The sequence below is a fragment of the Molothrus aeneus genome, chromosome 26 (genome assembly GCF_037042795.1).
Source record: "Molothrus aeneus isolate 106 chromosome 26, BPBGC_Maene_1.0, whole genome shotgun sequence".
Taxonomy (NCBI): domain Eukaryota; kingdom Metazoa; phylum Chordata; class Aves; order Passeriformes; family Icteridae; genus Molothrus; species Molothrus aeneus.
In genome coordinates this window covers 2,284,043-2,355,908 of record NC_089671.1, presented here as the reverse complement: position 1 = coordinate 2,355,908, position 71,866 = coordinate 2,284,043, and the positions used below count along the sequence as shown (strand labels likewise).

General features: G+C 45.4%; 1 protein-coding gene across 1 annotated transcript; it reads left to right on the top strand.

Moving 5' to 3' along the window:
* The first annotated feature begins 31,667 nt into the window (after positions 1-31,667).
* Positions 31,668-58,185, top strand: KCNJ16 (potassium inwardly rectifying channel subfamily J member 16). The gene is made up of 3 exons (XM_066566058.1): positions 31,668-31,794; positions 51,710-52,180; positions 54,153-58,185. Exons 2-3 carry the CDS (start codon positions 51,765-51,767, stop codon positions 55,015-55,017), a joined length of 1,281 nt encoding a protein of 426 aa, XP_066422155.1. The 5' UTR covers positions 31,668-31,794; positions 51,710-51,764; the 3' UTR covers positions 55,018-58,185.
* Positions 58,186-71,866: the final 13,681 nt, after the last annotated feature.

Here is a 71,866-nt window from a genome sequence, read left to right as displayed (position 1 = left end):
CCGTGGAAGTGGTGGGACAGGGGCAGGCAAAGTTCTCCTCCTGTTATCCTGGAGAATCTGCACCAGCAGCAGAGAGCAGCACGTGGAGTCCATGGAATATTTTCTTGGAGGGTCAGTGCCAGGCACTCAGACTTGTCCAGAAGAAGGGATCAGAGTCAGAGAAGGTTTTCCCAAGGTCACTTTTGGTTAATTGTGAACCTGTTTACTGTTAAGTGTTTACTGAGCTTCTCCAGATAGGGGAGGCAAATTTACCTGAACTACCACATGCAGAGATATTCATTAAACAAAATACCCAAGATATTCATTAAACTAAAGATCCAGGATATTCACTCAATGAAAGATCCAGGATATTTATTAAACCAAAGATCCAGGATATTTATTAAACTAAAATTCCAGGATATTAATTACACTAAACATCCAGCCTAGTGGATGGCATGGAAGGAAAAGGTGTTTTAATCAAAGGGAGCACCTGAGAAAAGAATGCAACTATGAATCTCCTTGGGATTAATCCTCAAATTCAACCGATTTAAAAATTTTCATCAGTGATGTTGAACTTGAAAAGTCAGGGTTGAAACGCAGCTGCTGATGGAGGGAAATACCAAAGGGGAAGAACCCAGCAGTCCCAAGAGACTGAGTAATGGCAGTGAGATGGAAATTTAATAACACACAGTGTCAGAGCAGAAAGGGCAATAGAAGAATTTTTGCTACTTGATCAGAATATAGCAAATAGAAAAAAAAGGGAAAAGAGGAAGATGTGGTTATGAACAGAGGAAAAAGATTAATCCCGTTCTAGACTCCATCAGAGGAAATATTCCCAGACAGGAAATTATTACTGCTGTATTGCTACAAGTTACTCTTTCTAACTGAGACCATGACTTTTTCCTTTCAAATACAATAATTAATATGATATCCTGCATAACTCTTTTCACTCAGTGGAATGGAGCATCAAACATGAAATTGGCACAGAAAGGTGGATGCACCAGCAGTTCTTTAACCACTGATCCTTTGAAATCCTTCTTTGCCAAGTCTCAGAACTCACTGAGACTTCCAAAGAAGAAATTCTGTGATTTCCTTCCCTCCTTTTTTTTTTTTTTTCTTTTCCCCCTGCTATTTCTTGACTGCCTTATTCCATGGATGTTTAGCATGTGCCTGCTGGTTTCTCTGCTCCCCACTTCCTTTTCACATCGTTCTTAATGGGCCTTTAAGGACATCTCCGTGTTCCTGTGGTGTTATTTATGGCTCTGACATCACCCCTCAAGGTGAACAGCTCTTTGCAGCAGGGCTTGGACTCTTTCACAGCAAATCTGCCTGCTGCTTTCTATAAAAACAGGAAAGCAGCTGCAGCTTTTATAGGTGAGAACGAAGGTTTCTCCCTCTTCTTTACGTCCACTTTGTCGCAGAGAAGTTCAGAATGAGCTCTGGGGGGGAGAAACACAAAGGCTGAGTGTGGTCTGACAAGGCTGAGTTTTATCTGTCAGCCTCCAGCTGACGTGAAATGAAAGGCAGAAAAGCCATTCCAGATGTTTTTATTGTCACTCATGGCTTACATGGACGCAGGGTGGGCAGAAAATGGGAAAAAAAAAAAAAAAGTGGCCTTGGCTCCAGGATCAGGTTTTTCTTTGTGAAAGCTTCTTTTTAAATATTGTGTGTGCACGATGTCTTTGCTGAGTGAGAATAAATCTGTGAAAAAATACAGTGAAATTAAGAAATAAGCAGGTGATTGCTAAGGTTGGAAGTCCAGGGAGACCTGCTGTCATCAATTAATATTGATGCTAATTTGCCTAATGAGCTTTAAATCACATTCAACCTGGCCAAAATGTAGGGGCCAATATTTCAAATACAAACCAGGTACCAACAGGTTCTCATTTTGGAAGGTGTTCAGATTCCTTTGAGATTTCTGGAGCGTGGGTGCAATGGGAGACAAAGGATGAGGAACTTTGGTTTTTATTCAAAAATGCTGAGCAATTTGGGCATGAATCTGTAAATGACACCCTTAGATCAGGTACAGGCAGCTGCTGAGAGGGTGAGACTGAGATTGAATGGCAGGAAAAACATCCAGATGTGGATATCTGGAGAGATGAGCTGGAGCAAGAAGAATGAATAAAAAACTTAATTAAAAATATCAACAAATCCCGGGCACTGGGAGCTCTTTCATTACAGAGGCAGAGCAGGTTTATTAGATCTCCACTTGTCACTCCAAGAGCTCATTTGCTAAAGAGAACTTGCAAAGAGAACCATGAAAACCGTGGTTTCTAGAACCAGCAGCTAATTATTAAAAAAAAAAATTAATTACACCAAGGTGGAGTTTTTTCCCCCTCTTTTTTAATTGCATTTTTAAAAGAAGTTGTTTATATTATTCACACTTTTAACTGGTGTGAACGAAGTGATATCATGGAGTACAAAACACACCTTTGCCTCCAGCCCTTTGTGCACTTAACCCAATGAAGCTCCTGGAACAGCTGGAAGGTCTGAGTGGCTGGGTGGGTCAGATGGAAAATTCCCGGTGTTGTCACCTCTGGGATATGTCTTTGTGTTGGAAAATAATGAAAATTCATTAAACCCTTTTGCTCATCCACGGGAGGCCTGCAGGTGCTGATCCATTCAGGGAGGTTTGTGTTTTCCAAACCTCTCCATGGAACAACAGGGAGTAAATACAGTGAAAAACAAAAAATCAGCTCTGTTCTGATGGAAAATACCCACTTGTTTCCAGTTTCAGTGCTCCTAAATGAAGGACTAAACCAAAATTATCTTTACCTATGGAGTGCAGTTTGTGCAGGTGTTTCTGCCTCCATGAATTCACAGATTCACACAGAATCACAGAATCACGAGGTTGGAAAAGATCTCTAAGATCATCGAGTCCAACCTATGCCCTGACACCTCAACCAGACTCTAGCACCATGTCCAGTCTTTTTTAAAACACATCCAGAGATGGTGATTCCACCACCATCCTGGGAAGAGCATTCCAGTCCTTTATTATTCTTTTGGTGAAAAACTTTTTCCTAATAGCCAACCTATACCCTCCCAAATCGTGCCCCAAACTCTGGGTATGGTGTTTGCCACACCACATGCTCCTCTAGACACCAAATTTTAGGCTTCTGAGTGTTTCTGACTCAATTTCTCCTCCCAAAATGGATAATTTGGTGTGCCAGAGCAGGGTTGAGCTGCTGCAGGCTCCAGCAGCAACAAGAAGCTTTATTTTACTGAATGAGTGGTCAAACATTTTTCCCGGAGCTCCCAGCTGGAGTTCCAGTCTGTTTCTCTGCGGCCTCAGGTCAAATAAAGTATTCTCTTGTGGGTCTGTGCCTTTCAGCACAGAAAGTTTAAAATTCTGAGCATCCAGCAGCTTTTCCCCCACCAGCTAACGGGGACGTGTGAGCGCAGATCTCTTTAAATAAAGACAACTCATGGAAAATGTTCCTGGGGCACTTCTGCCCCTCCTGACCAGGGATCTTGCTGATGTGTGCAGCCTGATCCTGCCACCACAGCTTCCTCAGAACTTTAGAATTTGCTCTCTCCTTTTTTCTTTTCTTTTCTTTTTTTTTTTTTTTTCCACTGTCAACCAGCCAAATATTTCAAACATTTTTTCCTCTAACAAATGTGTCCTTGTGGGGAAAAGTCCATTAGTAACAGAGTAGTTGCATCTTGTCAGGACCAGACTTTAATGGCTGTTTGAATTTTAACTACTATTTGCTAACTGCTTCTGTCCAAGCCAACTAAGACCATCATAAAAGCCATTAAATCCCAAGTAAGTGGCCCCAGTGTAGCTGCAGGCTACAGCACTGAGTCTGACCTGAATTTATCCACTGCAAAGCAAAGCCTGTGACCCTCACAGGCTTTTGGGAGCTGGAAACTTTTCTGTTTTCCAGAAAGGATTGCCTAGAAGAATAAAAGTACTCTTCTTTGCCCCAGGGAAGGCCCAGCAGGTAACACGACACACTGTAATCCATTTTCCTATTTGCAGCATGAATGAAGACACTGTCAAATGTCTGGCACCAAATTCCTAAAATATATGGGACAATGCAAGCCAGTGTTTGGATGAGTGGAAAAGTTCCCTGTGCGGAGGGACAGAAAGTGCAGAGCTGCTCGTGGTGAGCAGGGCAGGTGAGGCAGACTGAATTTGGCATTTCTTGGATCCTTTTTGTCCAATTGCTACTCCCTGAGCTCCTGGTGGCATCATCCTGGAAACTGCTGCCCAGTGGAGCAGCAGGGATGGGCAGGGAAGGGACAGGAATGGAGATGGGCAGCCATGGCCAGTTGGAAAATTCACCTTCCATGGATCGAAGGAGGTGGATATTGCTCCTCACCTCCTCAGAAATGAGAGCACAGACCCTCCTCAGCCACGGCCTGACCCTGCTCCACCCCGAGGCTGGGATAACAGGGGGAATGTGCTGTCCATCTCCTCAGCCAGGGGAAATAAAACCCAGCCCCAGGGAGATTTATCCTCCACATTCTTCTTTCCTGCAAAGGCGTGGGGACAAAAATTAAATCTGTCAGCATTTGCACTTACTCAACAAATCTAAGCCTTTGAAGGTGGTTAGAAGTAATAAATCAAAATTGGTAAAAGTTAAAAGGAGAAAAATCCAAGGCACGGCTCTTAACTGAAAGAAGTTTTATCTTTAAATAGGTGTGAGGTAACAAATGAAGTAACCAGTCAGTGCAGGAAAGGAGAAAGGTAGAACAAAGGTTAAAACAACTCAGATTTCCTGGTTGTTTACTTGGGCCCAATCAAAGTGTATTGAAGGAAAGAGAAAGCCTCAGTGGGCTTTGGAATGGGCTGCTAAGACATTTGCACATCCTAAATGATCTCTGGATGTAAGCAGTGCCTGCAGGGGGAAGGGAGAGTTCAAAACGAGCGGCAGCGGGAGCAGAACAGAGAGCTCACCAAGCCATTTTCCATGCACAGCCCTCAGCTCCCAAAAACAGCAACAGAAAAAAGGCCAGCCCCAAACAAAGCCCAGCCCTCACCAGCGATCCTCAAAACAATGCTTGGCGAGGAAGGAGAGCTCTGCTCCAAGCGCCACAGCTGCAGACACCAATCCAGAAATGTTCCCTGAGTGGGGGGACCAGGGGGAAACGGATTCCCTGGGGAACAGGGGGACCTTGGCAAAGGTGTGGCACAGGAATGTTCCCCTCTGGGGAGCAGTGAGGGCTGCTGGGGGTGCATTCCACACCAGGAGCTGTCCTCTGTTGGGGCAGTGTTGGATTTGCAGGGAGGAATGATGAGTCTGACTCCATGTTCAGAAGGCGAATTTATTATTTTATTTTATTCTATTTTATTAAAGAATGCTATGCTAAACTAACTAAAGAATGCATAAAGGATACTCACAGAATGCTAAAAAGATAATAATGAAAACTCCTGACTCTCTCCAGAGTCCTGACACAGCTGGGCCCTGATTGGCCAAAGAGTCAAAACAACTCCCAGCAGAATGCAATGGAACAATCACCTGTGGGTAAACAATCTCCAAACACATTCCAAAGGAGCAAAATACAGGAGAAGCAAATGAGACAAGAATTGTTTTCCTTTTCTCTGAGGCTTCTCAGCTTCCCAGGAGAAAAATCCTGGGTGAGGGGATTTTTCAGAGAATGTGAAAGCCACAGGGCAGTGTTGGTGCAACACTGAAGGTGGCCCAGGAAAAATGGCACTGAGATGAAAGGGCTCACTGGATCATGCTGAAAAGAATCCTTTCCTTGGGCTCCACTAACAAAAACCCCAAAGCTGAGGTTCTTGCTCCCACCACTCTGCTCAGTGTCTCAGTAAACCACAGCACACACTTTGCTGAACTTGTGCAATCAAGGAATGGTTTGGGAGGGAAGGGGCCTTAAAGCCCATCCCATCCCACCCCTGCCATGGCAGGGACACTTCCCCTGTCCCAAGGCTGCTCCCAGCCCTGTCCAGCCTGGCCTTGGGCACTGCCAGGGATCCAGGGCAGCCACAGCTGCTCCGGGCACCTGTGCCAGGGCCTGCCCACCCTCACAGCCAGGAATTCTTTCCCAAAATCCCATCTAACCTGCTCTCCATCAGTTTGAAGCCATTCCCTGTGTCCTGTCCCTCCATCCCTTGTACAGAGCCTCTCTCCACTTTTCCTGTGGCTCCTTCAGGCCCTGCAAGGCCACAGTGAGGTCACCCCAAAGCTTCTCCTCTCCAGGCTGAGCAATCTCAATTCTTTCAGCCTTCCTCCACCCCTCTGATCATCCTGGTGCCTCCTCTGGAGTTTCTCCAACATCTCCATGTCCTTCCCATGCTGGGCACACCCAGGGGAGCCACTCAGAGCTCCCTCCTCTGCACCAGCCTGTCCAGAATTCCTCCCTTTCACCCAACCCCAGCACTGGGGACCCCCCACTCCACCTGACACCACGACCTGAGCTGGTTGTGGAGAGCCCAGCCCACCCCTGTGTGTGAATTTCCTGTGGTTGGAGTCCCTCAGGCCCAGGAAACCTCTCAGAGCAGCAAATCCCATCTGCCCAGTGGTGGTTTCACAGAATGGTCCTGCAGTGCCTCACTTACAAGGCTAATTTGTTTCTAAATATGTTCTTTTTATTTTTTTAAAATTTTATTTTATTAGAATCAGCTCAAGGGTTTGCCTGGTCTCAGTGCTGTTTAATGGGGATTAGTTTGAAGTGAAAAATGTGTTTTCCATTTGTCTGAGAAAGACACAACAGGGAGCAGAGCCCTGGAGATTATTGAGAGCTTTGGGTGGTTCTGGGAGGCCAAAGGCCAAGTGACTGCAGCTTTCAGTGCAATAATCCCCTGGAAAAGCAGGCCTGGGGTGTCTCCTTGTGCAATTATGGGATGGGAATGGCAGCACGTGGCTGAGCTGGGGATTATTGGCTGGCTGTCCCTAATGCAGCCGGGAATGCCCTGCACTCTCCTGCTGCCCTGGGCTGCAGAGCCCCTCACTGCCCTCACCGTGGATCTGGTGATTCCCTCACTCCTGGTAATGAGCCCCTCGTCTCACCCAGCCCAGGGCATTTGAACAGCTCATCAGTGGCACACAGAATTCCCCTTTCCTCTCAGGGAGGTCACCCTGCACAGTGTTTGTCTGCTCAGCCCTGTCTGTGATGTGTGGGAGATTGAAATCATTGCATTAATTAAATGATTTGCCAAGAGAGGAACTCCCTGCCTATTTATCTGTATTTATTCACTTCTCTGTGGTTGCTAAACCTTTTCCCTGCTCTCTGCCTGGCTGAGGCACAGGAAGGATGCTGAGCAGCCCAGGGGTTCTGCCTGCAAACATTTCTAAAATCACACACACTCACCATACAAGACAAATATGAATTTTTCTGGAGAACCTTCCCACCTCAGCATCCTGCAAGAAAGGGTTGGGATCTGCTGGGTCTGCAGCATCCCTGTGATCCTCAATCATCCCTTGGATGTTTGCAGTTGGAGACCCAGCCTGCTTTATCCACAGAATGAGAGACACAATACAATTATTCCTGCTGCTTCTTTCCTTGATCCCAGCTCTCTGCTGGCTGCGTTTCTTGGGACAGGTTTGAATGCTGTTGGTGACCTTGTGAAAACACTTCTTCATTATGAAAAGCAGGTCAGAAATCCCCCTGGGCACAGTGAAATGCCTCACCTGCAATTCCTCAAATAGTTTCCACTGCTGTTAATCCCTTTGGGTGTACGAGGTCCTGCACATGGCTGCTCACTAAATAGATATCATCTGGAGGCAGCTGGATACAACATTTTGGCACCAAACAGCCTGGATACAGAACACCTAGAAGAATTATTTGTGGGCTTATCAACACCCTGAGTGATTTCCTGGGACGGCTCCTCTGGAGGAGCAAACCCAGCTTTGAGCAGGACACGGAACTTTCACAGAATTCACAGAGTCACAGAATCCACTGAACCACAGAGTCACAGAATTCACTGAATCACAGACTTACAGAAGCCACAGAGTCACAGAAACATAGAATTCACAGAATTCACAGAATCACAGAATTCACGGAATCACAGAATCACAGAATTCACAGAATTCACAGAATTCACAGAATCACAGAATTCACAGAATCACAGGACTCAGAGAATCACAGAATTCACAGAATTCATGGTATCACAGAATTCAGAGAAACACAGAATCCCAGAATACCAAAATGACAGAATTCACTGAGTGACACAGTCACAGAATTCACAGAATTCACAGAATCAGCAGAATCAATCACAGAATTCACAGAATCACAGATTCACACAATCATGGAATTCACAAAAGTCACAGAATTCACAGAATCGCAGAATCCCAGAATTCACAGAATCCCCAGGTTGTCAGAGACCTCCAAGGCCATCGAGTCCAGCCCAGCCCCAGCCCCTCACCCAAACCCTGGCCCCCAGTGCCACATCCAGGCTTTGTTAAACACACCCAGGGATGGGGACTCCCCCACCTCCCCGGGCAGAACATTCCAGAACTTTATCCCCCTTTGTGTCAAACACTTTTCCCTGCTCTCCAACCTGTATTTCCCTTGGTGCAGCTCGGGGCTGTGTGCTCTGGTTGTGTCAGAGCCCAGCCCCAGCTGAGCACAGGAGCCTTTCAGGGAGTTATGAGATCAACTTTCCCAAATTTCACCACTGGTGTGGAGGTCAGGCTTTGGCTCAGTGGAGACAGATGCTGAATTCCCATCAAGAACAGAATTTTGGGGAAGTTGCAGAGGTTTTGGGATCTGTGGTTTTGGCCTAGCTCAGTCTCTAATCCACAAGAACATCCCTGGGCAGAAACCCTCAGAGCTCAGGGTGGATGTGCAGGAGCTGCTCCGGGCCCCAGGGAAGCTCAGGTCACATTTATTCCCAGAATCCAGGTGAATGATCCCCTCCAGTTCACAAGGAAACCGTTTTCCCCACCCCATGTCGGTTTTCACAGCCCTGTAGGTGTGTTTTGTTTTGATAAGGAGAACTGTTGGGTTGGGGTTGTTGAGACAAGCGTGGAGTTCCCAAGAAAAATTAAAATCGGGGCTTTGCCAGTTTGTCAGTCATGACCTCCACTAAAGCAGCAGCTACTGTAAATTAAATATTGCAAATCTGCTCTTCCGACAATATTTACTGTAGCTTTTCATTACTTCTATTAGAAATGCAATGATTAAATTAAAATTTAAAAAACAGCTTCAAGAAATCCTTGCACATTCATTCAGTGACACCAGTTTGGGGTTTTGTCTCCTTCTCTCAAAGGTCTAAAAAATTCCCAATGTGCCCAATGTGGGTATCAAGCCTAGCCTGGGGATAACTGTGTCAGATGAAAAATGTGAATTTATGTGTTATCCACTCCTAAAAAATTTGGATTTATGTGGTTTCACCCACTGGTCTTTTCTCCTGAGAAAGGTGTCTGAACTCCTTGCACAGAGCCAGGAATTCCCTATGGAGAAAGGCACCACAAAAGGAGATTGTTTAAAGAAAAACAACAAAAAAAAGCTTGTGAAGAGGTGGCAGCCTGGCCACAGGCACAGGAAAGTTGCTGCTCTGTGCTATTTACTTGTTTAATAAAAACAAACCCTTTAGATAACAGCCAATTTACAAGATCCCATTACAGGCCCAAGTAAAAAAAAACAGATTACGGTGATGTGTTATGCAAACAGCATTTATGAATACTTATAAAAAGGAATTTGGCTACTCAGTGTTGCCTCTTCATGGCAGGTAAATATAATTTGCATTTTTATACGTGGGTGAGCACCAGGGCTGGCCACAGTGGTGTGAAACCTGGAGCTGACCCCAGGCTCCTTTTTCAGCTCCGTACAGAAAAGGAATTTACTAATTTATAACATTTTCCACCCACCAGATATGCCAAAGAATTAGAAAAATTAAAAACAGGCAGGTGAAAGGGAAAGGAAACATCTCAGCAACTCTTTGTGAAGGAGTGAGGGGATGAAAAGAGAGGGTGAAAACTTTTTAAACGATTTCTTGGGCTGCAAGAGTCTGCAGAGAGAAACGAGAGGGGTGACAGGTGTCAGGATATCTGAAATTGTGACCAAAGCATCAGAGGCTGCAGCCCAGAGCCCAGGGCAGCAGGAGGGGAGCTCCCCTGGCTGCCAAGGGTTTGGAATCCCACAAGTGATGGATGAACGATTTTTTCTTTCATTTTGCAGCTGTCGATGAAGGAGAAGAAAGAGTTTCCTGCAGAGTGAAATCTTCCTCGCAAGGTGAGGAATCCACTGGAGACCGGTGCCAGTGTCACATTCCAGAGCTTCCCTGCTTGTTGTGCTTGGCCTGGGGCTTCCTCCATCCAGAGCTGCCCCTGGGCCAGCCCAGCACAGAACCAGCCTGCTCGGGCCAACAGAATTTATTCTGCTGCTTTCCAAAATAACAGTTCCTGCCCTGGCGCTTTGAGAGCCAGGAAGGCACACAGGCAGGAAAACACAGCCGACAACTATTTTATTTTTATTTTTATTTTTATTTTAATTTTTAGTTTTATTTTCATTTTTATTATATTTTTATTTTTATTTTTATTTTTATTTTTATTTTTATTTTTATTATATTTTTATTTTTATTTTTATTTTTATTTTTATTTTTATTTTTATTTTTATTTTTATTTTTATTTTTATTTTAGTTAATTTTTATTTTTAGTTAATTTTTATTTTTATTTTTAGTTTTAGTTTTTATTTTTATTTTTACTTTTATTTTTAAGTTCTACTTTTTCTTTATTTTTAGTTTTATTTTTCTTTATTTTTACTTTTATTTTTATTTTTATTTTTACTTTTTTTTAGTTCTACTTTTTTCTTTATTTTTATTTTTATTTTTCTTTATTTTTATTTTTATTTTTATTTTTATTTTTATTTTTATTTTTATTTTTATTTTTATTTTTATTTTTATTTTTATTTCTCTTTTATTTTATTTTTATTTTAATTTTAGGTGGTTATAATTATTATTATTATTATTAGTAGTAGTAGTAGTAGTAGTAGTAGTATTAAATTAGGGCTACTGGAAGAGCTGCATAAAAGGCTCTGACAATGCAGCACAGTTTGGCATTCCAGTTTAATTACATTAATTGTTCTTGGTTTTTTTATTATTATTTAATGAAGAACTCTCACCCCAAAATAAACTGTATCCATAAGAAAGCACAAAGATTAAACTGAAAATAAAAAATCATTGACTATTTCATGGAGATCTGTGGGATGACTGAAAATATAACAGCAAAAGTGTAGATGAAGAGTATAAAAAGTATAAATAAAAGTATAAATATTCTCACTTCCCCAGAAAAATTGCATTATTTTAGAAGTGTGTTTTTCAGGCAGAGGGGCTGTTGTGTTATTTGCTCTGGGATGATCTTGGTGACATTTTAATGATTTTTATGTCCCCTCCTGCTTTGGAGCGCTCCAGACTTGCCATGAGCAGGAGGATGCTCCGTGGTAATTAAGCTGTGTCAGAATAATCAATATTTTAATTATTTTATTATTTTATTTTATTTTATTTTATTTTATTTTATTTTATTTTATTTTATTTTATTTTATTTTATTTTATTTCATTTCATTTAATTTTATTTTGTTTTATTTTATTTCATTGTATTGTATTGTATTGTATTTATTTAATTTAACTTTTATTTTATTTTATTTTATTTTATTTTATTTTATTTTATTTTATTTTATTTCATTGTATTTTATTTTATTTGAAATAAATTTTAAAACACATTTTATTTAATTATATTTTATTTAATTGTTTTATTGCCTGAGGCAGAGATGCAGCCTTGCATTCCATGTGGGACTTGACACATTCCTCCAGAACCCCGAATATTAATCAGACATTAATTTGGTTGGAGCTGTGCAAATTTCAGATGGACAAAAATCGAGATGGAAAATGATGAAAAAAAAAAATTCCCTCAGTTTGTCAGGAAGTGGAACTGAGTGACAGAAAGTGCTGGCTGCAGGAGAAAATGCTTAAAGCGTTTATTTGGGGTTTCTGTGATGCTTGAATGCCCCTTGCCTGTGCTAAAACAGAGCCTTGATTGGTTTTCCACCAAAAAATTGTGAATTTCAGTCGGGTTCCCTGCTGGATTCTGGAGTTCTCAGGTTCCAGCTTACACAACAGCAAAGCCTCGATGCAGGGCAGATTTTCATGCCTGAAATGGAAGTTAAATAAGGCTTGCCTGGAGTAGACAAAACAAGAAGATCTGTAGACTAACTGGAAACGTTGAGATTTGAAAATTACCTGATAGGAAAAGGGAGGGGAGTGGGATCAAAGACGTCCCAGGGAATGAAAAATTCCTTCAGAGCGCTTCCTGTTCTCTCTGTTTTGTTAACCAAGGTAGGATTAGGTTTCAGCTGCCAAAAGAAATAACATTTGGAGATTTTTTTTGGTCTGGGGAAGTGGGATAGAAAGATTTAAGACAGCTTTTTCCGTACTATTTGCTTTTTGTCAAGCAGTCAAGTCGAGTTATTGTTATTAATTTGTATTGCAGAACCACCAAAGTGGGGCTGGGTTTCCAGTGTACCTGGGGCTGTGGAATGCCCAGGCAGGGACTGGTGCCACCTCACAGAACCCAGAGTGGCACCAGGGCAGGCAGAAAAGGGAATTTTGCCCTGAGCTGAGCTCCTCTCTCCTGGCTCAGGGCACAGCTGGAGAGCTGAGCTGGCATCAAAGAGTCAAACCTGCCTTTTTTCAGCTAAATACAAACCCACCTTGGATTTAGACACATTTCACCTCAGACCAACTCATTCCTGTTCAATCCTTTAGATTTGGGTTTCTCTTCTTTCTTACCCAAGCTTCAGACGTGGTCCCTATGCAGGGACTGCAGGAGCCATACCCAGAAATCCAAATGGTTTTAATTCATCTTCAGGTGCCTGAATTAATCCTCCATAAACAGCCTGAACATTATGGGAAAAGGGAGAATCAGGAGCTGGAACCATTCTGAATGGTTCAGAAACCATTCTCCAGTGCTGCAGAGCTCCTGGGTAGGGATGAAGGCTGTGCTCCACCCTCACCTTCCTCCAGGAATCTTTTCCTCCCCGTGGAGAGGAAGGACTCTGGGAGGTTGTGTATTTCCATCAGTCCTTTCACTGAACTCACCCAGTCCAGCCCTACCATTTACATTCATCCTGCACCTTGGATTTTTTCTCTCTGCTCTTGGGTAAAGTGAATTCTAGAGGAAAACTTCTTGCTCAGGCAAATTCCACCAGCACAGAAAAGGGCACGGCCTGTGACATCAACAGAAAATGAGATTGCAATTCTTGTGAAGGCTGGAACTCCTTGCCTTAATCTCATGCTAATCTAGAAACAAAACATTTCTTACAGGAAAAAAAAAAATAGACTACTATAAATCTGAACCTGTTTGTTCTAAAGTTGTCTATCAGTGGCTAATTCCAAATCCAATCTCATGGGTAAATATTTGCAGAACCATTTGAATGATGAAGGGTTTTTATTACCTGGGAGAATTTCCTGCTTCATGCCTTTGAAAGCCTCACCTGGATGTGCAGGGTGGCCCCAGCTGCCTGCCCTGTGTGTCCCAGCTGGGAGGAGGCTGCTGAGGACCAGGCTGGGTGTTCCTGATGCCTTCAGGTTTCAGCTTTTCTATTTTTCAGGTTCTGTGCTGCTTTAGTGTGTGGCTCTGGGCTCACATCAGGGGATGCTGAGCTCTGTGCACAGAGCAGGGACACAAAACAATTCCTGCTCCAGCTGGGCACCAAGGACAAATGATCCAAATCTCAGCCCAGGAGCACAAACCCCGTGGGCTGGAGAGAGAAAAACAAGCAGGGTGGGACTGCAGGGGCTAAAGCTGGAATGGGACAATGAACTGCAAGATGCAAATGGAGCAGAACTGATCCCAGGGAGAGACCCCGTGCCCGGCCGTGCATTTTGGGGCCATTTTGGTTCATCTTGGGTTCAATTTGGGGCCATTTTGGTTCATCTTGGGTGCAGCCCTGGCTGGGCTCTGGTGCTGCCCAAGGTGGATCCATGGAGGAGATGCTTTGAATAAATCCCTGCTTTATTCTGGAGCTCTGCCCAGCCTCTGCTCCAGCTCTGCCTTCTCAAGGCATCAGAACAACCCCAATTCTCTCGGCCTTTCCTCACAGGAGCAGAGTTCCGCACCCCAAATCAACTCAGTGACCCTTCTCTGGACTCTCTCCAACAGATCAAAGCTGATCTTCAACATTCTCTTCCAAAACACCAAACCTGAAGCTTAAATCAGCACTCACAGAATGACAGAATGACAGAATTGGGTTGGGAGGGACCTTAAAACTCATCTCATTCCAACCCCTGCCATGGGCAGGGACACCTTCCATCAGTTGCTGATATCAAATCCATATCAAACCATTTTTCATTTTGAGCTCACCCCAGGCCCCAGAAGTGCCTGCAGATGAAGTTCAAAGCCTTGCAGCCACTCTCAGGCTCCTGTCAGTAGATTTTGTGGTGGCACTCCAGGGCACTGCTTTATTCTGTAACCCTGTCCCCCTCTGCTCCAGCCCAGCCTTCCCAAGGCGCCTCAGCCCTCGCTCCCAAGGACCTGGGTCAATGTTTAACCTGAGTCTTTGGAGTTCACAGCTCCTGCCTTCCTTTATTATTAACCCAGCCCCTGTTTTTCTGCACAGCTGCTGGCAGGAGACACAGAGGAGGCTCCAGAGAACTCCCTGGTGGCAGCCTGAGCAAAGGTAAAGCTCCTTTCGTGTCCTTTCCATTCCGGCACGGGGCAAAGCGGCTGCACATTCCTGGGTCTGCTCTTCTCTTGGGGCAGAACAACCTGGCAGCAGCCAGCTGGGCTTCACTGAGTCTTTTAAATTAAATCACTGCATAAATCCAGCTGATTTCATCCTAATTTGGCCCAGCTTGAAGTGTCAGTATCCACAGTTAAAGAGTTTGCACTGTGAATTTATTTATTTATTCCCTGGTACGCTCTTTTCCGTTTGTTGCCTTGTTCTTTTAAGTTCTTCTAAGCTTTCTGATGTTTATATTTTTGTAATGAAGTTTCTTACGCTCTTTTATGTAAATAATTATTGTTTTTACATTCCTCTCTAGAGAAGGAGAAGTTTAATAGACTGTAGTTTGTCCAGTGTCATTGGAGAGGTGGCACTGCCATCCTCCAATCCACTGTCACTTTTGAAAGTCTATAAATGTTCAAGTCAGAAAATAAGCTTCCCTTCTTCTTGCCTTAGAATTCCAGTGCCTGCATCATTTTATTTCATGTCCTTTTGCAACATCCATCGCTTTTTTCTCCACACCAACAGCCTTGTCTCTGTAACTGGTTCTTTCTCTCCTAAGAATTTTTATCTTTTCATGTTTTCTACTCAAATTTGTGTCTTTTTCTCCCTGTGGAGATGCAGGACTGCACTAGGGAAAATCTCCATTTCCATCAGTCCTGTCACTGAGCTCACCCATCCAGCTCTACCACTTACATCCCTCCAGCACCTTTGATTTTTTCTCTCTGCTCTTGAGTAAAGTGAATTCTAGCAGGAAACTTCTTGCTGAGGCAAATTCCCTCAGCACAGCACAGAAAAGGAGAGAGACACTCATCTCACATTTGTTCTGGTTGCTGTGTCAATGTGCCGGGAATACTTGTTTTTAAATCACGAGGATTTGTTTTTAAATCATGAATATTTGTTTTTTAAATAATATTTCATGTGTGTGCTATGTGGGGGCTCAAAACTGGTCTGCAGAGGGAAGGATTCACTTGCTTAAATATATTTTTTTTTATTTGTTGTGACATAAATTGACATGGAAAATAACAGAATGGAACTTTAGCTGAAGTAGAGCAAGGAAGGAAATTGGAATGAGGATGGAAAGTTTAAACAGATATTTGCAGAAAGTTCATCCAGAAAGTAACTGATCATTGTGTTGTGCAACAGACAAATATTATGCATTTTTGAAACTATAATATTTTATATAGAATAAAACGACAAGATTTTATATAGAATATAATTTATATAGAATATGTAATATTATAAAATATTTTATATAGAATATATAAATATACATATTATATATACTATGTGTACTATTTTATCTATTATATTTATTACTATATCATATTTTATATTATATTCTATATTCTATATTCTATATTCTATATTCTATATTCTATATTCTATATTCTATATGTACAATATATATATATTATATGTACTATATATATTATATAATATATATAACACCAACAAAAACAGGGTTTGAAAATTTAATAAAAGAACCAAATCCTTTGTGTCTCCAGCTGCTCTGAATTCCATTTTTCTCTGTGATCAAATCCTGTAGGATGTGTGTGATCCCCAGGAAGGCAGAGAAATCTCTGCCCCAATTCACCCTTTGGGGAGCCCTGGGTGCCTTCTCCTCTCTGTCCTCTGCCTGCTGAGGAAAACTCTGATTTTTTGAGTCCAGCCCCAGCTGTTTATTTAAGGATTCCCTTTTCAAGGGATGGTAATGTGGCCAATGGATATTTCCAAACCTCCCACCACATCTGCAGAGGTTCAGTCCCTGAAGAGCCCTGGAATGAATGGGAGCATTGGTGGTATTAATTAGTATTTATTGGTATATTGTCACTACAGGTCCAAGTGACCCTGAAAATCTAAATCATAACTCAGAAAAAATAAATGAAGAGTTGCCTGATTTGAGGAAATGGAAACCTTGGCTATGAATTAAGTGAGAAGCTTTGAACCCCTTTCTACAATGGCCAGATTCAGATGCTGCAATTTACCCAAAGATTAGGAGATAAACAAGAAAAAAAAAGAGAATAAAACACAAACCTGGCCTCTAAAAGAATGGGGGAATTGGCAAAGCGGTAAAGAACTTTGTGTCTGTTCAAAGGTGACCTGGGTCAGCAGAGAATGAATTTGTCATGGTTTTTTTTATCAGTAGTTTAATGTTTGTTAAGAGCCCAGAGATTTCTCCATTTCCTGAGCGTTTTTGTTTTTTTTTCCCTCCAATCTGGCAATTCTACAAAGCATAAATTGGACTTTAAAGGAATTTGCTTGCTCTGGGTGCCACGAAATGCAAATCCAGATGATGGCATCAAAAGGGCAAGGAGAGCTTTGATGATCCAGACCTTGTCAGGGAGCCAGGGAGCCGCTGGGCCAGGGAGAGCTGGGATCCTCAGGAGAGGACACTGCCTGCAGGGACAAGCCCAGGCCTTTCTCCTGGATCATCCCTCAGGCCAGCCCAGCTGCCTCAGCTCAGCTCCAGAGCTGAAGGGCTTCAGCAAAAAAAGTGAAAGAAGAGCTTCCCAGAGGGATCTCTGGAGAAAAATAAGGGAAGACAGAAGTGGTTTAATTCTATTGTGCTCATATTGAAAGCAGACAAACTCCTTGTGCCTGAGTTAACTTCTGGCCCTGCTGGTGTGAGTGCCAGCAGCGAAATTCCCCATCCAGCAGGACCTTGAGCTGTGGAGAGATTTGGGTTCATTGGTTGGTTGGGGTTAGTTGGGTTTTGGGGATTTTTTGGGTTGGGTGTGAGATCCAGCAGCAAAATTCCCCATCCAGCAGGAGCTGGAGCTGTGGAGGGGTTTGGGTTCATTGCTTGGTTGGGGTTTAGTTGGGTTTTGGGGATTTTTTGGGTTGGGTGTGAGATCCAGCAGCAAAATTCCCCATCCAGCAGGAGCTGGAGCTGTGGAGGAGTTTGGTTCATTGCTTGGTTGGGGTTTAGTTGGATTTTTTTGGATTTTTTGGGTTGGGTGTGAGATCCAGCAGCAAAATTCCCCCTCCAGCGGGAGCTGGAGCTGTGGAGGGGTTTGGGTTCATTGGTTGGTTGGGGTTTAGTTGGGTTTTTGGGATTTTTGGGTCAGGTGTGAGAGCCTGCAGCAAAATTCCCCATCCAGCAGGACCTGGAGCTGTGGAGGAGTTTGGTTCATTGGTTGGTTGGGGTTTAGTTGGATTTTTTTGGATTTTTTGGGTTGTGTGTGAGATCCAGCAGTAAAATTCCCCATCCAGCAGGACCTGGAGATGGGGAGGGGTTTGGGTTCATTGCTTGGTTGAGGTTTGGTTGGGTTTTTTGGGAGTTTTTGGGTCAGGTGTGAGATCCAGCAAAAATCCCCATCCAGCAGGACCTGGAGATGGGGAGGGATTTGGTTCATTGGTTGGTTGGGGTTTATTTGTTTTTTATTTTCATTTTTGGGTTGGATGTGAGATCCAGCAGCAAAATTCCCACCCCAACAGGAGCTGGAGCTGTGGAGGGGTTTTGGTTATTTGCTTGGTAGTGATTTAGTTGGATTTTTTTGGATTTTTGGGTCAGGTGTGAGATCTAGCAGCAAAATTCCCCATCCAGCAGGAGCTGGAGGTGTGGAGGAGTTTTGGTTCATTGCTTGGTTGGGGTTTGGTTGGGTTTTTGGGGACTTTTTGGGTTGGTTTTTGGGGAAGCCAGTCCCCAAACCATGCTGCTGATACTGAATGACAGGATATATCAGATTTGACTTTATTTTCCTTCATGGACACAGGAACAGAGAGCAGAAAAACCTCATTTTCCAGCAGCACTGCCCCATCCAAGCTCGGTGCCCTTATCCTGACAATAATTAACTTAGACTTTCTTGGGGAAAAAAATGCAAAGTAGGAACTGGTTTTTATTTTTTTTTTCCTCACTCCAGCTGATTTCCCACATAATTCCACGGCACAAAACTCCTTTTTGTCCCAGCAACCAAGCCTTAAAACACACAGATAACAACAGAAACACACCCCATGATATGATCAGGGTTTATTTTTCAGCATCTAATGATGTTAAAACAAATGGAATTATGTTGCTTTTCCTTTTTTTTTTTTTAAAGTCAGTAAATTCCCAAAGAGGATTTGCCCCATTTCTACAATGTGCTTAAGGACTTAGAACTCATGATCAAATGCAGATTTATTATGGGCATGAGGGCTGGCATGTGGCAGCCTCTGCTCGGAGCTGCTCAGGGCCCTTTTTGTTCTGCTCCAGGAGGGCTTTTTCCCACCCTCATTGTGATTCCTCAGGCCACATGTGGCCTTTTGCAGGTTTGGTTGTTTTTGTTTTTTTTTAATTGTTCAGAAAAAGTGATAAATGCTTTACAACAGAGAGCAAGGAGAGGTGGGGTTGTGGAGCTGGAAAACATCACTGGGAAGGTTTTCCTTTCTTTTTTTTTGAGGATATTCCCACTGAGTTGGGTGGGTGCTGGATGAAATCTCAGCTCTGTGTCTCTGGCTCTCCCCCTCTGCTGGCAGAGCTGCACAGGAGCTCCAAAAAATTCCCGCAGGAATCCCAAAGCCAGGAACACTCCCTGCTCCATCCGAGGGTGAAGCACCCGAGGCACCTCTGGGGTGGTGGAAAAGCAGGAGAATTAAAATATTTAGGGAGGGATTGAGCAGCCTGAGCCGTGTCTGTGTCTGTTTGATTTTGTGGCTGTGGAACCAAGGACAGGCCGCCCTTGGTCCCAGGACACCTGGCCCAGGTGTTCTCAGAACACCGGGGTGAGCAGAGAGTGATTGTTGGAGTGCTCAGGAAGGGCACCTGAGGCTTTCACAGCACTTCATCTGATAGCCCAAATCAGATCCCATCACCAAACCAACAAAGCATTAAATTATTCTTATGTTTTGAGACACAGAATAAATAAAATGCAGATTATTGATGCAGATAAGATTGTCTCACACCCTTTTGGAAGCCACTGCAATGCACAGAATACACAACACTGAAATATCATTTAGAGATCTTAAAAATTAGGATTTTTAAAGTGCACCAAGATGGGATTGGAGCACCTGAAATGTTGAGTTTTTGTGCTCATGATGTGAGGGTGCTTTGTGTGGCAAGAACATTTCCCTGCTCCTGTTTCTCAGCCCTTCTTGATGGAGATTTTTTTTTTTTTTTAATTCTTAATCTACTCTGCACAATTCTTTGCTTTGTTCAGCACAAAGACTTGAAAGGTGCCAAAAGTAAATGACAAACTAGCAGAGGAAGAGAAATCCAGGTCTTTAAGCAAACATTTCTAACAGTGTTTAGAAATTCCCTCTCTCTTGGGATGAACTTTAAGGTCCCTTCCAATCCAAACCATTCCATGATTTTAAGAAATAGTCTCAGCCCAAAATTAATTATTAATGTTCAAGAGATATATCTTGAACAAATTAATTCCAACCTTCATTAAACCAAATGAAGGTTTTATTGAAATACCAGATCAGATCCACAGATCTGATTTCTAAGTTTTCTTCTGATATAATTCTATGAAAAGAAGCATTTTTTTAAGGAGAAAGCACAACCAATATTTTACTGAAAAGAATTTCCAGGTAATCTTTTCTGCAGCAAAAAAAGCCCCTTTTCTACCTTTTCTCCGTATTCTTTTAGTGCTGATGAAAGGGCTTAGCGAGAGCATTCAGAGAAAGGATTTGCCAGTCGGGGCCTTGGGCACATTTTCAGAACTCAGACACTTCCACCTTGTCTTTTGTTGCCGGCTCGAATTCCCCAAATCCTCTTAGGTTAATTTGTTTTCCAGCACAAACCCACACGAAACCCGAACCGCGAGAAGGTTTTTTTTTTTTTCAATTATTTCGCTTGAGCTGCTCCCGCAGGGGCCGGGGGATGTCGGGGGTTTCCCTGCGGCGCTGCCGGAGCCGCTCCCGCTCGGGGCTGCGGAGCCGCCGTGGTGCTGAAGGGATAGCGCCGGAGCGCCCGTGCCCGTCCCGCGTCTGTCCGTGTCCGTCCGTGTCTGTCCGTGTCCATCTGGGTCCATCTCTGTCCATCCGTGTCCATCCGTGTCCATCTCTGTCCATCCGTGTCCATCCCGTGTCCATCTGGGTCCATCTCTGTCCATCCGTGTCCATCTCTGTCCATCCGTGTCCATCCCGTGTCCATCTGGGTCCATCTCTGTCCATCCGTGTCCATCTCTGTCCATCCGTGTCCATCCCGTGTCCATCTGGGTCCATCCAAGTCCGCCCCGAGTCCATCCCGCACCTTTCCCGTGTCCATCTGTGTCCATCCCATATCCATCCATGTCCATCTGTGCCCATCCCGTGTCCATCTGTGTCCATCCTGTATCCATCCATGTCCATCTGTGTCCATCCCGTGTCCATCTGTGCCCATCCCGTGTCCATCTGTGTCCATCCTGTATCCATCCATGTCCATCTGTGCCCATCCATGTCCATCCCATGCCCAGCCCGTGTCCATCTGTGTCCATCCCATATCCATCCATGTCCATCTGTGTCCATCCCATATCCATCCCATGTCCATCCTGTGTCCATCCCATGTCCATCCCATGTCCATCTATGTCCATTCGTGTCCATCCCGTGTCCATCTGTGTCTGTCCGTGTCCATCCCGCACCCTTCCCGTGCCCATCCGTGTCCATCCATGTCAATCCCGTGTCCATCTATGCCCATCAATGTCCATTGAAATGATGTCACTGTGAATAATTCCAAAACCAAAAAAGGACCCAGGAACAAAAAGTTAAAAAAGGAACAAAAAAAGCAAAAAAGTTTAAAGGAACAAAAAGTGAAGTCAATGAGAACGAAGGTTTGTAAAGACAATTATTGAGAAAATAAGAAGAGGAGGGATTGAAAGGAATGAGAAGGAGATGTCCTTACAAACAAGCTGTGATGGTAGATAAGGCCAGATACTGAGAGGTGAAAGGAGCAATGGGGGGAAAAATAAATTCCACAGGAATTCTACTGACTGGAATTCATAGGAATTGTCACAGACTGTTACTCACTCAAGACTGTGCCACATCTCTGGATTTAGGGAAAAAGAACAGAGACACAAAGAAAACAAGGGGGGTACACATTAGATGAGGGTGTTGGGTGTTTTGGAAAGTCTGAACCTCTCAAGTACCTCAGAAATGGGGAAAGAGAGACGGAAATGTGGCTGGGAAATCGGGATAAACAGGAGGCTGCATCCTCTAAAAATTTTGAGAGACCCCAGGGGAATGCCCCATGGCCTCTCCCTTTATTTGCATGAAGTTCCAGGACTCCTCTGTCCCCTTTTTGGACAGAACCCTCTGGTGTTTGTGGATTAATGCTGCTGACACTAAGATAAACCCCGTGTTTCCAAGGGGATCTGTGTTCCCTGGCTCCCTCCCTCAATGCCTGCACACATCCCTGGTCTGCACAGGTTCCTTGGGCTGCTCCAGCTGGGCAGGCACTGGAGCCATCTGTGTACTGCAAAGGGACAAAGGGGAGAAAACCACAATTCATTCCCCACATTTTATCCTTTAGAGCGTGGATCCCTCAACCCACCCTGCAGTGGCCACTGATCCCCAGCCATCACCTCAAACCCCAGGAAACACCTGCAGAACCCTTTTTGTGACCTGGCTGAGGCTGCTGCTCTGAATTTCCACCCATTCCAAGCTCAAACTCCCTTTTAATCCCATAAAATCTGCAGGTGCTGAATGTTGGACTGGGCAGGGAGAGCTCCCTGCAGAGAACAGCAGCTCATGGGACATTCAGGGCTCACAGAGTGGTGGTCCCACAAAAATCAGCACAAAATCCCCTGATTAGGGGCGACAGAAAAGCCCTGGGGATGTCACAGAGCCTTTGGCACATCTGAGAGGGGTTGGGAATGACAGGAGGGCTCCAGTCCTGTTCCATATGCACAGGGACTGAATAATTCACCAAGAAATCAGCTGGCCAGCGTGGAAATAATGTGAAATTACCTGAACCCTTAGGTATTACATTAAGAGGATCTCTAGGGAAGGATGTGGATTACTGCAGCTGAATAGAGCCCTTATTTATCAGCTGGAAAAGGTTAATGCCATTTCCTTTCCTTTCCTCCACGCTTTTCCTCCCCACATCCCGGTTTCTGGCGAGCAGGAGGTGCAGACAGTGTAAGAACATGTGCTTGATTGTTTAAATCACCAGAGCTGTTACTTGGGGCAGGGAGTGGGGAGAAGAAATTAAGATTTCTGCTGGTTTCCTGGGGAGAATTACAGGGCTAGGAAACATAAAACACTGAGGAAAGGAAATGGGTTGTGGAGCACCTGGGCTTTGATTTGACATCCCAGAGTCCCGGCTCAGGGAGGGAATTTGTGCATTCTCATCTACTGTGGTGCCTAATAGGAACCAGGATCAAACTAATCTAATATTCTTATTCCATACTTTATAAAGCAAGACTGCATTAAGAAAGGTCATTTTTTTTTTTTACTCCTAAATGAAGTTTGAATACTGTTAAATTAAGTTCTACTAATAAAGAGCCTTTGCTTTTTTTTCTAATTTGCCTCTGGAGTCTCAAGGGCTGTTGACCTAAAGATAAATATCAGAGCAGTTCAGCTATCTGTTATGTGCTCTGCTAATGATGTCAACAAGTTAATTCTAATGGCAGCTGAGGAGAAAATTTCCATGTCAGGACTTAGCTTGGGCTAGGACGGGAGAAAAAAAAAGCTCTTTTTGTGGTAAAAAGCTCAAGACACCCAGGTGGTTTTCCCTGTCTCTGGAAAAACCATGTAGGGATATTCCCCCTCTGCAGCAACTAAATGGACCTAAACCACACTGAATTCAGACCTGAAGAGAAGGAGAAATGTTCCTGACCATTTGGGAATGTCAGGATAAATGTTCCTGACCATTTGGGAATGTCAGGGTAGATGGTTATATTTGGGAATGTCAGGATAAACGCTCCTGACCATTTGGGATGTCAGGATAAATGTTCCTGACCATTTGGGAACGTCAGGATAAACGTTCCTGACCATTTGGGATGTCAGGGTAAATGGTTATATTTGGGAATGTCAGGATAAATGTTCCTGACCATTTAGGAACGTCAGGATAAACGTTCCTGACCATTTGGGATGTCAGGGTAGATGGTTATATTTGGGAATGTCAGGATAAATGTTCCTGACCATTTGGGATGTCAGGATAAATGTTCCTGACCATTTGGGATGTCAGGATAAATGTTCCTGACCATTTGGGAATGTCAGGGTAAATTTTCCTGACCATTTGGGATGTCAGGGTAGATGGTTATATTTGGGATGTCAGGATAAATGTTCCTGACCATTTGGGATGTCAGGATAAATGTTCCTGACCATTTGGGAATGTCAGGGTAAATGTTCCTGACCATTTGGGATGTCAGGGTAGATGGTTATATTTGGGAATGTCAGGATAAATGTTCCTGACCATTTGGGAATGTCAGGATAAACGTTCCTGACCATTTGGGATGTCAGGATTCCCGGTGTCTGTCCCTGAGGAAGGGTGAGGGTGGCATTGGGCTTTGGGCTGTTGACCCCAGCTTTTCTCCCCCCAGGCTCTGCAGGTGCTCTCTGGGCACCTCCTGCACATTTCTGCCTGCCTTGCCAGAGGCCAGGGATGCTCTGAGCTCCTCACCACCCTCCTATTTCCAAAGCCTTTTAATTCCATTCCTTAATTCCAGCTAGGCCCCATCAAAAGGCACCTGAATGCGGCTGTTGTTCTCTGTGACTACACAAGATGTGAAATCACCTCCCAGTTTCCAGCTCCAGCTGCTTCCCTGCACCCAGCTCCAAGCTGGACCAACCCCAGGCAGGGTCCTTCCCCCTCTCCACATCCCACTACCCATGGAGACAAATCCAGACCGCAGGGACAGCAAGGACCAGGAGTTCTGGGTGATTCTGAGGTCACCTCCCCGGCTTTCCACCCCTGACCTGAGTCTGTGCCTTTACCTTGCCTTGCAGAGGTGCCTTGAGGACAAAAAAAATCCATATTTCAGAGCAGAGCAGTGGGGCTGGCTAATTCCAGCTCTGCAGGGAACAGGGACAGAGCTGCCCATTGACTCATGTGGGATTTACAATGAGCCCTTATCCATTTTAGGGATTTACAATGAGCCCTAATTCATTTTACATTGGCCCTGAGCAGCCATCTGAGGATAGCAGGGCCTGACTATTAATTCCTCAGTGGGTAAACAATCAGCATCCCTGTTAGAATGGGGTAAATTAATGGAGGTAGCCAAGGCAACCCCAGCGTGGCTCCTGGGGTGCCTTCATGGGCTATTTGCAGGCTATGAAAAGAGCTGAGTGCATTTGCTCTCATTTTTCTTTTTTTTTTTTTTTTTTTGCTCCTTCATAAAGGAAAAGCTTTCCTGGACAACCAGGCAGCGAGGATAAAGCAAACAGCCTTTCCCAGAAAGCCAACCTTGACTTTGTTATAATTGCTGTGTAAATATAATCCCACTCATCAATTAAATGCTGCTCTCCAGGGCTGGAACATTATCCATGTTCATGGGGATGGAATCCCTGTCAACTCTGGCTCCCTATTCATGGGCATTAGCCTTGGCAAGGAGAATGTGATTGCTTGAATAAATTCAGCTGCCACCTCCAGCACCCCTGGATCAGCTGACAAGCCTCAGCCTGGCTGGAAGAGGGGCTCAGAAATACGTTAGCACGCAAATCCTAAATATTCAGCCCTCAGTGGGGAGTTCAGATGGGTTCTTGATAAATAGAAATAGCCCAGCCCTTGCTGACCCCTTGGTCCTACAGGTGATATGAAGAACAGAAAGTTGGGGTTTTTTTGAAAAGTGTTTGAGCAAGAAAAATTCTGAATTTTCCCCAACATCCATAATTCCAGGTCCTGTATTCCTTGCAGATCTCTCCCAGAACCTCCCACTGCCTGTGCCCAGCCTCTGCAGGGGGTTACACGATTTTTGAGCTGTCTGGATGCAGGTGGCTGCACATGCCAGAGGGCAGTTGCTAATTAATAAAATGCTAATGAAGGTCCCAGCAGCAGCCCTTGCCCTGGGGGTGCCCTGTGCCCCTGTCCCTGCCCAGCCAGCACCTGACCCCTGCCTTTATGTCCTTGTTCTGTGTGACTGAACACTGTGAATAATTCAGAGCAGCTCCGCGGCTCTGCTGTTCCCCCAGCACCGTTGGGAACTTTACAACCCCAAACACAACCCGGGGGTGGATTTCCCTCTGGGGCAGCATCCAGCAGCTGTTCAACAACAGCCAACACCCCCTGCAGCAGCTCAGCACCAGGGCTAACGTGTGCCCACCTCATTAACTGAGGCAGTTCAGGCTGGGGATGAATTCCAGGCCCTGTGCTGGCAAAGCAGCTCGAGAGCCCAGTGCTGGGGGCATGAGGAACCCCTGGTGTTTAAAATCTGTGTTTTTCACAAGGGAGGAGAAGCTGAGCTCCATGGAGCGTAGTGGATATCATCCATGGACACTGGGGTGCTGGGGTGACCCCAAAAAAGAATAATTGAGGTGGAGAAGGGTCTGGAGCCCCAGGAGAGGCTGAGGGAGCTGGGAAAGGGGCTCAGCCTGGAGGAAAGGTGTCACTGTCATATTTTATGAAAAATTCTTTTGTTAGGATCTTTCTCTTGAGAAGCTGAGAGGCTTCAGAAACAAAATGTAAACAATAATTTTTTATCTGCTGCTGTGGAATGCAACAGGTGCATCTTTGATTGGTCTCATGTGGTTGTTTTTAATTAATGGCCAATCACAGTCCGGCTGTCTCGGACTCTCTGGTCAGCCACAAGATTTTATTATCATTCCATTCTTTTTCCTTGCCAGCCTTCTGATGAAACCCTTTCTTCTATTCTTTTGGTATAGATTTGGTGTGTCATTTTCTTTTAATATGATATATATATAATAAAATAATAAATCAGCCTCCTGAAACATGGAGTCAAGATTCTGATCTCCCCTCATCCTGAGACCCCTGTGAACACCAGCACACATTGGGGTGCTGGAGTGACCCCAAAGAAGAACAATTGAGGTGGGGAAGGGTGATTCTGTAGCCATTTCTGGGTCTGCAGGCATGGCTACCACCTGCATCCCCTCGATCACATCTTGAATAAATTGCACTAAGCAAGGGATCATGCATGGTAAAAAGATGAGAATTGCTACAGCAAATATGAGAAAAAAACCTCATTTGACCCAGGTAGCCACAAAAAAGTGCCCCATTCTCATCTCTTCCACATTCAGACTGGTACATGAGCTAACTTTTTATTCCCTGCGTTGAGGCTGTGGGCTCTGTAATGCAGTGATTATTTATTGGCATTTTCTGTATGTTTTTGTGTATTGTATTTTTTGGTTATTACATCATCAACTACTCTGTGTGTAGGAAGAAGTTTTGTGGTTGTTGTGTTTTTAAGTGTAGAAGTGTTATGTAATCTTAGATTCACAGAGTCTCTGAGAAAGGGATTGAAAAGAGTCCTTGATGTATATATATATATATATATATATATATATATATATATATAAAATAGACTCACAGAATCTCAGAAAAGAGACTGAAAAGAGTCCTTGGCTCTGTATTTGGAAATTATTTATATATATACACATATATATAAATAGATATAGACATATATATATCTGATATATATAATATATATTGATATGTATATATATATACACATATATATGTTAAAATATATATATATATATATATAAATCTTAGATTGAAAAGAATCCTTGGCTCTGTATTTGGAAATTCTTTATATATATATGTATATATATATATATATATATATATATACACATAGATATGTATAGATATATAGATATATACATATATACATATATATATGCATATATATAAAAATAAATAAATAAATAAAAATATATAAAAAATAAATATATATAATATATAATAAGTATATAATATATATAATATTGGGTTATAATATATATTATAAATATATATTATATATAATATATATTTATTTATATAAATATATTTATAAATAGATATAAATAAAAATATATATAAAATAATCTTAGATTCACAGAGGCTCAGAGAAAGGGATTGAAAAGAGTCCTTGGCTCTGTATTTGGGAATTGTTTGTGTACTTAGTGTAAAAGATTTTTTAGTTGGTCTTTTGGGACAGTCATGGGATATTCTTGATCACTGAGATCTAAGGTGTCTCTTTGTGGTCTGGATATTACATTTCTTATAACTATATTTGATTAACTCTGAAGTGTATTTGACTTTTGGTGTTGGTTTCTCTTCTTCAGTCCCTCTGTGACTGACTTGTAGTCACCAGTTTTGGTTTTAGTTTTACTAGTCTCTAAGGATTTTTGAGGGTTTTCTTTCTTTTCTTTTTCTTGTGTTTTTTTTTTCCCACTCTGGGGATGTTTATAGTTTGTTTATCTCTGTTTCTTCAGGGAGGTCTCGACTCTGCCAGGTGCCTTCCTCACAAAGGAAGATTTGTTTCACCTCTTTTCCGCTGTCATCTATTTGCAGACAGCAGTCTGAGTCATTTAATTTCCCACACTTTAATATTGATCCACAGCCCTCTGAAACCATGGGAATCCTGTCACTGGCACCAAGGCATTTGGGATGAAATTCCTACATTTTGAGACATGTTCCTTCCTCTCTGATTTTTTTTTCCCTTTTGGGGAGTGTAGCTACCAGAACATTGTCACCATGATATTTTCTGAAAAATCCCTTCCACCAGGATTTTTCTCCTGAGAAGCCTCAGAAAAGAAATGTAAACAATAATTATCTGATGGCTTGGTCTGGAGGTTGCTGACCAACAGGTGCATCTTTAACTAGTTCTATGTGAATTATTTTTAATTAATGACCAATCCCAGTCCAGCTGTGTCAGACTCTCTGAGTCTGTCATGGGTTTTTATTTTCTTCTTTTCTAGCCTTCAGATGTATCCTTTCTCTATAGTTTAGTATAGTTTTAGAATATAATATAATGTAATGTAATGTAATATAATACAACACAATATAATATAATACAACACGATCTAATATAATACAATACAACACAATATTATAATATAATATAATATAATATAATATAATATAATATAATATAATATAATATAATATAATATAATATAATATAATATAATATAATATAATATAATATAATATAATATAATATAATATAATATAATATAATATAATATAATATAATATAATATAATATAATATAATATAATATAATATATCAGCCTTCTGAAAACTTGGAGTCAGATTCTCATCTCTGACCTCATCCTGGGAACCCAACAACACCAGGGAACATAACAACCCAAAGTTGGCTGCAATTTTGCAACTTTTCTGATGCTGTAACGAGCTGTGCTCCCAGGGTTCATTATGGGGCTGTCTCGAAACTTGCTGGTGAAACAGGAAAAACAAGAAATCCGACCTCAGTGCAGCACTTAATTGAAGTGCATTTATTGACTGCTTTGAAGCTCTTCTAGCAACTGTGTTTGCTGAGAAATGAGGGCCCTTGGCTTTAATTCACCCTTAGCAGAAAAAAACCTGTCACACTCGAGGGCTGGGCTGGGATTGGGATGGAAGCTGCAGCTGGAGATTGGAGATTTCCCTCTCCTTGTGGTGCTGTTCAGCTTCTCTCCCTCTCCAGGAGTCCCATGAGGGATGGAAATGCCAGAGGTAAAGCGAGAGCATCGTGCTGGGCGTGTTTTTGGTGATTTCTTGGTGCCGGGGCAATCAATAAAGAGAATAAACCCCTTTGCTAAAGATTCTTTGAGCTGCAAATCTTTTGAGGAGTCTGGAGCCCCAGCCTCATAATGCTGAGGAGGGAGGACTGAGAAAAACCTAAATCAGTGCCCAAGGGAGCTGCAGTTGGATCTCTGCTGGGAAATCTCCCTTTGATACAGCTCTGGCCTGTGCTGAATGCTGCTAAATCCTTATCCCCATCCATCTGCACTGGGAATTCAGGCTGGAGATGCAGAAAGCTGCAGCGTGTGACCGTGCTGTGACCTGAGGAGCAGCTCCTCACCTCCCTGCGCAGGCAGCGCTGCCTCCAGCCACCACCCATGAGCTCTGAACTTTGCCCGGTTTTGGTTTTGTCTGGGTTCCAGGAACTGGTTCCACTGGCAGGAGGGATTTCTGAGCTGTTTGTGTTATCTCTGTGTCCATCTGAAGAGGGGAGCTGAGAACAGTTTCCTGATGAAAGAGGCAGGGGGTGAATGCAGGAGGGATGGAAAGCAGGCCTGGAAGAGAAGGAATTGATGGAGTCCAGGGATGTGGCTCTCCCCTGGTGCAGGAGATGGAGCTGAGCTTACAGGAAGTGCAAGGAGACATTTTTGGATGTGATGTCACCCTGACTCCATGTAAATGATGCTTCAGGTTTGAGCTTTTCTATTTTTCAGGTTCTGTGCTGCTTTAGTGTGTGGCTCTGGGCTCACACCAGGGGATGCTGAGCTCTGTGCACAGAGCAGGGACACAAAACAATTCCTGCTCCAGCTGGGCACCAAGGACAAATGATCCAAATCTCAGCCCAGGAGCACAAACCCCGTGGGCTGGAGAGAGAAAAACAAGCAGGGTGGGACTGCAGGGGCTAAAGCTGGAATGGGACAATGAACTGCAAGATGCAAATGGAGCAGAACTGATCCCAGGGAGAGACCCCGTGCCCGGCCGTGCATTTTGGGACCATTTTGGTTCATCTTGGGTTAATTTTGTGACCATTTTGGTTCATTTTGGGTGCAGCCCTGGCTGGGCTCTGGTGCTGCCCAAGGTGGATCCATGGAGGAGATGCTTTGAATAAATCCCTGCTTTATTCTCTAACTCTGCCCAGCCTCTGCCCCAGCTCAGCCTTCTCAAGGCATCATGAGATCTGCTGGTTTCACCTCTAGTCTAGCTCGTTATAATGTTAAATTAAACTGGCAGGGGATTTTTTCCAAGGTTTGGAACCCTTTTGGCTCTGCAGAGCCGTGACACCAGCGAGGCAGGTAAAGGAAGCCTCTGAATCCTCATTGTTCCAACTCAGGTGCAAATCTGACCCAGAGGAGATGGGGCTCTATTCAAGGGGTCTGTGATGCAAATTTATGCAGATGACAGTCATTAGTCTACCGTCCATTTGTTTTTCTGCTTGCTGGGGAAGGAAGAGCCAGCGACTCTGCAGAGAACAGGCCTGGAAATTGCAGATTTGTGCCCAAACTACCAACTTAAAAAAGCTTTAGAGACTGAAGGAGACTGACTGTCAGCTCTTTTGGAGATTGCAGGGGAGTGGGAGTGTGGAAGTTGTTTCACCAACCCCTTGGCTGCTCTGTGCTGGCATTTATTTATTTATTAGCAGAAAATCGTGCCATGGGTTGCCAGGAGCAAAGCTCCATGGCCAGGAGGACACAGGCACCAAGCCCTGAATTAGTTTGACACAGCCCTAATTAAGAATTTAATGATAAACCTGGGGGAAAATCAGTGTCTGCATCTTGTTTTTAAAAGAATCGTGGTAGAGCATTCCCAGGGATGAATTTTGCCCACCTGAGGCAGGAACACCTGGAAAGGCCTGTGCCAGTGGAAGCTTTTCACACTGACCCCATCTCTGTGCTCACTGGGACCTGGTGAAATCCTCCCCCAGCTCTCTGGGACCCTCTCACCTCTCAGGGGACTGGGATGGAAGCTGAGCTGCTCTTTGTGCAACCAATACAGAGCAAAGCGGGAATTTAAAATAACCTGCAGTGAGGGCAGCTCAGCAGCACTGGCTTCTGAGGGAAAAAATCAGATTTTCAGGCACTTCTGGGTGACATTTATTCCCCAGAAATAATGGGGATCCCTTGCTGGGATGCAAGGATAAAATCCAAGGCCCGAGGATATCTGTGCTGCCTGCAAAAAGCCCTTTGCACTGCTCAACACCCTCTTGTCAGGGCTGCGATCACCTCTGGATCAGCTCTCAGGGAAATGGGGAAGGTTTGGGGTCAGGTCGGCTCCTGGTGTAAATCCTTTGGTTGCTTCACACTTCTTGCAAGGCAAACCTTGAGCCTTTTTGAGAAAAAACACTTGGAAAACTGCTGGGCTCCCCAAAGCAGCATTTTTCTCACCAGTTTGAATGTGCTGAAAGGACGGGATTTTCTGTGAACTTTTCCCAAGCAGTCTCGCCTTCTTTTTTTTTTTTTTTTTTCTTCTTCTCCTTTTTTTTTTTTTTTTTTAGCTTTTCTTTGAGAGGGGGAGGAGTTGTGTCTAAAAAAACAAACCCAACCTGTCGTTCTCAGCTCTGCCAACCTGTCAGTCCAGCCATGCAAGGAGCCAGGGAGAGAGACACAGCAAGGGAAAGGAAGGAGTGAAGCAGAGATTCTTTGAAACCTCAGCAGGACGTTCAGGTAAAGCCCATTTCTCACTTCCTTAATTACTCTTTTCCCTGTGTTTGTTCACATAAACAGAAATTCTGTTGCCTTAGAGAGCTCTGAACTAACTAAACACCCCGGGTGGGAATAACCAGCTTATGGTTCAGTTTTGAGCGTAACCTGGCAGCTCGATGGTTGCTGTTTGGAAACACGGTTTGAGTGGCTGGAATTCGCGTTAATTTGAATATTAAAGAGAGGCAGAGCTTGTTCGAGCCCATGTTTAGGGAGGGTGCTAAGCTGTGTAATTGCAGGGCTGAGCCAGGCTCTAAACACCGCGGGTCAGGGTGAGAACTTGTCAGGGAATGTGGGAAATGGAATTGTAGGGAGAATGTGGGAAATGGAACTGTAGGGAGAATGTGGGAAATGGAATTGTAGGGAGAATGTGGGAAATGGAATTGTAGGGAGAATGTGGGAAATGGAACTGTAAGGGAGAATGTGGGAAATGGAATTGTAGGGAGAATGTGGGAAATGGAATTGTAGGGAGAATGTGGGAAATGGAACTGTAGGGAGAATGTGGGAAATGGAACTGTAGGGAGAATGTGGGAAATGGAACTGTAGGGAGAATGTGGGAAATGGAACTGTAGGAAATTTATAAAGCTTGACAGAAGGTTCACACCGTGTGCGTCTGTACGTAAACTTTGAGATAAGAAATGCTGACTCAGAAATGCCATGGAATAGGACAAACGTTGGTGGGAGAGAAATGAAACCAGAAACAAGTTTCAGAGGATGGCCTTACAAAAAAGACTCGGATACTTTAGGGAAATAGAACTGTGAAAGATGCATTGTAGTAGGACCTGCATCAATCATTTTAGATTATTAGCTTTAAAGCATTTACAGCACGGGGTGGCTAAAGCTGATAGGCCAAGAAACACTTATAGTGTATTGTAATTAAGAAACAATTGGCTTCTGATTGTGATGTTGTGAATGATAACAGCTATGTTGTCTCACCCTTCTCATGAGACTGAAAATGGAATAAAAGTTTTGAAAATTCTGCTCAGGGTTTGTGGGGGTGATTGGGTGAGTGTGGGCTGAGGAATAAACAGGAATATTCACAATTTGTTGGGTCTGAGTGTGCATGAGCACCTGTGTGACCCCTACCTGTGCAAGGAGCCTGCTGAGAGATTTCCCCCCCTCCTACACCATGAAAATCCACAAAAAAAGGTGAGAAAGCAAGAATCCTGCTCATCCCCCTTAGAAATCCCTCTATTCCTCTATTTCTAAACCCTGAACAAACATTTTAAGCTGGCCTGAAAACTCTGAGATCCCTTTCTGAGCAGGCTGAGGATCTGGAAATGTCACACCAGAGGCAGAGTGGGGGCAGGATTTCCTCTCCTTGCCGTCTCTGGGCTTTCAGTGCTGCAGCAAGGTGCAGGTACCTGTGCAGAGCAGCTCACCTGGCAGGCAGGGCAAGCTGAGAGGTGGCAGGGACAATGCAGTGTCCCTGCAAGGCTTGGGATGCCTCTGCCAGGCTTTGCTTACACACTCCTGGCCTCTGCACCTTCCTTGCTGCCAAACTTCCCCAAATCCTTGTGCTGTGGTGGGATCGAAGCTCTTCCCCAGGCAGGGGCCACCACAAGGCTGGAAACCCAGAGGGGATCCAGGATGGAGGGCTGGAAATGCTGAGGGGATCCAGGCAGGGAGGGCTGGAAATGCAGAGAGGATCCAGGATGGGAGAGGCTGAAATACAGAGAGGATCCAGGGTGGGAGAGCTGGAATCCAGAGGGGATCCAGGATGGGAGAGCTGGAAATTCAGAGAGGATCCAGACAGGGAGGGCTGGAAATTCAGAGAGGATCCAGGCTGGGAGGGTTGAAATGCAAAGGAGACCCAGGTTGGGAGGGTTGAAGTCCAGAGGGGACCCAGGATGGGAGGGCTGGAAATGCAAAGGGGATCCAGGCAGGGAGGGCTGGAAACCCAGAGAGGATCCAGGCTGGGAGAGCTGGAAACCCAGAGAGGATCCAGGTTGTGAGAGCTGCTCTGTCTGGATAAAAACCTTTGCTGGGAGGGCTGAAATCCAGAGGGGATCCAGGCTGTGAGAGCCTGAAACCCAGGGAGGATCCAGGCTGGGAGAGCTGAAATGCAGAGAGGATCCAAGATGGGAGAGTCTGGAATCCAGAGGGGATCCAAGATGGGAGAGCTGAAATCCAGAGAGGATCCAGGCTGGGAAGGCTGGAAACCCAGAGAGGATCCAGGTTGTGAGAGCTGCTCTGTCTGGGTAAAAACTTTTGCAAAGTCCTGGTGTTACATCATTTTCCTTCCTTCTGGGATCGTGTTCTCCTGGGGGCCCTGACTCATTCTCTGGGGATGGTGATGCAGAGTGTGGTTATAAACATTTAATTGACAGAAAAACCTTTTTTTAGAGTGTTTTCTGTAATATCGTTGTGAGCTTTCTCGCCGGAGCTGGAATGGAGAGGGAAGTGCTTTATCAAGTGAACACAGTGGGTGGAGAAGAGGAAGTGAATATTTAAGTTTTGGTGGAGATCAACTTTTTTACTCCTTGTTACAGTAACAGAAATTAGTCACTGAAAGAAGGAAAGGAGGAAAATGAACTTTCCTGATCTGCAAAGACTAATGAACTTCACAGCAGTTTTGCATCTTTTTGGCTCTCTTCTCTTCTCTTCTCTTCTCTTCTCTTCTCTTCTCTTCTCTTCTCTTCTCTTCTCTTCTCTTCTCTTCTCTTCTCTTCTCTTCTCTTCTCTTCTCTTCTCTTCTCTTCTCTTCTCTTCTCTTCTCTTCTCTTCTCTTCCCTTCCCTTCCCTTCCCTTCCCTTCCCTTCCCTTCCCTTCCCTTCCCTTCCCTTCCCTTCCCTTCCCTTCCCTTCCCTTCCCTTCCCTTCCCTTCCCTTCCCTTCCCTTCCCTTCCCTTCCCTTCCCTTCCCTTCCCTTCCCTTCCCTTCCCTTCCCTTCCCTTCCCTTCCCTTCCCTTCCCTTCCCTTCCCTTCCCTTCCCTTCCCTTCCCTTCCCTTCCCTTCCCTTCCCTTCCCTTCCCTTCCCTTCCCTTCCCTTCCCTTCCCTTCCCTTCCCTTCCCTTCCCTTCCCTTCCCTTCCCTTCCCTTCCCTTCCCTTCCCTTCCCTTCCCTTCCCTTCCCTTCCCTTCCCTTCCCTTCCCTTCCCTTCCCTTCCCTTCCCTTCCCCCTCCATGCCAAACTCCAGGATGTTTTTCTGGACTCACATTCTGCTGCTCTCTCCCAATTCCTGCTCTGATAAGGTGTGAATGCAGTGAGATAAGGGGATGGGTGCTGCTAAATCAGCCAAGCCCCGCAGAGCTGGGGCACTTGAGCCACTTCTGACAAAACCAGAATTATTCAGCTCTTGCTGATGGATGGTTTGGCAGCACCGAGCAAATGTCAGCTGATCAGAGTTAACCAGCTGCAAATTCTCTAAATTCAGGTGATACCCAGGCGATCTATATTTTAGATGGGCTCCAAAAGTACAGCAACAGCTCTGCTGGAAGTGTTGGAATGAGCAGCCAAGTCCTCGCCAGGATTTCTGTACCTGTCACTCAGGGACTGATGGATGGGTCATTAGCTCAGGGAAATTCTCCCAAAAAAACCGAAAACTTCAGCGAAGGGTGGGTTCTCAGACAAAAAGGTTGAAATCTGAGCAGCCCCTCTGCCAGCAGAGGCTCTGAGCAGCTCCTGGAAAGGTCAGGTGGGAAACACTCCACACGGAGGAAGTTTCTGCTGCTCCCTCAACTCAGTTTGAAAATTAACATCTGGCCACAGTGAAGGGATAAAGGGCTTTTATTTCAGTGTTTGATAAGGAATTTTATGGTTCAACAATTGGTTGCAGTTTCAAAATTAACATCTAGACACAGTTAAGGGATAAAGAGGTTTCATTTCAGTTCTTGATAAGGATTTTTATGGTGCAACAATTTGTTACGGTGGAATACGCTGAAATGCACATGTAGGTAGATTGCATATATGATTTTGTAGACCTTGCAAATTAGCATATTTAACAAAGATGCTCTAATGAGAGGCTTGAATAATGGTGTGACACCTTTTTATCTTAAAGTATTTTTCCTTAGATGGGTTTATGGGATGTGATTTAGAGGTGGTTTTGGTTTTTTGAGATAGCACAAGCCTTTCACCAGGATGCTGCTCCCTCACCCCAGTGTTCCCTGGCCTGACTGAAATTCTGGAGACTGATTCTCTGCCCCTTTTTCTACTATTAGTCACCTTTCTTGCCCAATATTCTCACCCTGAGCTTCTGGTGAGAAAGTTTGGTAAGAGAACACCACTTCCCAGTAATTCATTGTGCAATTAAACCACTGCGCGATAAATGCAAACGAGCCCAACGTGCAAACACCACCTCCCATTTCTGTTTGCTTTCAAACCAGGGGATGAGGCCTTGATTTGATTCTTCATTTTTCATCTTCAGTTGTAAAAGAGAGCTTGTTTGTCCTGCCTGGCAGGAGGCAAAGCTGGAACTCAAGAAGTGGCCGGGCTGCATTTCACAAGGAACTGTTTCAATTCTTGGGTTTTCCAGTCAGGATCCCATCACTGGTTCCCCTTTTTAAAGCAGATAAATTCATGTTCTGAGGGGGCGTCCAGGAGAGGATAATCTCCAACTTCTCAGCTTTGTGGTGACATGATGGGCTGGAGAATTGGGAGAATTGGGAGAATTGGAACCTGTGGAAAGACTCAGCAGTAGAACCATTGAAATCTGCGGTTCTCCTTGCTAGGAGAGTGGGTCAGCACGTCCCACAGAAGATCTGAGGGCTGACATTTCAGTTTGTCTGGCAAACAAACTGAAAAAGAAAGGTAATTTTGGTGAAAAACCATCTTTTCAGACTAGTTTTCTTCAAGAGAACACCAAGATGGGCTCACAGAGCTGTGCGAAAGGACTCACCTGGATCAAAGAGTAAAATTTTACCGGAAAACAGCTGGAAAATTCCCATGTTTAATAAAGGCATCTCCATCCACTTCTTTTTAAAATATTCTCTCCCAAACTGGTCTGAAATTGGCACCAAATGTTGTGCAGCAGGGCAGAACCTGCAGCACCTGGCCCTGCTCACTCCTGACCCCCCAGACCCCATTTTGGATGGCCGGGTTGCCCCTTTTGCTCTCCAGGAAATGCTGATCCCCAGCAGCCCTGGGGGAAAGAGCAATTTCCCACCTGGCTTCGTCCCTCTCAAGTATAGATTAGGACGAATCTGAGCCACAGGGATGATATTCACTTCATGAAAGCAGAGGCCATAAAGCACAGGTCACTTTCCACCAGAAATCTCAACGGGGAAATTCGAATATTTTTTATTTTCCACTCACAAGCCTTCAGCAGCTGTTTGACTATTCATGAAAATCCTTTCAGTTTTCCACAGCTGAGTGAGGACTCTTTGCAGGAGCGGCCTGTGGTGAGATTTCCAGTGCACTCCTGCTCTGGATAGACTTAGAATATTAATCTTTTCATGGTGTTTTGTCACCACAACCAGTTATTCCACAAAGAAATGAGGCAAAAAAAAAAAAAACCAAAAAAAAAAAAAAAAAAAACCAACAACCCAAGTGACCCTCCAAGAGCTCTTTTGAGTTTCTGGTATTCAGGCCTCCAGAAAAAGGTTTGATTTGGACTTTTTCAGCGGGAATAAGTAATTACAGAAAGGCTTGATTTGGATTTTTTTTCAATGGGAATAAGCAATTAGTGCTTTGCTTTATCTCCAGCCCGTTCAAACGGAGTTCAGTGATTGGTGAGGCAGTTTTGGATGGAGGTGCAGTTGCCCTGGCAACAATCGGGAGTGAAATCAGAACCTTTGGAGCAGGCAGTGGAATGTGGTTCCACTTGGATGACAATAGGTCACAGCGTTTTAATGGGCAGAGTGCAATCCAGCACAATAGGATTTATTGCCGCTGTGACATCAGATTAACACTATTCCTGCAAATTCTTCACCTTGTCACAGACCTCGCTGAAATCAGTGGAAAAACTCGGGAAACGCCGTTAAATCGTTTTGTTTTCCAAATCAGGCCGAGCCTGTGTGTGCCAGGGGTCGGGAGGAATAGAGGGAAACCCAAGCTCCCTGCACGGAGCCCTAAGGAGAGGCTGAGCTGGGCACCAGGAATGGTTCCGAGAACCAAAGGCTCCAGTTAGGAAAATTAATCCACAAGCAGCAGAGGTTTCTGTCCAAAAATGAGACAGAGCAGTCCTGGAACTTTGTTCCAATCAAGGGAGAGGCCATGGGGCATTTCCCTGGGGTCTCTCCAAGTTTTGGAGGACACAGCCTCCTTTTTATCCCAATTTCCAGCCACATTTCCCTTCTCCCTTTCTCCATTTCTGAGGTACTTGAGAGGTTCAGACTTCCCAAAACACCTGATCCCAGAGATTCCCCTCTAATGTACAACCCTCCCTTTTCATTTTTAATTCTTACAGAATTTATGGGTTTTTCTTCCTCATTGTTTCTTTCATCTTTCAATACCTGATTTCATTTATCAGGAAACCTAGTTTATTATAAACCAAAGTTTATTTGTAAAAGCAAATATCTTCTTTTCCATTCATCAATCAGTGGAATCCTTCCCATTGTTTATCTCCCGGTGCTGGTTTTATCCACCAGCAGACCCACAGCTGGTTTGGAAAGACAAATCTGCCATTCCTCTCAAATGCAAGCGGGTCTGCTGATGAGGATGGTGATGATGATGATGATGATGATCACCTCCTTTTTATCTCAATTTTCCTCTCTCTTTCCCCATTTCTGAGGTACTTGAGGGGTTCAGACTTCCCAAAACACCTGATACCAGAGACTCCCCTCTAATGTACAAACCTCCCTTTAAATTTTTCTTATGGAATTTATGAGTTTTCCCCATTGTATCTTTCGTCTTTCAATATCCAATTTCATTTATCAGCCAACCTACAGTTTGTTTGTAAAGGCAAATCTCTTTTCCCATCCATCAATCAGTGGAATCCTTCCCATTGTTTATTTATCTCCCGGTGCTGGTTTTATCTCCCAGCAGACCCACAGCAGGTTTGGAAACACAAATCTGCCGTCCCCTCACTCCTTTCTGCAGGGTGCTGGCCCAAATCTGCCGGAGAACTTCCGCCCTGGCTGGGTTTTGTGTCACCAAAACAATTCCCAGTGATTTCCAGGATGGCAATTCAGGCTCTTAGAGCTGATTGCGGCTGCTGACAGATGAGACCTTGCAGGAGCAAGTCCTGGAGCAGCACAGGAAGAAAAGTTTCCCTGTTCAGTGTGGAGGGGCAGTATTTCATCCCTCCTCCTGGATATTTTTCCAGCTCCTGTGATAAGGATCCTTTTATTCTGGAAGATGCCAAAGTTCTGTCTAAACAGATAAAATGCCCAAGACTGGGACAGGAGGATGTGCTGCCTGCAGCTCTAAGGAAATGCAGATTAGGGTGCCAAAATCTGCCCAGAACCTAAAGCACAGGTTTTAAATAATTCAATTTTCAATTATTAAATGGAGATTATTTGAAAATTTCAATTTTAAATAATTCAGTCTTCTAATATAAACATACTGAAAGGTTGGCATCCCTTGGGATGTCCCTACTGACCTCTGTCACACACAGAAATCCAGAGCCACCTGTTTTGGTGGCATCAGAAATGGCCTTTAGAACTGGAATATTCATGGACAAGGGACACAGGAATATTGGAATATCCCTGGATAAGGGGCACAGGAATGCTGGAATATCCCTGAATAGGAGGCACAGAATATTGGAATATTTCTGGATAAGGGGCACAGGAATGCTGGAATATCCCTGGATAGGAGGCACAGGAATATTGGAATATCCATGGATAAGGGGCACAGAAATATTGGAATATTTATGGATAAGGGGCACAGGAATTTTGGAATATCCCTGGATAAGGGGCACAGGAATGTTGGAATATTTATGGATAAGGGACACAGGAATATTGGAATATCCCTGGATAAGGGGCACAGGAATGCTGGAATATCCCTGGATAGGAGGCACAGAATATTGGAATATTTATGCATAAGGGACACAGGAATTTTGGAATATCCATGGATAAGGGACACAGGAATATTGGAATATTCATGTATAAGGAACACAGGAATATTGGAATATCCATGGATAAGGGACACAGGAATATTGGAATATTCATGTATAAGGAACATGGGAATATTGGAATATCCCTGGATAAGGGGCACAGGAATGCTGGAATATTCCTGGATATGTGGCACAGGAATGCTGGAATATCCCTGGATAGGAGGCACAGAATATTGGAATATTTATGGATAAGGGACACAGGAATTTTGGAATATCCATGGATAAAGGGGCACAGGAATATTGAAATATTCCTGGATAAAGAGCTCAGGAATATTGGAATATCCCTGGATAAGGGGCACAGGAACATTGGAATATTCATTGTTAGGGGGCACAGGAATATTGGAATATCCCTGCATAAGAGACACAGGAATATTGGGATATTCCTGGATAAAGAGCTCAGGAATTATGGAATACTCATGGATATGAGACACACTCATTTTAAGCAGGTGACCCTGAACCTTTAGCCAGTTTTCCTTTTGAATCAATGGAGGTGGTTCCCATTCATGCTTTAACACGAAAAGCAGATTTTTTTCCTCAACCCCACGCCTGGTACCCTGCACGTCCTTTCATCGTTGATAGGAGGCTTTCAGCACGATAAAGCCCCGGGCTGGCGAGCTGCTCCTGTCCTTGGAATTGGAGAACAACTGGGGCAGACAATGACACGACCTGTTTGGTGTCCTCCCCAGCGGGAAACGGGCCCGGAGCTCTGTCCATAAACAGCCAAAAGGGTGTGGAGGGTGAGCAGTGACCTCAGAGCCGGGTTTCACACGGCAGAACAAAGAGATCTCCGAGCCTGATAGGAAAAACACCCCCAGAGCAAACCCATGGCACAAGATCATCATTATCAACACACGTCATGGTGGGGCTGAGCCCCTGGCTGACCCAGGAACAGAGTCCTGGGTGAGTGCAGGACAGCAGCGGGGACATCCCTGCATCCCTGCAGCTCGGGGATGGGCTGGAGGCTCTGATGCCTCAGGATTTTGGCTTTTATATATTTAATATATTTTATGTATTTTATATATTTTATATATTTATATATTTATATATAAAATATATTTTATACATAAAATATATTTTATGTATTTTATATATTTTATATATTTATATATAAAATATATTTTTTACATTTCATGTATTGTATAGATAAAATATATAAAATATATTTTTATATAAAATATATTTTATATATTTCATGTATTTTATATATAAATTTTATATATTTTATCTATTTTATATATAAAATATATTTTATATATTTGTAACCCTGCAATTCTTCAGTGTGTAACTCTAAACTCCATGTACAGTGGGAGCTGCTGCTTCCCCATTTGGGGCAGACACAACAATTCCTCTCCAGGCCTGGCAATCAAGGACACCTCACTGCCTCGGGCCCTGAGATGGGAACAAAAATGAATTTGGGGCAGCAAACTTGGGGTGAATGACTTCATTAGCTGGAGCTGTAATTGGAAGATGAGCCCCCAATATGCAAATGGAACAAACTGATAAAAGTGTCAAAACCTGTGACCCCTTGTCCATTTTGGGTGGGCTTTGTTTGCCCTAAATGTACCTGAAGGCCCTTCAACAAATATAACCACTTTTTATTCCCTTAATTTTGTCTGGCCTCTGTTTTAGGTAGTCCCAAACAGGCATCAGCCCATCCTCAGGGCTTTTTTGGGGCCATTGTTGTGTTCAGATCACTTTCCCTTTGTTCCAGAGCTCCTGGTATTGTTCCAGCGCCTCCGTGATCACTTTTTCATTCTTCTTATTCCAAACTTTCTTTCCCTCCTGTGATCAGCCTTGAGGTTGCTCCCAAATTAAGACACCCGAGTGATGTTTTGGGCTTTTTCCTTTTTTTTCCTTTTTTTTTTTCTTTTTTCTTTTTTTTTTTTTTCCCTGTGGGAAACACCACTTTGCGTTCTTCAAAGACTTCACTTCTCAAAGTTCCTCTCATCCCGAGGTGATGTAGCTTAGCAGCACAGGGAATGTTCCAGAAGAGGAATGCCACCAGCCTGAGCTCACAATTTGGGGCTGGGCAGGCCTTGGGAGTGATTTGGGGTTTGGTTAATCACCTTTGGATTTGTGTTTGAATTTGGAAGGACTCTGGCTCCGAGCAAGTGATGCTGTAATTCCATTTTATTCAGTGAGAACAGGAGTAAAAACGACCCATGAAAAATACAGGATACAAAACAGGATAAGATAAATCTCCCACTGAGGCCGTGTACATCACTCTTGAATTTAATTTAATTTTGATGGTTTGGATCATTTATCCAACTCCCAGCTAATCTGGAGTGAATCAGGGCAGTAAATTTCAACCCAGAGGGTGAAATTCTGTTTGGCCACGCTCTTCCCTCTGGTGACAGCACCCCTGTGGAATAAATAAGAGAGAGATTTATTTCACAGGCCCGCAGCACCTGTGAGGCCAAACAGAGAAGTTGTCTCTCAAAACAATCTTTGGGAATTGCTTTGGCAATAAAATCAACCCGAGTGCAGTTTAGATATCATTTGTGTGTGTGTGTGTGTGTGTGTGTGTGTGGAGTGTTGACACTTGCAGTGTAGCAGGTTTGTATTTGATGTATTTTTGTTAACATGGGCTCTGATAAGATCTGCTCCCTCTTTCACACTGTTTGCCTGGAGAGGTAGAACAGGAAAAACACGGCTGGGCTGGCTGAGCAGCCTGTGGCAAACAGCTCGGAATTCCCATCCAGGAGCTCCTTCCCTCAGCAGGGCTGGGGAAATCTTCCACACCAAGAATTCCAGTAAGAGTTCCACACTCAGAGCTCTGTCCTGGGCCTTGAGGGGCACAAATCAGCCTCTGTGTGAGTCTCAGGGAGGGAAAATCCTGTTTAAAACAATCCCTACGTTTAATTTTTTTTATTAGAAGCAACTTCTAGACATATACATTGCTCACATCTATAGACCTGAATAAGGGACACAGGAGTGTTGGAATATCCCTGGACAAAGGGCACAGGAATATTGGAATATCCCTGGATAAGGGGCACAGCAATATTGGAATTTCCCTGGATAAGGGGCACAGAAATATTGGAAAACTCCTGGATGAGGGGCACAGGGATGCTGGAATATTCCTGGATAAAGGGCACATGAATGTTGGAATATTCCTGGATAAGGGGCCCAGGAATGTTGGAATATGCATGAATAAGGGGCACGGGAATTTTGCAATATCCCTGAATAAAGGGCACAGGAATATTGGAATATCCCTGAATAAGTGACACAGGAATATTGGAATATCCCTGGATAAAGGGCACAGGAATATTGGAATATTCAAGGAAGGAATGCTGGAATATCCCTGGATAAAGGGCACAGGATTATTGGAATATTCATGTATAAGGAACACGGGAATAATGGAATATCCATGGATAAGTGGCCCAAGAATGTTGGAATATCCCTGGATAAAATGCATGGATAAAGTTTTCTAATATTCCCATGCACTTGGATAAAGTGCATGGGAATATTAGAATATTCATGGATAAGGGCACAGGGATGTCAGAATATCCCTGGATAAGGGACACAGGAATATTGGAATATTCATGGATAAAGGGCCCAGGAATATTGGAATATTGCTGGATAAGGGGCACAGGAATGTTGGAATATCCCTGGATAAAATGCATGGAAATATTAGAATATTCATGGTTAAAGGCACAGGGATGTCAGAATATCCCTGGATAAGGGACACAGGAATATTGGAATATCCCTGGATAAAGGGCACAGGAATGTTGGAATATTCCTGGAAGGAATGCTGGAGTATCCCTGGATAAGGGGCACAGGAATGTTGGAATATCCCTGGATAAAATGCACGGAAATATTAGAATATTCATGGTTAAAGGCACAGGGATGTCAGAATATCCCTGGATAAGGGACACAGGAATGCTGGAATACCCTGGGATAAGGGGCACAGGGATGCTGGAATACCCCTGGATAAGGGGCACAGGAATATCTCAGTATAAGGGAACAGGAATATTGGAATATTGGAATATTCATGGATAAGGGCACAGGAATATTGGAATACCTCTGGATAAGGGACAGAGGAATATGGGAATATTGGAATATTCATTGATAAGAGGCACAGGAATTTTGGAATATCCCAGGATAAGGGGCACAGGAATATCCCTAGATAAAGGGCATGGGAATATTGGAATATTGCTGGACAAGGTGCCCAGGGATGCCGGAACTCCCCTGACAGAGGGCCCAGCTGGCAATGCCATGGCTCCAGGCCGTGCTGTCCCCTGTGTGTCCCCCGTGCCCGTGTGCAGCAAACAGGACGGAGAGGAGCTGGCTGTGGGAGCTCAGGAAGCAGAGCTGCCAGGGAAGCTGTCCCTGGAAGATCCCTCCTGGAATATCAGCTCCTGCCCGCCCCCACGTTCCTGGATAATTCATAAATAACCTGCGGTGCCTTGGGAAGGGACACAACAGCAACAGCAGAGCTGGGGCCCTGTGAAATGAGTGCTCAGCACTCTCTGATCTCACCCTCTCATTGTTCCTGGCCTGCCACTCACCCACTGCTGATTACATTAATTCATTAATTACATCATGGCTATTCACAGCTGCAACAAACTGTTCTCCTGCTCCTGGGCCAGCCAGGGCAGGGCGGGGGGAAAGTTCCTCGAGGAATTTTCTGGGGCTGAAGGGAAATCCCTGAGGGGCAGTGTGGGGTGGAACTGCAGAAGGATGGGCATGGAGCTTCCCTGGGCATCAGGACGGACACCCTGAGCCAGGAGAGAGGAGGAATTGCTAATTAGGCCGGCACCGGTGTTTGATTGCCTCACAGCTCATTTGCATTAAAGCCCAGGGGCCTGCTGAGTTAAGGGATAGGTTGGTTACTGATTTCTAAAGGGAGAAGTGGGATGTTAAATGTATTTCTTCAGCTGTCCCATCTCTGGCAGTGAGGTTGGATGGGGCTGGAGCTCCCTGGTCCATGGGAAATGTCCCTGCCCATGGCAGGGCTGGAAGAAAATGATCTTGAAGGTCCTTTCCAACCCAACCCATTCCATGATCTTCAGCTTCAGGATGTGGCCCAGCTGAGCGGCTTTAGGAATTGAAACTGCAGAAGGGGAGACTCTTCTGTCCTGCTGAACATCAAAATGCAAAGGGCTCTGAGCTGGTGGGGACAGAACCTGCACCAGGAATTTCCAGGCAGGAGGAGGGGATGGCAGTGGCCCAGCTGCCCCATTCCAGTGTGGGATGATGCTACTTCTGTCTTATTAAATAGTTTATTAACCAATGTAAAAAATATAAAACATACAACTCTACAAAAATAACAAAACTCGAATAAAAAAGCATATATAAATAATATATAACATATAAATAATATATAAATATAATATAATATAATATAATATAATATAATAATATAATTAATAGATAAATATAATATATAAATATAATATATAAATATAATATAAATAATATATAACATATAAAAATATAATATAACATATTTAAAACCACATATAAATAACTCTACAAAAAACAACAATAAATTTTCTTTTACTAATACATAAACATAAATTTTTAATAAAATATATTATGTAAATTATCGAATGATTCAAAATCCATTGAAACAAATTAAAACATAAATTTAAAACATAAATTAAAACAAATAAAAATAATTCAAACAAATAAGAATAATTAAAATTATTTTAAAATAATTTTTATTTAAAAATAAATTCCTGGATAAGGGACACAGGAATATTGGAATATCCCTGAATAAAGTGCACAGGAATTTTGGAATATCCTCAATAAGTGGGACAGGAATTTTGGAGTATCCCTGGATAAAGTGCACAGGAATTTTGGAATATCCTGGTATAACAGGCACAGGAATATTGGAATATCCCTGGATAAGAGACACAGGATTATTGGAATATCCCTTGATATGGGGCACAGGAATGTTGGAATATCCCTGGATAAGTGGCACAAGATTATTGGATTATTCCTGGAGAAGGGGCACAGGAATTTTGGAATATCCCTGGATAAGTGGCACAGGAATATTGAAGTATCCTTGGATAAAGTGCACGGGAATATTGGAATATTCCTGGATAAAGGACACAGGAATGTTGGACTATCCCTGGGTAAGGGGCACAGGAATTTTGGAATATCCCTGGATAAAGGGACATAGGAATATTGGAATATTCCTGGATAAGGGACACAGGAATTTTGGAATATCCTTGGATAAGGGGCACAGGAATGTTGGAATCTCCTGGGATAATCAGTTGGCTCAAAGTGACCAAGAGCAGGGTTGGATGGGATATGGGGAAGGAATTCCTGGCTGTGGGGTGGGCAGGCCCTGGCACAGGTGCCCAGAGCAGCCCCTGGATCCCTGGAGTGCCCAAGGCCAGCACTTGGAGCAGCCTGGGACAGTGGGAGGACAGATCAGAAGCAGAAGGATTGGCTGTGAGCAGCAGGAAAAGTCCCATTGCAACAAAAGGAGTGTGAGGAAGGAAGGAAGGAAGGAAGGAAAGAAGGAAGAGCCTTAATGCTGTCCTACAATGGATTTATTTATGTTTTGTGGGTGGTGGATTTTTTTTAAGGAACAAGCCTTGGAGCCAATCCCAAAGCAGCCCTGAAGGTTCTGACTTGTCACATTTGTGGTCTCGGAGCTGAAACCCTTCCAGGGTTACACAACAATGACTAAAACTGGAAACCTTTCAGATCATTTCCAAAATGAAGCAGAAAACTGAGGTGATTGCTAAAGCAACACTGCAGAGAGAGAGAGAGAGGGACACCACTTTGAGTGTGGGGGCGAGAGGGATTATTACCAATTTAAGAGAAACCCAATTTAATTTGGAGGTTTGGGGTTGTTTTCTTTTTGATTTGATCTCGGAACAGAATTAGCCTGGAAGCCAGATCTTCACATTGTTTTGCTTAATGTTTTACAAACAGGCTGTTGAGTGAAGTTGTCACCGAACAAAAATTCACCCCTATTGTTTACACAATGGGAAAAGGGAGTCATAAAAGGGGTGTAGCAGCAATTTGTTAGGTATTAGGTTATGGTGCAAGAGGGATTATGCTCACAAAACACTGAGCCCTGAACTCCAAATATCGGGATTAAATTGACAATTACATCCAGTGAAAGTCTTTGAAAGGCTCAGCTTGATGCTCGAGGCCTTGGATTGACTGTTCTGACAATCAGGAGCTGGAGTTGTTCTGGCACAGCTCAAGAGGAACTACATGAAAACAGAAATGTGATAAGAAAATCTGCTCCTGCTGGTGTTTGCTTTGTGGCAGCTCTTCAATGGGTAAAAGTCGGTGCTGGGTTTGTTCCTGGTCGTGCCACTGCACTTCTTTATGACCTTTGAAATACAGGAATTTCCTCCTGTATCTGATTAGGGTGAAATTTTTAAAGAATACCAGTTTGGGGGTTCAGTGTGGAGGCCCCTGAACACAGATCTCTGGAGCACTGCTGTATCTCCCTGGGCATTTCAGGATCCAGCACAGAAAAATCCTGGCCTTGGCTTAGATAATTAACAATTATTCTGGTTTCAAAACTCTGGTACATTTATTCTTTAGAACAACTCTCTGCCATTTAAATAAATCTTCTGAGATGTCTCTGTTTCTGCCTTCCTACCACCCTGCCTGGCTTGGCTGCTTTATTTTTATCTCTGACAAACCTTCATTTGAAGGGGGGAAATAAATTTATAAGAGCAGAGAGCAAAAAAAAAACTTCAGCTGTGCTGCAATGCAAGGGGAGGCTCATGATGTGCACAAACATGCCCAGAAATCCAGGAAAAAACCCACAGAAAGTAAAAGCAAGACAGAAAAGGGGGAGGGTTTATGTGTCAGTGTTAGAGGAAGGTGAAAACGCTTCCTGGCAACATCTGAGAGTCATTTGCAACAACAGATCCTTGAGCTTTAGTGAGTGGAGAATGCTTTTAAATCCTCCCCCACCCCCTTTGTTAACCTTTACCAGGTAACAGGGCCTCTCATGGAATCGTGGGGCTTTCTTAGGGATGTGTCAAATATTTCCAGTTTGGAAAACCAGGCTTTTGAGATGACCCTGAGGCTGAAGGTCATCAGCCTGGTTGGGACTCTGTGGCCCTTGGTAGCAATTTGGGGATGATCAGGTTCTGCTGGGTGCTCTGCAGCAGAGGGAGGCAGGGACAAACAGCCGGGTTCCCAACCTCCCTGGGCTGGTCCGGGACAGGGGAATCATGGTTCTGCTCCATGGTGTCCTCAGGAATGAGGGACAGACCCTAAAACTGATTTACATCATCCAGGAACATAATTTGATTTACATCATCCAGCAGCACCCAAGGGTGGGCCTGGACCTGAATGTTCTGAGCAACATCAGTGTCAGAGAGTTATTAATTATGATACATGATTATTAATTATTATTGTTGTTATTATTATTGCACTTGAAAGACTTGAAGAGATGGCCTTGAAAAATGCAGGTTTGGATTATGTTTAAGCACACCCAAAATACTGGGCAGGAGTGGCTGAGGAGGTTCTTTCCAGAGATTTTAGGTCACCTGAGGCAGTGTTCACTGTGTAATTTGGGGTTTTAGGTCACCTGGGGCAGTCTCCACTGTGTAATTTGGGATTTTGGGTGACCTGGGGCAGTCTCCACAGTGTAATTTGGGGTTTTGGGTCACCTGAGGCAGTGTTCACTGTGTAATTCAGGGTTTTAGGTCACCTGGGGTAGTTCCCATGGAGCAGTTTGGGGTTTTAGGTCATCTGGGTCAGTCTCCACTGTGTAATTTGGAGTTTTAGGTGATGTGGGGCAGTGTCCACTGTGCAGTTTGGGGTTTTAGGTCATCTGGGACAGTGTCCACTGTGTAATTTGGGGTTCTAAGTCACCTGGGGCAGTTCCCACTGTGCAATGTCAAATGCTTCTGAGAAATCCAAGTTTTAAGCAAAAACCAAGAAAGCTTAACTCAGGTCCAAGGATTGCTCCTTGTCTCAGCCCTGCTCTGCACTGGTTCTTTTTTTGCTCCATCCATCTCTAGGGCTGGATTTTTGGTTTTGGTTTAGGGAGCTCTACATCACATTCCCTTTCTTGTTGCAAACTTATTTTGGATGGTTTTGGGAAGTCCCAGCCTGTTCCATGGCTTCCTGTACCAGCCAAAAACCCATCTCAGACACCCACTGGAGTATTTCTGTACATGCAGCTTGGGAGAAACCCTGGGAAGAGTCAGAGTTCCCCAAACAAGTCACCTCCATGTCAAAATTGTCTCCTGGCTGTGGCAGATGACCAGAAAATCAGAGTGGCCTTTACCCCGTTGCTGTGCGCGCCAGCCTCCAAGGTTCTCCCCACCAGAATCCAAAGGTGGTGCCAGAGAAACACAATCTTGGAAATGTGAAGATTTTCTGACGGTGGCAGCAGAGAGTGGGATCCACTCAGGAGCCTTTGACTCACAAGTTTGAGTCCCTTGTAGAGTCTGGGGTGTTTGGGAGTATTTTCAGTGAACCCTGGTTTGGAGCAGTCAATAAGAAAAGCAGTACAATTAAGGGATATTGAGTTGGGAGGGATGAAGGATCATCCAGTGAGGCTCCTGGCCCTGACACCCCAAAATCCCACCCTGGGCATCCCTGGGAGCGCTGTCCAAACATTCCTGGAGCTCTGTCAGCCTCAGGGCTGTGCCCATTCCCTGGGGAGCCTGGGCAGAGCTGTCCAAACCCTCCTGGAGCTCCGGTACCCTCGGGGCTGTGCCCATTCCCTGGGGAGCCTGGGCAGTGCCAGCACCCTCTGGGGGAAGAACCTGTTCCTAAAATCCAACAAAACCTCCCAGCTCCAGCATTCCCTGGGTCCTGCCCCTGTCAGAAAAGAGAGGCTGGAGCTGCCTCTCACCCTAAATAAACAATTTAGTGCAATACAACGCCTCAACACAAAGCCCTACAAATGTTTTTATTTAAAGTCACATCGGCTCCTGATTGCAGTTCCCTTCATTTTCACACCTGACATTATGAGGTCCTTAAAAAAAAAAAAAATTGAAAAACCAACCCTCAACAGTTTCCAGTTTTTGTTTGTTGTTAAATACAACTTTGAAAATGTTGGGTCAAGCGTCTTCAACGGAGCAGGCTGCAGTGTTTGTTTAAAACTCTGAGCAAAGCAAGTCATATGAATGTTTCCAAAGACCCTATTCCAAGAAGTATTTTTGGAAACATTAATGTTGTGTTTTTTAATGAAGGCCACATTCTGAGGCTACGACACCATATGTCACATTCATTTCTGGACTGGAAAAAAAAAAAAGGGAAAAAAAAAAGAGAAAAAAAAAAAGAAATGGAAACTATGTTTGGCTTTTAAGTGTTTTTGGATGAATATCTCAGCATGCTTGTCATTGTTCCTTGGATGAGGGGAGAGTTCTTGGGCTGTTAATCCAGTCCATCCAATATATTTTACACTCCTGGGCCTGACTCTCCTCTGCCTGGAAGTGTGTGCAGTCATTTCTGCTCAGGCAAAGGGAGTGAAGACCTGAGGGAAAGAATTCCCGAGGAAAGTTGGTTTTTCTGAAATTCGCTTTTCTTAAATTCATTTTCCATGGATTTCTTGGCTCCACTGAAAACCTACATCCGAACTCTGAAACCAGCTTAAAGATGGGAAAGGAGCTTGTCATTTTTCCATCAAAAACTTGCAGTTTCTGGAAGAATAATGACAGGTTTCCCACAAAAATATTAGGTTTGGTTTTTCTTTTTTTTTTCCCTTTAAGAATATGAGTTAGAAGCACGAAATTAGCAAAAAATTGGAATTTTTCTGCTGTGTCCCCATCACTTGTGACTGGTTTGTGTGTTAATGGCTGGGATGTCATTAAATGAGCTGGAGACCTGCAGGAAAAGGATTTGCCTTTTTAAATGTCATGGTTTTTATTGGATTCCAGGTGATGAGGTCTCAATTTCTAACATAATTCTTGTTCTTGGTCACTAAATATGGCCCAGGACTGGCACTGCTCAGTTCTTCTCTGCTCTGACAGAGGAATCTCCTAATCCACATCACTTCCTAAATCTGTGTCACCCACAACTTCCATTAACACCCTCCCTGTTTGTTCCAAACTCATTAATCAAGATTTAAATATTTTTGGCAGCCGGATATTTTTTTTGCTTGCTTTAAGGAAGGATTTCAGAGGCTTTCCAGGACATCAGAGGGGTTTCTTTTTTTCATTTGAAATGTAAATAATTTTCGCCGAATTGAACAAACATGTCACTGTAGCACCAGCTCAGTCAAGTTCACTTCACAAGAGCAGGTTTTTCTGGGCAATGCTGGAACATAAATAATGATGGATGATGGTGTGTTTGATACATATTTTGGTTTAAACACACCAGCACTGAATTTCCCTGCCCATGTGACTGAAGTTTTACCTCTAAATAAGAGGATTTTCCCTTTTTATTTTTTTCTAATGAAGGAAAACAAGGAAAATTGGAAAAAGCAATTAATTACCTCCAATATTTGGCCAAATTTAAGTGTTTGGTGCCATTTGTGACTTCTTAAGGGAGCTCATCCTGCTTTTAATATTGCTTCATGGGATCATTAAAGGAGTTACTCACAAGAGGGTCACCACAAGGGTTTGGATTTCTCTTTTCCTCTACAGACCAAATTTTAGGGTTGATAAGGCCGTTTCTAACTGGTGAATTTGGAGCTGTGCCATATTTCCAGGCCTGGTTCTGAGCAAAGTTGTGTAGTGGATGTCACAGCCTGTACCCTTCCAAAAATTACCCGTGATGGTAATTTTTAAGTCACCTGGGGCAGTCCCCACTGTGCAATGCCAAATGCCTCTGAGAAATCCAAGTTTTAACAAAACCAAGCAAGCTCAGGTCCAAGGATTGCTCCTTGTGTCTTAGCCCTGCTCTGCACTGGTTCTTTTTTGCTCCATCCACCACCTCCAGGGGCAAATGGGATCAGATTTGGAAATCCAAATAAAAACAGACTTTCTCCTTTATTTCACAGGCTTCCAATGAACAAAGAAAACAACTCCTGGGACCTTCTATAAGCCGAGGCAGAGATGAGGAAGATGAATGACCAAAGTGGCTGCTACAGACCTGTAAATATCCAGGGAAACAAAGTCAGCTACCGCGGCACCTGTGGGGACAGCCCCGAAAAGGAGGCGAAGAGGCTGCAGAAGAGATTCCTCCACAAGGACGGCAGCTGCAACGTCTACTTCAAGCACATCTTCGGGGAGTGGGAGAGCTACGTGGTGGACATTTTCACCACGCTGGTGGACATCAAGTGGCGCCACATGTTTGTGATTTTCTCCCTGTCCTACGTGCTCTCGTGGCTGTTCTTCGGCCTGGTGTTCTGGCTGATCGCTCTCCAGCACGGGGACCTGTTCAGCGATGAGGAGGTCACCCCCTGTGTGGCAAACGTGCACAGCTTCACAGGAGCCTTCCTGTTCTCCCTGGAGACCCAGACCACCATCGGGTACGAGCTGTTGTTCGTTTGAGGGTCCCCAAGGAGTCCCCTAAGCTGTCTGTTCCCTGGTAGCAGCAGGCAGGCAAGGAGACTCCACACGGCTCCTGAGGGTGCTCGTTAGAGGAGGGTTCATTGGGGGTCCCATCCCCAATATTGGGGCTTCTGAGGGAGAGGGGGAGAAAGGGAGGGAGGAGGAGAGAGGGACAGGAGGGCCAAGAGAGCCTGGTCTGCCTCCCACAGCTTAACAGGGAGATTCAAAGAGAGCGCGGAATAAGACTTGGGCCAATGGGATTGCAGATCCTTGATACTTCAGGGAAGGATCACAGGCTTGGAATAAACCTTGGAATGCATTTTCGAGGGGCGAGACAGAGCATACTGTTTAAATAAAATGTAACACCACAATTCACCCTTTTTTGATTAGAAAGAAAGCATGAAGAGAAATAAGGGCCAAGAGAGTGCCTTTGCACTTATTTCTCTCTTGTGGTCTCCCCTGCACAGCTTGACAGGGAGATTCAAAGTGGGCATGGAATAAGACTTGGGCCAATGGGATTACAGATCCATGATACTTCAGGGGAGGATCACAGGCTTGGAATAAACCCTACATTTTCTATTACAACTAACTTTAAAAGTTTTTTGACCAATCACACAAAGCAAAAGCACATTGACAGTAGTTCCATCTAACCACCATAAGCACACATACCTTCAGTTAAAACAGTGCTTGCTTATTTCAAATGCAATACCTGCTTGTGAGCCTTCAAACACAATGCACAGAGCTCCATTATTAAGCTTAGAACTTCCTAATATCTAATATCTTCCTAATATCTCAAATTATACTTTTCTGCGGCTTAGGGAGTTATTCTAGACAAGCATTAATACACAGACCATTGTTCTATTTGTCCTTACTTTTCTACTTCTTACATAATTTTTCTGCTGACCAATCTCTGGCTCCTGCTTAGCTCCAATCACAGTTCTGCTGTCTCTGAGGCTGCCTTTTGCAGCTTTCCCAAAACCCTCTGATTTTATGGATTCCCACCATTCCCCCTCTTGGTTCACTTGTCTGGTTGTTCTAGACAAGCGTTAATACACAGACTGTTTGTCCTTACTTTTCTACTTCTTACATAATTTTTTCTACCATTCTATTTGTCCTTTTCTACTTCTTACATCATTTTTCTGCTGACTTATCTCATGGCTGCTGCTTAGCTCTAATCACAGTTCTGCTGTCTCTGAGGCCTGCCTTTTGCAGCTTTCCCAAACCTGTGATGGTGTTCACAGGGGTCTCAGGAAGAGGGAAGAGACGAGGATCTGACTCCATGTTTCAGAAGGCTGATTTATTATTTTATGATATATATTATATTAAAACTATACTAAAAGAATAGAAGAAAGGATTTCATCAGAAGGCTGGCTAAGAATAGAAAAGCAAAGAATGATAACAAAGGCTCTGTCTCAGACTCTCTGTCCAAGCTAGCTGGGCTGTGATTGGCCATTAATTAGAAACATCTAACATGGACTAATGACAGGTGCACCTGTTGCATTCCACAGCAGCAGATAATCAATGTTTACATCTTGTTCTTGAAGCCTCTCAGCTTCTTAAGAGGAAACATCCTAAAGAAAGGATTTTCCATAAAAGATATCTGTGACATGAGCCAGCTGACTGTGATTGGCCATTAATTAGAAACAACCACATGAGACCAATCACAGATGCACCTGTTGCATTCCACAGCAGCAGATAACCATTGGTTACATTTTGTTCCTGAGGCCTCTCAGCTTCTCAGGAGGAAAAAATCCTGAGGAAAGGATTTTTCATAAAACGTGTCTGTGACACAAACCCTTCTGATTTTATGGATTCCCACAACTCCCCCTCTTGGTTCACTTAAAAAGAAACCTTTACAAAGGTTTCCATTGGTTTCCAAAGGTTACAGAGGTTTCCATTGGTTTCCAAAGGTTACAGAGGTTTCCATTTAACTCAAATGTGCTGCCACAGGTACGGCTACCGCTGCGTGACCGAGGAGTGCTCGCTCGCCATCCTCATGGTGATCCTGCAGTCGGTGCTGAGCTGCATCATCGACACCTTCATCATCGGGGCGGCCTTGGCCAAGATGGCCACGGCCCGCAAGAGGGCCCAGACCATCCGTTTCAGCTACTACGCCGTGGTTGGGCTGAGGGATGACAAATTCTGCCTGATGTGGCGCATCGGGGACTTCCGGCCCAACCACATGGTGGAGGGCTCGGTGCGTGCGCAGCTGCTGCGCTACAAGGAGGACAAGGAGGGCAGGATGACCATGGAGTACCGTGACCTGAAGCTCCTCAACGACCAGATCATCCTGGTGACACCCGTCACAGTCGTCCACGAGATCGACAGTGACAGCCCCTTGTACGGCCTGGACCGCAAAGCTCTGGCCAAGGACAACTTTGAGATCTTGGTGACGTTTGTCTACACGGGCGACTCCACGGGGACCTCCCACCAGTCGCGCAGCTCCTACGTGCCCAGAGAGATCCTGTGGGGCCACAGGTTCAACGACGTGCTGCACGTCAAGAAGAAGTACTACAAGGTGGACTGCTTGCAGTTCGAGGAGACCACGGAGGTGTACGCCCCTCACTGCAGCGCCATGCAGCTGGAGCAGAAGGAGCGGGAGTGGAACCGCGCCGAGAAGACGCGGGAGAAACAAGCGGAGAAGTCAGCCCTGGAAATCAAGTACAGCCAAAAGTCCCTCAGCGCTGTTGCCCTCGTCACCAGCTGTGAGGAGCCTGAAGAGCCGGTGACAGCTTCCAGCCAGCCTCCCGCAGAGGTTTCCTACAGGAAAGCAGCTGTGACCTTGAGCAGGCTCTCCATAGAGTCCCAGATCTGACTTTTCCTGCCACTGGAACCCCTCCCAACAAATTGTCCCCTCGTAGCTCCTCGGATGCAAACAAGGAACTCGTGTGCAGCAGTATTTGTATCCCAGACCTCGCTGACAGCGTGCCCACGCTGTCACACGCTCTGGCACACCCTGGCACACCCTGCTGGGCTGGCAGGGACAGCTGTGGGCACAAGGGAGCAGCTTCCACTTGGGATGCCCAGAGAGCCCCTTGAGCAAACCCTCTGTGAACTTTCCTCCCTGCAGGGACCAGGGCTGGCCATGCCCAGGGACACAGAATGACCTCGGCAGGGCACACAAACCATGCCCTGGGCCCTCTGTGTTTCAAAGCTGCCTCATTGGTTTGGAAGGTCCATTCCCAGTCCCTCCAGGAGGCTCTGAAGCTCCATTATCCCAACAAATGATTCCTCAGGTGCAGGAATCCCAGAGCTCCTCTGTGGAATCTACAGGGCCGTTCTTTGTAGGACAAGGGAATGAGTGACCCCAATATTCCTGAGTGGCTTTGGACACGTGTTCACACCCTGCCCAGCCCTGTGGGATCCACAGTGGGGTCCTGGAGAGCTTTCATTCCCTAATCATGAGCTGATTAGCACCCTGAGGTGCTGCTCCCTCAGCAGCTGGAGGGATGCAGGAGGTCAAAAAAAAAAAAAAATCAAAACAAGACCTCCAGTTTTAAAAATCAGCAAAATCAGGTTGAGCCTTGAGGAGAAGATCATGTCTGGAGTGAGCTGTGCAATATTTTATATCAAATCCTCTTTAATTTCATTTCATTTCATTTCGCTTTTCTTCTTAGCGTGTTGCACTTCCTTGCACAGATCAAGATCAATCTGGAGAACAAACAGGGTGATTTTGTCAAAATGAAAAGTGCTTGTCTCAGTTGGCTGTGTAAAAATGATCCTTCACAGAGAAATCCAACAACTCCTCTGTGGGCTCAAACTGGGAAAAAAAGGAAAACGTTCTGAAGGTGTCTGTGACGTGGAAGTTCCTGCTCTGCACATCTCTGTAATTATCTAGTGAGCAATGCCTCATCATGCTTTTTGCCCCTGATGATTGCAGTTCATTTGCATTGTGTTTAATTATCCTGCAAACGTAAAATAATCGTATTGGAGTTTGGGGGGTTGGTCTCACCTGCTCTAAACAGCCAAGAAATTCAGTGTTTGGCTGCTCTCTGTGGTTCCTGGAGCTCTTTGGTCTCCACTCCACCTTCCTCGGGTTTTTGGGGAGCTGAGGGCAGCAGGATGAGTTTTTCCTGGAAGTGTTCATCCCTCTCCATTCATTGCTGAAGGAGATGAAACGGCTGCTGTGGAAATGCTGGCTAACTTTAGGCTGCTAAAATTAGCTCTGACGAGTCATTCACATCATTCTGACTAATTAATTGGGTTTTTATGAGCTCATCACGTTTAACGAAGAAAAAATAGCCTGCTAAGTGTTTTGTTGGGTTTTTTTTTCCCCTGCAATTTACTCCATGTAGTAGTAGGATTGCTGGATTATTTTAATGTATTTCTCTTTTGCTAGCACTTGTCTCTGGATAAATATGATCCCTTTAGGTAAAACTGAAGCCTGGGGGGTGTTAGTTATTCCAAAAGTCATTAATTAGCCTCTTTTATGTGCTGATTCATCAGCAGCAACCACTTATAAGTGCAGTAAAAACCATCTTCTTGTATCCTGGATTTAAACACTGGCAGACATGGGGGAAATAGTCTAGAAAAAAAAATGGAAAGGAATGTAGGAAAATGTAGGAAAATGTGGAAGGGTCTCAGTACTTTTCTGTGGTGTTGGAAAAAAACACCATTGGGATTGAATAAAATAGAATATCACCTTCCAGACATGGGAATTAACCCTTCCACTCCCCTCAGATCCTGCCTGGGATGCTTTCATTTAATGCTTTCCCCTTTTTGGGAAAGATGAGGAGCAATTTGGAGGTGTGGAAAAGCTGCCAGTGAGGAAGGAGGGAAATGGCTCATGGTGTTTCAGTCCTAAAAAGGGTTGGGAGGCAAAGAGCTCTCAAACACAGAAATTGCATTTGGAAGGGGGGGAAATCTGGGGCTGGGAGAGGATGGGACTGGAAAAGATGGGATTAATGCCCCCATTTCTTCCCAAGGTATCAACTGTGACCAAAATGCCCCCGTTCCTTCCCAAGGAGCCAACTGTGACCAAAATGCCCCCGTTCCTTCCCAGGGTGCCAATTGTGACCAAAATGCCCCCGTTCCTTCCCAAGGTATCAACTGTGACCAAAATGCCCCCGTTCCTTCCCAAGGAGCCAACTGTGACCAAAATGCCCCCGTTCCTTCCCAGGGTGCCAATTGTGACCAAAATGCCCCCGTTCCTTCCCAAGGTATCAACTGTGACCAAAATGCCCCCGTTCCTTCCCAAGGAGCCAACTGTGACCAAAATGCCCCCGTTCCTTCCCAGGGTGCCAACTGTGACCAAAATGCCCCCGTTCCTTCCCAGGGTGCCAATTGTGACCAAAATGCCCCCATTCCTTCCCAAAGTATCAATTATGACCAAAATGCCCCGATTCCTTCCCAAAGTATCAACTGTGACCAAAATGCCCCCGTTCCTTCCCAAGGTATCAACTGTGACCAAAATGCCCCCGTTCCTTCCCAAAATATCAACTGTGACCAAAATGCCCCCGTTCCTTCCCAAGGTGCCAATTCCAGGTGCAGCTCCCCCTGTGAAGCTGGGAGCTCGGCTGCCTTCCCCTCCCCAAGTTCTCTTCCCTGTGAGCCTCTGGAAAAAAAATTCTTCCTTTGGAATGGCTTTGCTGGAAGTGAAAGCACCAGGAGCCTGATTTAGGGATTTGTCCTGTGGGTTTTGGCACAGAGAAATACAAATAATAAATACAAGCACATGAGTGTGGCTGGTAAGGTGTGCCTGGGTCAGGAAGAAACTTCTCTCCCAGGCATGTTAATTCATAAAAAGCCACTTTATATTTTCTTCTACTTTTATCTCTCTTTAGCCTCTGATCCCAGCCCATGCTGGAGACAGGATGCTGGGGAACCACTGCTCTCAACCAGCTTGCCTTTTTTTCCTATTTGTTACTTTAATTTCATTTATCCCACTACAAACACTGTGTACAATAATGACGAGTAGCAACGCATGCAGTTCTTCCTTTTACTTTTTTATGAATAAAGACATCCAAAATAAAGAACATGCCTCTGCCACGCACCTTGTGAGAGCACATTGGGCTTTTCTTCTCTTCAGCTACAAGTTTTAAGCTTCCATATCCAGTTTCTCTGGGCACCCTGTGCCAGGAGCTCACCGCCTTCACAGGGAATAATTTCTTCCTAACTCCTCATCCATCCCTGCCCTCTGGCAGTGGGAGCCATTCCCTGTGTCCTTCCCTCCATCCCTGGTCCCAAATCCCTCTCCAGCCCTCCTGGTGCCCCTCTGGGCCCTGGAAGGGGCTCTGAGCTCTCCCTGGGACCTTTTCTTCCCCAGGTTTATTTTCAGGTGGGCCCTGTGTTCTGGTAGAGCCGGTTCTTAATCCTTCCTCCCAAGGAAAGGCCCCTGCAGGACACTGGAAACAAAGGAAAAATAGGATAAAGAGATAAATAGGATAAACAGATAAATGGGATAAATGAAAGGGAAGCTCTTCCTCCCCCATCTGCTCTTTCTCAATGATGATTTCCCAGGGATTTTTTTTCCATGCCCATTGTAGGGCTGAGCAATAAAAAAAGAAAAGAAGACTCCCAGAAACCCAACCAAAGGAACAACACATGCGTCCCCAGCAGGAGCACAGCCCTGAGCCTCCAGTCATTCCCAATCAATTGCAGGGAAAGGAAAGAACCTGGATGTATTTTGGGCAGTTCCATGGTGAAACAACAGAACCAGCCCAAAGGAAAGAACCTGGATGTATTTTGGGCAGTTCCATGGTGAAACAACAGGACCTTCCTGCTCTTCCAGAGCCTTGAACATCTCCCTGGAGCTTCCAAAAGCCAATTCCTGAAGCTGAGGTTCAGCAGCTCCTTCCCAGCCACCGCTGAGAGGCAGGAATTGGAATTTCTGTGTGAAAGTTGCTCACCCCATCCCTGACTTTCCACAAAATTTACCAGCTGAAGCAAAATTCTAACAAACCACCCTGCACTGGCCTCCTGACTCATGATTAAAACTTCACCCTGGTTATTTTCCCTTGGAAAGCAGCACCGTTGTTCCGGGTCAAGATTCATTTATGTCAAAGGGGGTATAATAAGAGATTATAATATCATTTATTTTTCCAGCCTTGCTCACCACCATTCATTAGGGAAGCTGGCATCTCCTCCCCCATTATCATGTGTCATTGAGTGCATAGTTTTTGTGAAGTTGGGTTTCAGATGTGGGACAGGAAATATCCCCTTGTTTATCCCTTGTTTCTCACACGCTGTGCAGGAGGTCTGAGCTCACTTCAGGGAAGAGCAGGTACCTTTCAGGGCAGCAGAAATGTCGTGTAGGAGGGGGAAAAATATTGCTTGTAAGCTTTTTTTGTCTCTTAAATCTTTGCTGGCTGGAGCTGGGAACCTGCAAACAGAAGGAATTGGTGGCTGTGGTGGGCAGGAGAGGCCCAAAGCAGGGAAAAGGAAGAAGCATCTGACAACAGAGTCACTTCCAGGCAGACAAGGGGAAGTGTGACAGAACCAGGCTGAAGCAAGAAGCTGAAAGTTTTCATCTGGGCTGGAAAATGTGGATCAGTGTTTTTGATGCCTCAGGTTTTGGTTTTTCTATTTTTCAGGTTCTGTGCTGCTTTACTGTGTGGCTCTGGGCTCACATCAGGGGATGCTGAGCTCTGTGCACAGAGCAGGGACACAAAACAATTCCTGCTCCAGCTGGGCACCAAGGACAAATGATCCAAATCTCAGCCCAGGAGCACAAACCCCGTGGGCTGGAGAGAGAAAAACAAGGATGGGACTGCAGGGGCTAAAGCTGGAATGGGACAATGAACTGCAAGATGGAGCAGAACTGATCCCAGGGAGAGACCCCGTGCCCGGCCGTGCATTTTGGGACCATTTTGGTTCATCTTGGGTTCATTTTGGGACCATTTTGGTTCATCTTGGGTGCAGCCCTGGCTGGGCTCTGGTGCTGCCCAAGGTGGATCCATGGAGGAGATGCTTTGAATAAATCCCTGCTTTGTTCTGTAGCTCTGCCCAGCCTCTGCTCCAGCTCAGCCTCCTCAAGGCATCATTTTCACAGGGTTTAAAAATCCCAGCACAGGAGCTGCTCCCAGGATTTCCAGGTTTTTGTGAGTCCTGGTGGCTGAGGAGCTGCTGGGGATGGACACTGAGCCAAGGCAGTGTGAGGCTGGGCAGTTCTGCTTTGGGCTCCTGCTGCTCCCTGGAAAGCCAGGAGGGTTTGGATCCCTGATGTCGACACCTCTCAGTGTTTTCTTCAGGCCAAGCAACCAAAGTTACCTTGGGGTGTCAAAAATGCACGAGAATTCCCCACCCAGGTGTGTCATGGACTCATGGAATGGTTTGGGATGGAAGGGAGCTCAAAGCTCATCCAGGGCCACCCCTGACAGGGGCAGGGACACCTTCCACAGACCTGGCTGCTCCAGCCTGGCCTTGGGCACTTCCAGGGATGGGGCAGCTGCAGCTCATGGGGGGTTTGTCCCAAATATCTCATCTAAATCTCCCCTCTTTCAGTTTTAAACAATTACCTCTTTTCCTATCACTGTCTTCCCATGTTACAAGCAACTCTCCCTATTTTTTGCCATCTCCCTTTAGAGTCTGGACCAACCCCAATCCCAAATACCATCCTGATCCCTGTCCCAATCCCAATCCTGGTCCCTATCTCTGTGCTGTTCTGGATCCCCATCTCTATCCCAATCCTGATCCCGATCCTGATCCCTGTGCTGATTCCGATCCTGATCAATTTGATCCTGATCCCAACCAATCCAATCCCGATCCCAATCCCTGTCCTGATCCCAGTCCTGATCCTGATCCCAATCCTGATCCTGATTCCAATCTCAATCCCAATTCTGATCCCAGTCCCAATCCCAATCCTGATTCCAATCTTGATCCCAATCCCAATATCAATCTTGATCCCAGCGCTGATCCCAATCCCTATCCTGATCCCAATCAGTCCAATCCCGATCCCATCCTAATCCTGATCCCAATCCCGATCCCGATCCTGATCCCGATCCTGATCCCGATCCCTGTGCTGATCCCTGATCCCGATCCCAATTCCTGTGATGATCCTGATCCCAATCTGATCCCAATCCCATCCCGATCCCATTCCTGATCCTGATCCCCAATCCCGATCCCTGTGATGATCCTGATCCTGATCCCTGTGCAGATCCCGATCTCTGTGATGATACTGATCCTGATCCCGATCCCTGATCCTGATCCCCATCCCAATCCCATCCCACTCCCGATCCCAATCCTGATCCCGATCCTGATCCCGATCCCTGTGCTGATCTCTGATCCCGATCCCAATCCCTGTGATGATCCCGATCCCGATCCGATCCCAATCCCATCCCGATCCCGATCCCGATCCCAATCCCATCCCGATCCCGATCCCGGTCCCGATCCCGATCCCGATCCCGATCCCGATCCCGGGCCCGGTCCCTCGGCCGCCACCTGGCGGCAGCGCCCGGAGCTGCGGCAGCGCCGAGCAGTCACCGGAGCATCCGCGGGACAGCGGCGACAGCGGCGACAGCGGCGACAGCGGCGACAGCGGCGACAGCGGCGACAGCGGCGACAGCGGCTCCGGGACGCGCCAGGCTCAGCCCCCGCCGCCTCCCCTCGGCTCTGCAGCCCCTCGGGGGCCGCTCTGCACCTCCCGGGGCCCGTCCCGAAGTGTCACCCCAAAACCACTAACCCTATAACCTATTATAACACCTGTTGCCAGTGAACTCCCAGCATTGCCAGTGAGCTCCCAGTATTGCCAGTGAGTTCCCAGTGTTCCCAGTTTATTTCCTGACCATGCCCAGGAAACCTGGGCACAGCTCTCACACTCAGCACCGTCAGGCAGTGCAGAACGCATTTTGTTTTTGAATTGATTGGGAGTTTGCTGGTTTATTTTGTTTCGTTCCTCTTTATATATAGCAGCAGAGCCGGGAGGGCCAATTTGCCAGCTTAGGTAAATATAGCCGGGCAAACCTGGCTGCACTCCACCAGGAACCTTTCAAATAGGGCAATGAGCTATTTGTGGCCAAAGGGACAGACTTGGGGACATATCAGTGACCAAGAGCCAGGGAACGTGTGTGCGTGTAGAAAGGCAAGGCCAGCATTTATTATCGTGTAAAACTCCACACAGAAAAGCTCCAGAATAGAAATGCCTTAATAATTATCTCATCTCCAGTGCCATGTCCACTTCTGGATGCACATTTTCCGTGGAGCGGCTCCGTGCGTTCTCTCACGCACGGGAGCAGCTCCAATGAAACATCTGCTGAGCCCTCCATATCATCCTCCTCCTCCTCCTCCTCCTCCTCCTCCTCCTCCTCCTCCTCCTCCTCCTCCTCCTTCATATCCTTTCTCCGGGCTCTAGGAAGCTCCACAAGTGTCAGGCAGCTGCTCTGCTGCGACTACTGGGCAGTGCTTTGGTTGCTCGTGCTTCCCCATCTTTGATCACAGGGTGTCTCCCGCCTCGCCTGACAGGGCAGGAGGGGCTATTTTTGGTCTGTCACGATCCCGGCTTGGCCCAGGTGCCAAAAGGAGCTGCTGGTGGCCTCTGTGTGACCGCGGTGCAGAGCAGCAGCAGCAGGGGGGAGGCTGCCCCAGGGCCTCCCCAGGCACAGAATTCACAGAGTCACAGAATCCACAGAATCAATCACAGAATCCACAGAATCAATCACAGAATCAATCACAGAATCACAGAATCACAGAATCAATCACAGAATCAATCACAGAATCAATCACAGAATTCACAGAATTCACAGAATTCACAGAATTCCAGAATCCACAGAATCCACAGAATCAATCACAGAATCAATCACAGAATCAATCACAGAATCAATCACAGAATTCACAGAATTCACAGAATTCACAGAATTCCAGAATCCACAGAATCCACAGAATCAATCACAGAATCAATCACAGAATCACAGAATCACAGAATCAATCACAGAATCCACAGAATCCACAGAATCCACAGAATCACAGAATCGCAGAATTCACAGAATTCACAGAATCCCAGAATCACAGAATTCACCGAATTCCAGAATCCCAGAATCCACAGAATCCACAGAATCAATCACAGAATCCACAGAATCAATCACAGAATCAATCACAGACTCAATCACAGAATCACAGAATTCATAGAATCACAAAATTTACAGAATTCCCAGAATTCACAGAATCCCCAGGTTGTCAGAGACCTCCAAGGCCATCGAGTCCAGCCCAGCCCCAGCCCCTCACCCAAACCCTGGCCCCCAGTGCCACATCCAGGCTTTGTTAAACACACCCAGGGACGGGGACTCCCCCACCTCCCCGGGCAGAACATTCCAGAACTTTATCACCCTTTGTGTCAAACACTTTTCCCTGCTCTCCAACCTGTATTTCCCTTGGTGCAGCTCGGGGCTGTGTGCTCTGGTTGTGTCAGAGCCCAGCCCCAGCTGAGCACAGGCACCTTTCAGGAGCTGTGAGGGTGATGGGGGCACCCCTGAGTCTCCTTTGCTCCAGGCTGAGCACCCCCAGTCCTGCTGCTCTGCTCTGAGTGGCTGTGCTGGGTGTCTCCAGCAGGAATTTTGGCTGGGAAATGCCTCCTTGGGGTAGCCATGCTCTGAGTGGGGCAGAAAAAGTAGGAATTCTGCATCCACGCTTTCAGAATTCCAAGTGGAAATCAGAAAGAGGCCAGGGAGTGCCTCCAAGGGGAAACCTTCCCTGCCCTTACTCATGGGAAGCAAATGTGACCTCAGCAATTCCATGGGAAGCTTTCCAGAGTGACCTGTGGTAGGATATGAAGTGGGAAATGAAATTTGGGAAGTGTTTTATGGCAGTTCCTGCAATTGCTCACTGCCCTGATTAAACTCCTCTCCCCTTTTCCACAGGGAGCCACTCTGTTAGAAGGTGCTTTTTGTCTTTCCTCCCATTTTATCCTTCTTTTTGGAGAAGTCCCAGGTAAAGCAGTGGTTCTTTACAGCCCCCAGAAAACCCTGCTAGTTCAGAAGCCCCAAACCCACAGAATTCCTTCACTATGGACCAAAAAAGTGGGAGAATGGTTTGGCAAAGCTCTGGTGGTAGCAATCCTCAGGATTTGGGGTGAGCAGCTCCAGCAGGGAGGCCTCTGTGTGACCATGGTCCAGCTCCAGTCTCACCCCTCTGAAACAGCTGGGGTAATTAGCACAGTGCTGATTTTACCTGAGATGATGATGATGATGAAAGCAGCCTCTCCACATCAAGGGAGGATCCGCACCCTGCCCCAGCCTCCTGGGCCTGGTTTGAGCAGAGGAAATCAGGGTTTTTCCTCAGGGATCTGCTCCCTGGGGAGGTTTCTCCTTCCCAGAGTTCTCTGAAGCACAGCTGAGGGCAGGGCAGAGCCAGCTCAGGGATGTTTTGTGCTGGGAACCAAAAGCTTTGAGGGCTGAGGTGCTGCCCCACAGAAAATTACCTGCTGCAGATTGAATTACTCACCCAGATCTGCTTCTTCTCTTTGCTCCCCCCTGAGAGGAGCCACTTCCAGACACCAAACAGCACAAAGATGCTTGGAAACCTCTCATTCCTTTCTGGGCCTTCCAAAAAAGATTCAAAGCCAATTGCCATTTCAGATGAAGATTCAGAACAGACACTTCAGCTTGAAAAAATTACAGTGGAGAAGGGTCAGAGGGGAAGCAATCTGCCAGGGCTTGGGGAGTGTGAATAATGCAAAGCAAACAGCTCTGGGCAGGGTAAAACCTGCCCTGAGCACCCACCCTGCCCTCCCTGGAGCCCAGCACAGCCGGGCATGAGGGAAAGCTGAGCTGGGAAGGTTCTGGAAAGCTGGAGGGTAGATTTGTGGGTTGGTTTGCTGTCGTGGATTTTGGTTTTGGGGTTTTTTTTTGGTTTTTTTTTGGGGGTATTTTTGTTGGTTTTTTTATTTGTTTAGATTTTGTTTGGGGTTTTTTAGGGTTTTTTTGGGTGGGTTTTTTAGGGTTTTTTTGGGTGGGTTTTTTTGTTATTTGGGTTTTGTTTGTTTGTTTGTTTGTTTTTGGGTTTTTTTTTTGTGGGTTTTTTTTTTCTTTTTTTGTGTTTTTTTTTTATTATTTTTTTGTTGTTGTTTGGTTGATTGGATTTTTTTTTTTTTTTTTTTTTACAAAAAGAGCCAGAATGGATTGGCACTGCTGGCACTCAATCCCCAGCTCTGGGGTCGCCCCAGCAGGCCAGAGGCACAAAGCCAGCCCGTTGTTCCCTGCTCTGGTCTGTTCTGCACAGGGTTTTTGTGTCACCCTTGGTGGCAGAGAGCACAGGCACCTTCCAGTGCTGTCACAGGTGACGTGGTGAGCCCCTGCTCATTCTCTTTCTCTCTTTGTCTGCCCCTCTGATTGTCCCTCCATGTGATCCCTGCCCTTTGTCACATCCAGACAGTCCCGGGCTGGGCGCTGGGTGTCCCCTCTGCTGCCACAGGTGACCTCAGGGGGCGCTTGAAAATGAAAATGAAATGAAATCCAAATGAGTTGTCTACCAAAGCACGGCTCTGAGCAGAGGTTTGTGCTCTGAGGAGGGACAGGGACCTCTGGGATCAGCCTTGGCTTCCTTGGAGCCACAGGGCTGCAGGGGGATCCTGGAGAGTGCCCAAAATTGGGGATGGGGAGGGACCCAGGGAGGGGATCCAGGGGAGGGGATCAGGGAAAGGATCCAGGGAGGGATCAGGGAAGGGATTTAGGGAGGAGATCCAGGGAAGGGATCCAGGGAAAGGATCCAGGGAGGGAAGCAGGGAAGGAATCAGAGAAGGGACCCAGGGAGGGATCCAGAGAGGGGATCCAGGGAGTGATCAGGGAGGGATCCAAGGAAGGGAAACAGGGAAGGGATTCAGGAAAAGGATCCAGGGAGGGGATCCAGAGAAGGGATCCAAGGGAGGGACCCAGGGAGGGATCAGGGAAGGGATCCAGAAGGGATCCAGAAGGGGATCCAGGGAGGGGATCAGGGAAAGGACCCAGGGAGGGATCAGGGAGGGGATCCAGGGAAAAGGCTCAGGGAAAAAATCCAGGGAGGGACCCAGGGAGGGAATCAGGAAAGGGACCCAGGGAAAGGATCCAGAGAAGGGACCCAGGGAGGGGATCCAGAGAAGGGACCCAGGGAGGGGATCCAGGAAGGGCATCCAGGGAAGGGATCCAGGGAAGGGATCCAGTGAAGAGATTCAAGGAAAGGATCAGGGAAAGGATCCAGGGAGGGAACCAGGGAAGGGACGCAGAGAGGAGATCCAGGGAAGGACTCAAGGAAAGGATCCAGGAAGGCAAGCAGGGAAGGGATCAGGGAAGGGGCCCAGGATGCTCCTGCAGCTCCCATCCCACCTGTGGGGAGCAACCCCAGCCCTGTGGACCCACAGGAGCCCTGGGACCTGTGCTGCCACCACAGCACCACGGTGTCCCCAGGCCTCAGTGCCCCCAGCCGTGACACTGATCAGCTTTCCAGGCTGATTGCCCAACATCTGATGGGAAAAAGCACAACCTTTCCCCCTCCAGCCCCTGTCACAAGGCTGTTTAATAGGGTTTGGGCATCAGCTCAAATAAAACCAGGGGATCAATGCCAACTCCTGAAGAATTAGGGAGATTACCAAGGAACTCATGGCTCACGCTGAGGCACAGCATTTCCCAGTGTGAAAAACCAGGAGAGAGCCTCCTCCTGCCACCATCCTTCCCCTCCTGGCACCAGGTCAGGCTGGGACAGAGCACAGGACATTCAGTCTGGCCCCAGTTCCAGCTCAGGATGCCCGGGGTGGGTGGGGAATCCTTCCCCTGTGCGTAAGTGAAGGGCAGAGCTGGGCCTGGAGGCACAAAATGGCACCAGAAAAGCAAATAAGCAGCACAAGATGGTGATAGCAGAGGAAAGGAAGCTGTGGCCTTTACTGGCTGAGGATAATTTCCCCTCTGACGACAGATTTTTCAAGTGGCAGAGGTGTTTTAACGGGTGGGCCTTGGAGGGTTGGTCCAAGTAATCAGCCCAAAACAATCTCAGGAAGTTTAAGCAACACTCCTGAGCTTGGGTTGGTTGTACTCATCTGTTCAGTTTTATTTTGGAGGGACATTCTGAGAGGTGCCAGCTGATTTAATTCGCGCTCCTCTTTCCCAGCCCTGCGGGAGTTCTGGGAAGGGCTGAGCCCCACGTGTGCCAGGATCTCCTTGGCTTCCTGAGCAGGGAAAAGATGCTGTGAAGGCTCCCAAAAAAAAGCTGGGACTGCTCCCCACCAGCTCCAGCATCTCCAGGACCATCCCTGGTGCATCTGGTGGAGAAATCCAGCGGTGGTTGATGGGAGAATGCAGCACAAACACACCCAAACCCAGCCAGGGTCTCTGCAGTGCCGTGGGCATGGAAGTTCCCAGTGGGTGTAAAAAGCCCAGAGCTGCCTCCTCAGGAAACTCCAGCCTGTTTGCTGCTGTGGTTTTCCTTCCACAATGGCCAGTGATCTAATTCTCTGGTTTTAGCACAGTTTATTTGCTTTCCAGGAGAGAAAATAAACTCTGATATTGTCATTTATGTTGTGGCCACAGACTCCAGGCGGATTCTGAGGCTCTGGTACAAAGTGATGGAAAACACTGAGGACATTTGATCTCAGCTAATCTAGTGGGAGAAAAAGTGTGAGAAAGAGAGGAGAACAGTCATTTATGTGGTGTTAGCAGAAATCAGATGCTTTCAGGTTTATAAATGCAGTTTTCACTGGAGTGGGTGCCCTGATAGGGAATAAATTACAGTGGTAATAAATGCTCAGCAGCAGAAATGCAGCAGGGAAACCACTCAGGGTGCTGGGTGTCCCCTCTGCCTGCCACAGGTGACCTCAGGAGGCGTTTGGCCTCCAAAATGAAATTAAAAATGAAATTAAACTGCAGTATCTACCAAAGCACGGCTCCGAGCAGAGGTTTGTGCTCTGAGGAGGGGTGGGAACCTCTGGGATCAGCCTTGGCTTCCTTGGAGCCACAGGGCTGCAGTGGGATTCTGGATTCCTGCCCAAAACTGTGGGTGCCAGCCCAGAGGGAAGGGAAAATCCACTCAGGGTCTGCCAGAGGCTCCATCCTGTGCCCACAAATCCCACAGCAAATCCCTCAGGAGCCACCAAACCCCTCCTGGGGTTGAAGGGGAAGGTGAAGCTGCCCAGTTCATGGAGCCCGAGGTGTGGATGCAAAGAGCTCGGGAGGAGAGGTGCAGAAAAGGCAGGAGATTTGCAATCATTTTGCTCAGAACAGACAGAAACCTTCCAGAAACCTTCCAGAAACCTTCCAGAAACCTTCCAGAAACCTTCCAGAAGCCTTCCAGAAACCTTCCACAACCTTCCACAAGCCTTCCAGAAACCTTCCAGAACCTTCCAGAAGCCTTCCAGAAACCTTCCAGAAGCCTTCCAGAAACCTTCCAGAAGCCTTCCAGAACCTTCCAGCTCTTTCTGCTGCCACCGAGTTCTTGTTCTCTCCTGCCCCTCCCTTTCCCATTGGAAGCTTTCCACGGCTCTGCCCGTGGTGCCACTCTCAGGTCTCTGCTTTATCCCTGCCTGCTGCAGCCAGAAAAACACAAAACACAGCCCAGCCCCTCTCTCTGAGCCTCCTGGGCTCTGCAGGGGAAAGCTGGAAGTTTTCTGAGCCCCACGAGGGCTTTGGGGCGAGCAGGTGACTTGAATTGGCCGAGCAATCCCAATTTTCTTTGCCTTTTCTCTTAAAATTTGCTGAACAATCCCAATTCTTGTTGCCTTTTCTCCTAAAATTGGCTCAACAATCCCAAATCTCGTTGCCTTTTCTCCTGAAATTGGCTGAACAATCCCAATTCTCGTTGCCTTTTCTCTTAAAATGGCTGAACAATCCCAATTTTCTTTGCCTTTTCTCCTAAAATTGGCTGAACAATCGCAATTCCTCTTCCCTTTTCTCCTAAAATTGCCTCAACAATCCCAAATATCGTTGCCTTTTCTCCTAAAATTGGCTGAACAATCGCAATTCTCGTTGCCTTTTCACTTAAAATTAGCTGGAAAATCTCAATTCTTGTTGCCTTTTCTCCTGAAATTGGCTGAAAAATCATAATTCTCATTGCCTTTTCTCTTAAGTTAGCTGAACAATCCCAATTCTCATTGCCTTTTCTCCTAAAATTAGCTGAACAATCCCAATTCTCGTTGCCTTTTCTCTTAAAATTGGCTGAACAATCCCAATTCCTCTTCCCTTTTCTCCCAAAATGGCTGAAAAATCTCAATTCTTGTTGCCTTTTCTCCTGAAATGGCTGAACAATCCCAAATCTCATTGCCTTTTCTCCCAAAAGAGAAGAATTGGGGTTGGAAAAGATGAGAGAGTTGGGGTTGTTCAGGCTGGAGAAGTGAAGCTTCGTGGTGACCTCGTTGTGGCCTTGCAGGGCCTGAGGGAGCTGACAGGAGAGATGGAGAGAGATTTTGGACAGGGGATGGAGGGACAGGACAAAGGGAATGGAATAAAACTGATTTTATTCAGGGATTTTTCCCAATATCCCATCTTCTTTGCCTTTGCCATCCCATTTTCTTTGCCTTTTCTCCTAAAAATGGCTGAATAATCCCAATTCTCGTTGCCTTTTCTCCTAAAATTAGCTGGAAAATCCCAATTCTCATTGCCTTTTCTCCTGAAATTAGCTGAACAATCCCAATTCTCGTTGCCTTTTCTCTTAAAATTAGCTGAACAATCCCAAATCTCGTTGCCTTTTCTCCTGAAAGAGAAGAATTGGGGTTGGAAAAGATGAGGGAATTGGGGTTGTTCAGGCTGGAGAAGTGAAGCTTTGTGGTGACCTCGTTGTGGCCTTGCAGGGCCTGAGGGAGCTGACAGGAGAGATGGAGAGAGATTTTGGACAAGGGATGGAGATTTTGAACAAGGGGAATGGAATAAAACTGATAGAGGGCAGAGATAAATGGAATATTGGGAAAAAAAATCCTTCCCTGTGAGGGTGGGGAGGGGCTGGGATGGAATTCCCAGAGCAGCTGTGGCTGCCCCTGGATCCCTGGAATGTGCAAGGCCAGGCTGGGCAGGGCTGGGAGCAGCCTGGGAATGTGGAAGGTGTCCCATGGCAGGGCTGGGATGGGGCTTTAAGGTCCCTTTCAACCCAGATTCTGGGGTTTTATCACTCTGATCTGAACTGCCCACTAAAAAACCAAAGGACATCCTTGAGAGCCTCCTGCTCATGGGCAAGATCCATAACCAGAGGTTTTAAAACCAGAAAAGGTTTTAAAACCAGAAAAGGTTTTAAACTAGGTTTAAAAAAAACCCCAGAGGTTTTAAACCTGGTTTAAAAAAACCCCAGATGTTTTAAACCTGGTTTAAAACCACCAAGATCTCCTCACCCTGCTGTGTTCATCCCGATTTTGGGAAATTTGGCACTGAAGAGCTGGAGCTGGAAGGGAGAGAATGAAAGTGCAGCCCCACACTTGTGTGTGTGTGTGAGAGCTGCTGGCTCTTAACCCTTTTCCTTCCAGGAATTGTCAACATCCCCATGGCAGCTCCAGAAGTTCTCACACCTCTGGCAACTTTTATTAACCATGAACTCCCTTTCCCTGGAGACAGCCAAAGAACGGGAGCTGTGGGCGAGCAGCAGATAACTGGGAGATGAATAGGAAAATCTCAGCTTTGGGAAAATGTCCTTGCTTGGTCACTTTGATCACTCACACTAATTCCTTCTCGTTAATCTGAAAAGTTCCTCCTCGTTAATTTGAAAATTCCTCCTCATTAATTTGAAAATTCCTCTTTGTTAAGATGAAAATTTCTTCCCATTAATATGAAAATTCTTCCTCATTAATCTGAAATTTCCTTCCCATTAATATGAAAATTCCTTCTCATTAATATGAAAATTCCTCCTCATTAATTTGAAAATTCGTCCTTGTTAATCTGAAAATTTCTTCCCATTAATCTGAACATTCCTCCTCATTAATATGAAAATTCCTTCCCACTAATCTGAAAATTCCTCCTCAATAATTTGAAAATTCCTTCCCATTAATCTGAAACCACCTCCCCATTAATCTGAAAATTCCTCTTTATTAATCTGAAAATTCCTCTTTATTAATCTGCAAATTCCTCCTCGTTAATCTGGAAATTCCTCATTAATTTGAAAATTCCTCCTTGTTAATCTGAAAATTTCTTCCCATTAATCTGAACATTCCTCCTCATTAATATAAAAATTCCTTCCCATTAATCTGAAAATTCCTCCTCAATAATCTGCAAATTCCTTCCCATTAATCTGGAACCACCTCCCCACTAATCTGAAAATTCCTCGTTATTAATCTGAAAATTCCTCTTTATTAATCTGCAAATTCCTCCTCGTTAATCTGGAGCCACCTCCCCACTGCTGTCTTTGAGCTCGAAGCTGACTGATGGCTTGAGAAGGAAACCCATGGAACATTGCTGTGTCACAGACAATGCCAGATCGATGTCCCTGACATTTCTGGAGGATTATCCCCAGTCCTGGGTCCCTGCATGGTGCTGGACCTGCCTGCTTGGAGGAAGTCGGGAATGTGCCAGGTGTACATTAAATATCAGAGGAACATTTCCTGAACATTCGAAGGCCTTTGACCCTGCTCGGAGAGCTCAGAGCTCCCTTTTTACCAACACCACATTTTATTGGGTCTGAAAGTTCAGCTGGGAGCTAAAGATGCTTTAAATTAGGCACCTTAATTTGGTGAGAAGCGAGCCACATGGAATCCAGCCTTGGAAAGGAGTTTTCCTTGGCAGAATCTGTGGGTTGCTGTTGGATTGGGAGTTTGATACAGCTCCTGCTAGAAGTGGATTTCTGTTTGGAATTCAGTA

Excerpts from the sequence above, each read along its gene's own strand:
- KCNJ16 (XM_066566058.1), top strand. The coding sequence starts at position 51,765 with ATGAGGAAGATGAATGACCAAAGTGGCTGCTACAGACCTGTAAATATC. Across the intron at positions 52,181-54,152 it reads GAGACCCAGACCACCATCGG|GTACGGCTACCGCTGCGTGA; the intron begins GTACGAGCTGTT and ends GTGCTGCCACAG.